Raw genomic sequence first — 70,613 nt, forward strand, 5'->3', positions numbered from 1 at the left:
TTTAAAACTGGCTTTTGTAAGCAGTTACCGGTAACAACTGATTAAACACAACCGTCTTTATAGAAAATCAGTGCACAGGCCTTAGCTTTAGTGGAAAAACAAATACAGAAACAGATGAGGATTTTCAGCACAGTGGCGAATGATTCTGTTTTAAGGATCATTACATTCAGAAGAGCTTTCTGAACCCAGGAATAAGACTAAAATATTAAGAAAACCCCTTTCCTTTAATTCCTTTAACTATTTGTACATTTTATGGTAATCGTGCCCTTTAATCATTTTCTGGAGGGGTTTCAAGGCATTTAAGGTAGAACTATCTGTTTCATGTCTTCACATGCCAATTAAAATTCCATCTTAACCGCCACAGTATGTCCAGATTCATCCGTGGATCCAGCGTTTACATTAAGAGCTGAGCATTTGTCAACATAATTCAAAGTTCACCATACCACAAGGCTTTCAGGCACAACTGACATATTATACAAAGTGTAATCAACTCATGCATCAGGTATCTATCCTCTTCCACTACGCAGGGCACGACTGTTCAACCCTTCTCTGCTTAGCCCAGTGCAGGGCCAGCACATTGTTCCTCTGTTACAACCAAATCATGTTTCCAACAAGGTCGCTGCTGGGCCGTAGAGAGAGATTACAGCAGTGAATGAATGCCTCCTTTCACGGAGAGGAATGATTGGAGATCAGAGCAGTGTAGATTTCAGGGATCAGATTTGACAGCTTTATTTCACAACCCATCAAGCATGGCCACATATCAGAGCTACACCGACTGATCAAGTGCCTCATGTTAGAGCGGGAAGAGAACCGATCCTATCGACGGCTACAAAGGAGACACAGGACTGACCTGCGAGGTGATTACACTCTGATTATGATGTTTAGACATGTTTCCAAGTCACACCTGATAACCAAGGCAATGAAACTGACCAATAATTTTACGTTTTATTGTCTGATTGTGCAAACAACAGTCTGCAGTAAGGATACAGGAAGTATGACTTTAAACATGACTTAACATAAAATCTTGTGATAGAGCTGAAATGTACATGAGGGAACTATCTCACACATGCCTTGCTACATCAAATCTTAATGATTCATGAGTTGTAATAATGTTCCCGCCTTTTTTGTGGTCAGGTCTGCAGAACATGTAATAGACTAAAACCCAAGCCAGTAATGACTTGAAATGAATTCCTAATGCTGTAATCATGATTAATTCAGAAGAACTTCATCATCATGCCATGATGACTTCAGAGGAAGTGGTGACCAGATCCACCTTTAGCACTCTTAAATAAAGGATAAACAACATGTATTTACGGAACAGGTTGGCAATAAAACAAACAAACAAACAAAAAACCCTAAAATAATACATGATACAATTAACACTCACATAAAAGCCTTCTACCACCTGAGGAACATTTCCAGACACCCATCAGACTATGCAGATGAAACCCTCAGTCCTTTCTTCATCACTTTCTGGCTCGACTCCTGCACTGGTGTGTTGTTAGGTCTGCTTAATAAAGCCCCAGAGAGACTGTAGTGTGTTCAGAACTCAGCTGACAGACTTCTTACCCTCTCTCAGTCCTGGTAACTTCTGCAACCCACCCATGTACACCTCCACTGGCTCCCAGTCAACTCCAGTGTCTCCTATAAAATCCTTCTCTTCACCTGCAACTCCCAGATGCTACATGACCCCCAGCACTTACTGGACCTTCTCCTCCTCCACACCCCATCATGTAAATATCACTACTTAGGGACATGTACAGTTGAAATAGCTTGTAAAATAAATAAATAAATAATAAAAAAGAAGAAAAAACGATGAGATATATATGATTATTATAATTAGATAGATCACACACTGGAATTAAGTGCATTAAATTCCATAACTGTAGCCTTTAATGTGGAGAACGTATTGAATCGTGATATTTTCTTTTAATATATTACCGATGCATGGCAAGTGTTCAATACATATACTAAGACGAGCCCACCAGGGGGGACTGTTGTATCTGTTGTAAGCCTTTTTGCTTCTTCTCTGCAGACGAGGCAAAATCCGGTGATGTCACTAACGCCAAATCAGTGGGCAGCTGTGTGAATGACAAGAGGAAAAACTTTGATCATCCTAAATACCGCAACAGCAACCACAGTAAATAAATAAATAAAAATCTAAAAACAACGTTTACAGTGTGGGGGTGCAGCTACGTGTGACTTCATCTCTTGACAGATTAGGCAGCTACTTTTCGGCTGCTCCCTTATTGACAGGGGAGCTGTTTGATCCTGGGATGAGATGTCACATGTTTCAGTCTATTAATAGATTTTTTTTTTTTAAAGGTACGTCATCAGATGACTCAATGGACTAACAGGCAAAATGACGACTGACAACATTAGAAAACTAAAGAACACTTTCAGCCCAAAAATCCAGTGTTTCAAAAGGCAATAATTCACTGACTTCTTTTTCATTTCCGTTTCCTTCTTTCTGTCCTTTATATTTTACTATATGACAGTTTTGCACAATCTGTAGGACGACAGTAATTAAGGAAATTTCACTTCCTAAAACGTAATTCTGGAATTGTATGACTTAACTGTCAAATTTCTTTCTTCTTTCTTTCTTTTAAAAAAATATTTTGTTACAATAAATAAGTAAATGAATAAATAAATAAATAAAAATCAGGTCCATCCATTTAACAAATTTCATTACGACTTTTTGAATTTACTTTTTAATTATTACTGTTATTATTATTATTTATTTATTTATTTATTTATTTAGATTTATTTCATATTGTGTCCGTTTTTCAATTTAGTTATTTTATATTTGAATGTGACTCAAACATTTTTCATATTTTTTAAAACAAGTGTTTTATTTATTTATTTTTTGTTTTATTTTGTTCCTAAATGTATTATTATTATTATTGTTAATAATATTAATAATAGTAATAATAATACTTATTATTATTATTATTGTTATTATTATTGTTATTATTGTTATTGCTAAAATGCTAAAAATGCTTAAAAAAAACAAAAAATTTTTTTTAGTGTGAACTTGATTAAATTACTACTCACTTATTGGGACCAACAATTTGTATTTAATTTTTTTTTTTTTTTTAAAGTGCAAACGTTTACATTTTTAATGGAAACACCATCGGATGAGTAATTGGGGGAATTTCCTCCACACGGTCCAGCTTTACATATATAAGCGTACCATAAATCATTGATGGTGTTCACTAGAGGTCAATACTTTAAGGCATTTCCTAGCAGAGGCCATGCACATTCTGACTGGTGAGTAGTGAGGCAATCCTTACAGAATACTGATTTCTCCTCTCTGCTGATCGTCCCCAGAGAGCGAAAACACTCTGTAGAGTCTGTAGAGGAAGCTACAAGAAAAATTCAAAGGATCAGCCTTTGGACAAGCAGACATCTCTGACTGATAGAAAGGCAGGTTTGTTTTAGAAGCACCAGATGTTTTGATTCATTAATAGGGCTTTTATTCTGTGTTAACATCTGGTGCTTTTTAAAACATCTGCTCGGGCTTTCTTTTCCACCATGCTGATCTACTGCAGTTACTTTTGGCTCAAGCTTCACATTACACGGGCTGTTCTCAACTGCTGCACATATTTAGCCCCAAGGGGGGACATGCCCAAATCTGCAGCAGAGAGGACCGGTTGAGAGGAGGCTTTGTTCTGCCTTTTGTTCTCTGCCTCCACACAGCATACTGGATGAATATCGGGGTTGTTTCTATGTTACGCCGCTGATGCCTTGTTTGTTTGTTTTTTAATTTTTGTTTTGTTTGCTTCTCCTTTTTGCAGTTTTCGCTATTTCTTGCTACATGGCCACGTTCGCCCTCAGCGCACCTCTGCCGGAAAGAAGCGCACTTGTTGAAGGTCCGGAATTTCAAAAGATTGTACAGAACTGCAAGCAGTTGACAGAGAAGATCCTTCTCTCGATCCCCGAAACACACAAATCCTGCATTAAGACGGAGGTGAGACACACTAATGCAGTTTTTCCTGATTTCTTTAAAGCTTCTGCGTCATGACTTGTGTTTGATAATGTGCTGTCAGCGTAAGGAGCCTGCGCGGTCGAGCCTGTCAGTCAGCGGCGTTTGTATCTGAAATGCGTTTATGTAGCTGTAATGACTGATATGAACAGTCTCTGGAAAAGAAACAGCACATGTCTGTCAATGTTTTTTTGTTTTTAGATGACAGGCAACTGAGTTATCAACATCTGGCATGTTTTTCGTTGTTTTTACACAGCTGGATTTTACTTGAGTATTTCTGAAACCACAAATAAAAGTCTCTTAATGACTCAGCATCTTGTAAGAACACAGGACAAATATTTCTGGTCTAGTTTTTAGGATGTGACATTTTAGTGCATTAATTTAACGATCTGCTGTTGCCTTCACTGCCCCCCACCCTCCAACTGGTGTTTGCTTTGGAATTCCTCGCTGCTATACATCCTTAACCATTTGATGTTATTTCTTTTATCGTAGACTCTGCAGCTGAACTCCACAGATAATGCGCAGTTTGAGATCATGAGGTCCAGGCTTGGCATCCCCTCTGCTCCTCATATCAAAGCCCTGTCAGAAAACGTCACTTTGGTAAGCATTCTTTGAGAGTGAACTGTCATCATGCTTTGAGAGTCTAAAAGCAGACACGATGACCAGTTTGTTTTTCTCTCTCTCTCTTCCATAAGGAGGACGGTTTGAGACAGCTCTATGAGGGTCTGCAGACGTACCGGGCCTTGCTGAGCTCCCTCAAAAACTACCCCAGGCTGGCAAACAAAGATAGAGTCACCGAGCTAATGGCTGATGTACGAGACCTCGCCATTCAGATCAAAGAGGTAGAATTTTGCTAAATTGCAGCCAGTCTGACAAATTGTTTTTGCATGTTGCATCTTCTTAATGCTTAAAATCATTTTGTTTTGCTTTTTTAGATGTTAAAAATTGTCCATCCACAAGGTTCACCACACCCCACCAAACCCTCCGCGCCCTTAAATCTACCAGCAGATTATGAATTTCAGGTGGCAGCACACCTGACTCTGGTGGACCTCCAGTCTTACATTCAGGACCTGGTCCGCTTCCTCAGGACTCTGGACCGCAGCACAGAGGTGGAGACAGAGTCCTGACCAAAAAGTGTCACACTTTGCTTTTGGCTCATGTCCAAAATGTACGTTATGGTATTTATTGATCTGTGAAAGCATTATTTATTTTTGTATTTGCATTTCATATTTATATATTTATTAACAGAACTGGACTGGACTATTTATTTTCACAGGTTAAAACTAAGGAAATGTTAACACAATTGACTAATGCTCTATAAAGCAGTACATTAAGGTATTTGACAGTTGATTTAAGGTGTTGGTGGCACGTTAATCGATACCAACAGCAGAACATGAGTAAAATTGTATATTTTTGTATTATTTTTATTTAAATTATAATAATAATGTCTGTATTTTCTTATTTTTTAATAAAAAAAAAACATTTTCTGAAAAACATTTGTACCTCTTTGTGAAAAAACATGCATAATTATACAAAACAATAAAATGAAACCTGAACTTCCAGTGAAGTTACTACTCTAATAGAGAAGTGCAACAAAGGGTGAAATAAGGACTTTGCTGTCATTATTTCCGCTACTGAACCAGACGGATGTCCTTTAAGAAGTGTTGCAAGTGGTGTATGACTGTGACAAGAGATGACCCACAGTGCCTTGTGTATGGTGTCATGTGTTGGGCTGGCTAGCATGTGATCATTCTGACTCAAGGGACAACAACGACAGCGGCCACACATCATGTTACTGAAACTCAAAAAACACAGAGGTGCCATTTCACCATGATGTGTCACAAAAACTCACAAAACAAATGCAACCAATAAACACAGGCAAGCAAAAAAGATTTTCTGTCTGATTTCTTTATTTATTCCAAAATTATTTACAAGTGTGAAAAAAAATATATAAAAGAATATCAAAACAATGTGAGTCCAGAGCTCTTGCAAACTGTTTTCAGCCCTCCGCTGGGCTTTTGTTGCCCACCAACAGAAGATAAATCCGTCGATGCCTCGATTTATTTCGGAGGTAAATTTAAACCCGAGCCTCACAGAGCAGAGATGGCTTTGGCAGCTACACGTCTCCCCAGCGGCAGAGTCAGGTCAGTGATTGCAAGCACAACTTTAGGTTTGGCCAGAGCGGGCAGCTTCACCAACTCGTAAACCTAAATGTGCAGAAGAAAAAAGAAAAGTAACTGTTATTCTGAGAGGCGGTATTTCCCAAGAAACAGTAAGAATTTTATTGTGTTGCTCAAGGCTAATTGTCATTCTTTTTTGAGTGGGTGTGTTCCTGACCCTTGATCTGGTTTTCATGGGACACTTATTGTAAAATGTAACTAGAACAAAAGAAAAGAATTAAGAAATACTTTTTCTCAGAACTAGAAAAAGATGTTCCACTAAATCAGCTAAGTTGCCTCTGTCTTGCCTGTCAGTGCGCCCCAGGATGGCTGTGGCTACAATGTAGCTTGCCATCACCAGTGTGTGAATGGGTGGATGACTGAATGTGTAAAGCGCTTTGGGGTCCTTAGGGACTAGTAAAGCGCTATACAAATACAGGCCATTTACCATTTTTTGTCCATTACTCTTTTTTTCTCCTTTCTGTTATCAATTCTGGTTTGTTCTTGGCATTTTATTCCATTTCAAACTCTGCACATGTTTTGAAAATGTGGCAACCCTAACATTTCGAAGCTTGTAGGAGTGATTAATATCTCTTGCAAATGCAAGAAGCATCTGTGCTATGACCTTCAGACTCCCTCTTGATCTTATCAGAACACTCAGTCTTTAAAGGCAGTAGAACACTTGTAAGCAGGATTCCTGAACCCTTCCCGATAATATCTAAAGAAGCAGTCATCCTTCTCCCTCCTTTATCTCCACCTGTCTGGCCTCTCCCCTCACAGCTCATAACTCACCATTGTAAAAGGCATGAACTGCAGGATGCTCCCACGGCTTCCCTGCTCCAGACACTCAACACACTCCTCCATGAAGCTCTGCACAAACTGGGTGTGAGGTCCAGCCATCTTTGAGCCAAGGATGGAGGAAATGAGGAGAAAAAGGTTGGCTAAAAGAAAGAGAACAGATGGTAAGTACTATCCTGCTGAATTATTTTATATCCCAAATCAAATCATCCCCAATATCAACACCACTGACAAGATGAGTAGTAGCTGCAGTGCACTGTTGGGCTGGGTGTTAGCATTCTTTGGCATGAACCACCCATCTAAATGTTTTGATGCATGTTTAATCATCCAGGTAAGCAAATCTGTTCATCAGGAGAGGATCTAACAAAAAAGGCTACGTCCAGATTAACCCAATCAACTTTCTAAATGTTATTGCTGATCAAGCGCTTTCATTTGTTGTAATGGCACTCCCTGATGACAGCAGTTTCCCAAAGCAGCACACTGCACTCTGCCACACTGCAGAAACTGCTCGACAAAGGTTCGAGTAAATAACAAAAAGCCTAAGAACCCCAGATCTTAATTTAAATGAGCATACACGGAAGGTGGTTGACCCAAGGTGGTCCCACCCCAGAAACCCAGACATTGTCGTGTTTATCGTTTGGCCCGTGAAAGTTTGGATGATAACCCTTTTTTGTGCCTTTTTAATAACACCACAGTGGATTTTCAGCCAAATAATCTGAAATACTTGACTGGAAAGAAGACTTTCACTTTGAATTTAAAGAGCTTAACACAAGTAGTGCATTAAACATTTAGGAATGACATCCATTTTAATATATGGTGCCCCATTTTCAGGTGCTCAAAAGTAATTGGACAAACTAACATAAAGTTAACTATACTGATTGCCGCAAGCGCCTTCAATTGCCGCTTATTAGTGGGTCTCTCTGCAGTGCTCACTTGGGTTGACTGACTTGGCCGCTGAAGAATATCCCGCTTCTTTGCCTCGAGAAACTCTTGGGCTGTTTTTTTCAGCATGCTTTGGGTCATTATCCATTTGCATCGTGAAATGCTGACTAATCAGTTTTGCAGACTTTGGCTGATTCTGAGAGACAGCACAGCCCCATGCATTTAACACTTCATCCTGCTACTTCCATCAGCAGTCACACCATCAACAAATTTTCCATTGACGAAGGTGTCTCTTGATGGTAGACCTTTAAATGCTACGCCTACATCCTCAATGTGTTTTTGATGTGGTTATATGCTTAAAGGAAATAATTCTGTGATCACGCACTTTTGTTTTCTTCTGTGGTCTTTAACACTGTTTGGTTTTGCTGAGTTGACCACTTCATGCTTTTTTTTTTTTTTTTTTTCACCATCTCTCTAAGTTTTATTTTGATTTCCGTTAGTCTAATGAAAGTCTTCTCTGCTTGCATCTCTTTGGACTTCATTGTGAAAGCTCCAGTGATAAGACAAATACAAGTTCAACGCATGGAATCAACTACAGATATTATAAACTGTTAGTGTGTCATGATATAAAGAGGAAACAGGCCTCACCTAGTCATGAATCTGCTTTTCAGTAAATATCCAATTATTTCCAAGCCTCAGAAAATGGGCATTATGAATAAAAATGGTTGCAATTCCTAAGCAGTTGATGTAATACTTTTGTTAAACTTAAATGAAAGCTTAAAGCTTTTGCACTTTAATTACAACGTTTTGGTCTAAAATCTATTGTGTTGTTTTGCAGAGGCAAAAAAAAGGTTCTTTCTAATATATATATATATTTTTTTAAATCATGCAAATTTTAAAAAGTCACATTCATATAACATATAGCATTCTTGCTAACTTTAAACATGCAAAATATAATTCTCAGTAATGTCAGACATTTCTTTTAGCGTGACTTTGATTGAAAACAAACAAACAAACATCACACTAAAATTCACTTTACATGAAAATAATGAGTGTCTTAGCTCTGTGTTTGGCCTTGCAAACATATTCAAGGGCTGGATGAGGTCCCATTGGGCCTTCAGAATTGGAGATCTTGTGGCTTTAATCACAGCAACATACCAGCCTCTCCAGTTTCACATCAAATCGTTTCCCTGATTAGTTAATTCAGGATTTTTCTTGAATTTGTTCATCGTAATTTAGACATTTCTATGAAAGAAATGGGGATGAGAGAAAAGAGATGCTGGCAAGATTCTCACCCAGGACTCGGTTGAGGGGGTCCCTCATGTTGACAGTGTGGAGCTGTGAGGCAGATAGAGAGCTGCTCATAGACCGGTCTCCTGCAGGAAGACAAGGAAGATGTGATGGATGAGTTGACAAGTTTCATTTTCGTTCTACTAATTTAGTCATTCGAGGAAATTTTATGCTCCCCCCCCAAAAAACAAACAAAAAAAACCATTTAAAAATCTAGAGGATGTGAAAAAGGAAGTTAAGGATCCGTTGACGGTTGGTTTCCACTGCAATCTTACATCATAATCATAATTCCTGGAATAAGACATTTCAATGATACTAAAAATGAAAAGATGATTTTTTTTTAACAAAATAAATTAATTCTGATTTTTTTTCTTAACATGGAAAATAAATGTTTCTTTCTCCTTGCGCTAAAAGATGTATTTTATTCATAATAAAATTTTAAAAAGTCTATAAAGTGAGGCATCCGGCGTTGATGAACGGTTTCTAAATGATTGACTTTACGTAGCAAGAAAACCAGTGTCACTTTCAGTCTTAACATCAAAGCACTTTTTTCCTAAGTCATGCAACACTGAAGTTTGACATCCTGTGTGGGGGTTTCTGTGTAAAACTAAACAAGGGAAAATTTCCATAGCAGTTAATATAAATGCTCATTACTTTAAGTCATGTGAATAGCAGGGTGAAAGGGGTATGCTAACTGCACAATCGCTCAAAGCAAGAAGCACTGGATGGCAGCGTTCAAGTTAGAACCTGCTGGCAGCCAATGCACTTGAAGGATAATTAATGAGGAGGAAGACCAGTTCACAAAGCATTTTAAGTGCTTACTAGAAGTAACTTGCTGTTACAGTTCTGAAACTCTCTGGTATTACCACCATTATCATCCCCAGCTCAGACATCTGTAAACCACAGGCTTTATCATTTGACGGTGTATTCAAATCCAGGCACAAAGGGGCCTAACCTGGACTGGAAAGGGCTACAGGTTCATCCTCGTTGGAGCTGAGCAGCCGCATGAGTTTAGATGGTTGAGTGTCATCCAAGGGAAAGAGGCTGTTGTAGTCCTGCAGGGAATAATAAAGGAATCATGTCAGTATTTTTACACTCAAACACGTCCTCTTACAGAAAACACGTTCTCCTAATTTTACCAAGTTTTAAAATTTTTATTTTTAAAGAGCTTCTTTACCTCAATATCTTCTCTCTGCCTTTTGCGCTGGCGAGCTGAGAAAGAACCTTTGTGGTGAGAGGAGTAAGAGCTGAGTGCGCACCACACAGACAGCCTGAGGGGACATCCAGAGACAAAAGTCAAAACCGGAAGTCAAAAACGCCACAGCGACTGCTGCCCTTAGGGTATTAAGCTTCTCTTACTTGGCCAGTGCCTTTCCAGGTGGGTCTGCCAGGCTGCGCCAGTGGGCGGAGTCTGTGAGTAGATTGGGCAGTATGGTACCTAGCAGCGTGAGGGTGATCTGCTGGGTGTCCAAGCAGAAGATGCTGTAGAGTAACTCTACCACTCGATTGGCCCACTCCTGCCGTGTCTCCTTTAACAGTTCCTGTGTTAAGAAACAGTTTCATGTTTTCAAAAACTGGACATTGATTTGAATAAAATGAGATTAGTGACCATTAGTGCAACGGAATAATGTCAACAGTGTTTTATGCACAAATGTTTGCACAACCGACAACACGGACTCCTACGAACACTATTTAAGGTCAATGACGTGCAAAGAAACCGCTACAGGCTTGGGTAAAAAAACAAGTACATAAATACATCACATATTCGTCAACATTTTATGAGGAAATTAATGCATGCAAAGCTTTTCTTTATCTAATGTAACCACATTGGTTTCACTAACGTCTTTGCTCTGGCTCAATGTTCTCACTTTTTCTGCTTAAATTTCAAAATTTAACTACGTTTCTGGCTAACGGTTGCTCAAGTAAAATTGTAACACATCAAGGAAGCCAATAAAGAAAATCTTCAAGTTAAAAAATAAATAAATAAAAATCATTCGCCTTTAAAGATCGATAGTGTTGCCGATGGTCACTGCATAAACCATCAGACCTTTTATCCGCGTACCTTGACCAGATTGTTAGTGAACCAGAAGACACCTCCCATGTTGAGAAGACTCTCGAACAGATGCAGAGCTCGGCTGTCCACCCAGCCTTTACGCAGCACTGCCTGGAACTGTTTGCTGAGGGCCGTATGGATGGGTTCTTTGGGTGGCAGCAGGTTGCGGTAGGGGATCGGCTCCTGGCCCTCCACTGGGGACCGCAGGGTGGCACCCGTCTGTTGGAAGACATCGGCGCACATGTGCTCCATGATGGAGCTCATTATGATCACGCTGGTGAGATTGTGGAAGAAAATGATGTTACTTTTAACTCGGGTGATGAGAGACGGAGAATCAAACTGAATCCAGAACAAGGAAATTTCTCAGAATTTGTAAAATATAAAGTCGGTGGGTGCTGGTGTGGATGTGCTCTTTATGCGTTTGTACCGTTCATTGTAAAACTGCAGAGTGTTCTCCCCATAAAGTGGCGTTACAAGCTGCCGGATCATAGTCTGGGGCTTCTCCCTCTCATCTCTTCCAAGCATCCGGACATGGGCTACCAACCATGCAACCGCACAGATGGCCATGCTGCACACTTTGCCCTTGATATTGTCAGTAATCTTCTACGCTTGCAATGGCAGCACCCAGGAAAGAGGAAGGATGTGATTAGCAGAATGAAGAGAAGGAAGGGTTAGAGACGGTCGAATTCTGACTAAAATGGGCATCCTCCCACTTTGCATTAGAAAACAAAGTTGAAAGGAATAGGGAAGAAGCGACAAGTTGGCTACACCTATTAGACGTCACTAATGATGCGCGTTTTCACAGCTTTTTTTTTTTTACTCAAGTAGTCTCGACATATTCAGTGGAAAATGTCAAGTCATGACTCAACGAAATACAAGGGTGGGAAGGGTTGAAACCTGAAAATCATATGAGATACTTAGTCAAAGGAGCTTGCAAAGAAAAGCATCTGGACTTCTTTAAGACTCTTTTCTTTGCTAGCACCTTTGACTACGATCACCTGGATGACTGAGAACCTTCACAGACATGAGATACTTAGGAAACCACAAGAAATCTTTATTACCCACAGGAAGGAAAAATAGTGAAGCTAGACAAACCTGGACCGCCTCTACAGAAAGCACACCATTCTCCCATGCATTCAAGACTTCCAGTATGGCCGCTGGAATGCTAAGGCAGATCTCATGCCATTTCACCTGCCTGTCACAAGGTTAGGAAAAAAAACCCACATTCAGAGCATTGCTGGCCACGTTTAAGACATTTCTAAACACTAAGTGCAAGTTAAAATCAGAAACATTTATGTCAAACAAAAATACAGTACAGTAAAAAACTGTGCTCTTTTACGTCTATCGTAATTGTTATTCAGGCATGTAAATGAAGTTCAGGGTGTTAAGCAACTTCATGACGGGGTTGAGTATGCCACCATCTAAAGAAAAGATCTAAAGTTAATTACCGCAGCAATGCCAGGCAACATCTGCACTGACTGTAAATGATTCATTTACAGATTTCACTCACACTAGTTTCATCTCTGATGAGTTGTTCAGCAGGGTCACTAGGCTCTCCACTTTCCCAGGCTCGGGTCTGAAGCAGGGGTTTTCTGGGTTCAGAGTCTTGCCCTCTTCAGGCATACATGTCTGCAGCCACGTTTCGAAGAAGGGCGTCTCTCCTGAAGGACTGGGGTCTGATAGGATCACCTGGACAAAAGTCAGCTGATCACAATCTGCTCAAAAAGACAGTATCTCTACTGTTTATTATTTTGAGGTGACCACCACATTTTTCTCCCTTTTTTAACGCTAGCGAAGACCTTTATAGAATATTTTAATATGCAAAAAAGCCTTGTTGCTTAATACAGATGCAAAGTAAGTCTGTCCACAATTAACATAGTTAAGACTTGAATTTTCAACGACATAAAACTAATTTTTACATCGCAGGGCCACATACAGCCTACCAGAGAAATCCCCTTTCTGTCAGCATAAAGAAGTTTAACTACACATTTAACTCCTGAGATCTCTTAATAAAAGAAAAAGGAAAAATTCTCTTTTTAAAAAAAATATTTTGTCAAGATAAAGAAATGTTGCAGTTGTAAATTAAAGAAATTCTAAAATTAAATTAAATTTAAAACTCTTTGGGCTTAAATTGTAAGAGATGTGTAAAATGACATTGGAATTGTTGGCAGCTCTGTGTAATTATTGCCCTGTAAGTATAAAAGCTTTCGTTAATTCACAAAAACTGTTTTTTTAAACAGTGGATTCACTGTAAAATTATATATAAATAAAGTAATTTCTATAGTATGCAGTGAAAAAAAACATTTCATACACATCTATTACCTAATTATAACAGTGCAGTATGAATGACGATGGGCAATGTCTTTATCAGTAGTAAAAGTTTTAAAACTTGTGAAAACAGAAAGTCTTCTGTTACATTTTCCAAAGCCGTCCAGCGAGCTGCAATAAAGCCATTCCTGGGCTGTTTTTGTGCACTTGAACTTTGTCAAACTGAACTAACCTCAGATCCATATGTCTGCACCACGTGGCAGAGCATGAGGAAGGAGATGTCGAAGAGCAGAGCCCGTACAGACGCAGACTTGGCTAACGGAAAGGAGGAGAACATCCACAGTGTTAGTATCCCACTGAAAGATCGTGTGAATGAAAGAAGAAATTCCCTATTCGGAACATGCCACTCTTGTATTTGAACTTACATCCTTCCCCGCTGATGTGCTTGGGAAACTCATTAAGCCTGGAACAAAACAGGGGGATGAAACATTACACAGTAACACACGAAAACTTCACGTTCAAGATGACGTTGCACATAATCTCCCAACACTTGAACATTGCCGGTCTTACAAAGTTCTTGTTACTAAAAGTTCAAAAGCGTAATTTACTCACTTAATGAACTTCCGGGCAAAGGATTTGAGTTTCCCAGTGGCTGCTGCTGCAGCCAGGAGCAGATCTAGGCTCTTCCCAGACAACATGTGGCCAAGAACACCGAGCAGACCCTCAGGAGACTTAGAGTGGTCTGCATCTACTGTCTAATGAACAAAGATGGAAAACTTATACTCGTATTTTTAAAAAACAAACAAACACTAAGCTGTTGTAATGTTGTGACCTTTAAAACACATTGATTCTGATATTTTCAGACATTAGGTCTCATTGGTTGTGGATCACTTTTACAATCATATACATGATTCTCTGAACCTTCTTTGGCACTTCTGTCAATGGCCAACACTACATCTGCATTTTGATATAATTTAATTAAAAACATGCACAATTCAAACATGGTTATGGGGTGCTACCTTGAGAATATTGGTAACAGTGGGCTCCGCCCTCAGGATGAGGCCTGGGTTAGGCTGGATGTTAGCATTTTCTGCAGTCTTTAGCCTGGGGGCGAACTCCCTGTCCTCGGTCCTGAATCAAATTTGCAGGGGGAGAAGGATAAAAAGGGACGGGGAAGAGGATGGGGATAGGATGGAGGTGTTGGGGGAAATGACATGAATATAGAGGATAAAATTCCATTCTCATTTCTCATCAATATAATTAAAATTTTTAAAAAGAAATATAGGTAATCTTTGTCCTAAAATATCCATAATCGCATGTTTTCTGATAGCAGAGAAACCCATACCGCTTTGATGTGAGGTTAACTGTATTTGAATCCGACAGCAGCCCGAGTTTATTACACTCTGTCAGGAGCATTCCAAGGCAATCACAGCTACATAAAGAAGCAAAAGGGAAAAAAATTAAAAAAATTGGAACATCGTTGAACTTGGTATATACAGGTAAACATAAACAGCTATACTATTAGAATACAAGATGATAAATGGAAGATGGGTAATAATTCTAATAATAGCCGCTTTAACAATGTCACAGACGGCAGCACCTGAATATAAAAGATATTTAATTACTGCCATTTCAGTTCAACTCAATTATATAATGTCAAATCACAAAAACAGTCACCTCACGGTGCTTTATATTATAAGGTAAAGACCCCTGCAGTAATACAGAGAAACCCTAACAATCAGATGACCTCCTATGGGCAAGCACTTGGCGACACTGGGAAGGAAAAACTCCCATTTAACAGGAAGAAGCCTACGGCAGAACCAGGCTTAGTAGCTATAGCTGCTTGTGTTATCTTATTATGAGATCAGGGGCATCTCCAGTGACATTTACGAACACTTACTTGCATCTCTGATCTGCTTTGTCCAGGAGTGGCGTAAGCTTAAGTAAGTACTGAAATGCTATGTTCACATCCTCCATGAAATCCTGGGAAAAACGTTTGCAACGATTGAAAGTGACAAAGACAGTTTATGACATTACACACCCAGCGCTCAATATCTAGGTGTTAACTTCAAATACAAAGATCAGTCAGGCATTTACTTTACCTGTCCTCTGTCACTCTGAGGATATTTCTTTAGTCGGAGTAGAACTTGTGGGATCTGAGATTAAGAAATCACAAGTTAATTTCATCTGATTTCTGTGAAGGGTAGACAGTAATATTACTACCAAATCAGTTTCATGCAGACAGCTCAGAGGGGAGATTTAAAAATCACCGCACAAAATTTTGCACACTATTCCTTCTCTAAACTACAATAAAAATCCACAACAAACAGAGTCAAGGAAGCAGGCAATGATATAAACAACAAGTAAAAGCAGCAAAAGACAGACAAAAAGACAACAGAAGACCAAGTTTTCCTCGTTGAAGTGGATCTAACCTTAAGGAAAGTAAAAGCAGTCCATTTAAGCTCCTCTGTGCCCTCTGGTGACTCAATGAGGCCAGTGAAGCAAGCTTTCCATATCTCCAGGACAAAAAGGGGAGCAGGGATTCTCTGATGGGAATAGAAAGATTCCATTTGCATCACACAAAACCTCACCAGGAAAGGCTGCGTAATACTTTGGCCAAAAGCTGAACATTTTCTTTTTTGTGTGTAATGAAATTCCTTTGTCTTATAAAATCTGACAGTCTAAATTTTTACAGTTTTTTTCCACAGCTTAGTATTCACCTGCATTCTTTTGATCATCATTAACTGCTCCACCAGTGGCTGTATCTCTCCTGTCAAATTCATAGTGCCTTCCAGCATGATGAAGGCATGAACTGATGGAAAAGAGGCATAAACTGGAGGGTCACTCTGCTCAGACAGCATCAGGGGAATACTGAAGAAGAGAGTGAAGAAATCGGCACAAAGAAGTCAGATGGGACGCTTGAAACTATTGTCAAATTAGGATCATTTGCTCATTATTAACATGTCAGCCTCACCTTTTTACTAGTGACAAGCTCTCCTCTAATTTAGTATGCAGTTTTGAGTTAGTCACACTACTAAGACCATCTGTCAAATTAAGCACAGCTTGCTCTACATTGCTCCAGGAACCTGTGGAGGAAAAGCAGCAGCAGAAACAGTGTTTAGATGCCACGCTCGGCACAAAAACACACATTCAAGATTTGGCCAAAAATGACAGTTTTAGCTTAAGTGAAATTTTTGAATCACTATGGCTGACTGCCAATAATTTTGCCAATTGCCAGATTCCACACATATGCAGGTGTTTGCCTTAGAATTACTTAATATAAAAGGTAAATAAACTGCCAATAAACTTTTGAGAGCATGTTAATAGAGCCTCGGGTAATTTATACACTATTGTACTGATACATCAGCAGATTACAGCCAGACTTCACTGAGCACAACCCTGTGTGTAAACAAATACCCACACACACTTCTATACCTTGGTCCTCCAATCTGGCAATGTGGACCAAAGCTCTGTTCTTGGTGCTGTTCATCAGACTCTGGAGCCTTTCCTGGCAGGCTCCAAGACTGGTCTCTGTGCTGGCTGATGGACCCAGTTCTCTGAGCTTCTCACAGTACCACGCGCAGCCCTGCAGCAGCCACACTACCACTGCCAGCAGAGCCCGACAAAGCCCGATGCATTCCTCTGTTTTTCCGTGACAGCTGGATCAATAAGAGACAAGAAGCAGTGACATTTTAAACAAGATACACACTCACTGGTCCCTTTATTAGGTACACCTTGCTAGTACAGGGCTGGATCTCATCGGCTTCATGGTTTGTCGTGTTGTTTGATGTGTTGTGCATTTAGAGATGCTCTTCTGCAAACCTTGGTTCTAAAAAACATTTCTGCATCCATCAGAATTTTAAAAGACGTGAATTAGATTCATGCAGATGCATTAGAAACACTTAACATACCTAAGGCGATGGCAGAACATGTCCATTATTTCTAACAGTGACTTGACACAGAGCTCCCGGGAAAAATCATCAAACTGTCACAGAAAAGACAAGTATTAAGATCATTCACATTTTCTTATAGTAAAAATAATTTTGCATTGAGTATTATCATGCAGAAAACTACCTTGCTGATAGCCATAAGCACACTGGAATAAGACACCATCTATGGCAAGAGAGGAGACAAATAACAACATGCGAAACAACCAACAAGGTTAGATAATCTTCTCAGTTTCACACGTTTTCATTTGCTTTTTAAAAAAAATAAATAAATACAAGTGCTTTATCTCACCTGTGAACTTATGGCATATTTGAGATAAGACAAGATGAGTGGGTTAGGGGATGGTCCAATCATCGCCTGCTCCATCAAAGCCTCTGAATTATATACAAGGAACAGTTAGAGCAACTTTAGAAAACACAAGAACCGGTATACTTAAACAGACTACTACCAACCTGCAAGGTTGAGATAGTCCCATGTTACTCCCTTTGGGAAGTTTTTCTTGATGTTGATGGCCCACTGGTAGTCACTCCAACGATCTTTCCAAGCCTGCAGAATGGCTTGCTTCAAATTGACCATTTTCATCCTGGCGGGGGAAAAGATCAATAAAAATGGCCACCATTCAGTCACTGTTCGTTTTTTCGCTGTAACACTCAAGCTTATTTTACACTATTTCCTAGCTACGTTAGCTCATGCTATTTGCTAATGAAATAGTTAAAGAAAACTTCTCCTGTCGGATACAGAAAACAAACAGTTTTCACAACAAATTAACACCAAAACGAGTCTTAAAGCGGTGCTAAATCTGATACCTACCTGACGCTTTGAGTTTTTAGAAGCTTACGCTAAAATATATTTGTTTATATAGGACCCCAGCTTCACGACGCAAGAAGCGACGTTTTTGTTTTGAAAGACGTCCCCGTTCATTGGTTAATCTCCTGACGTTTCAGTATTCTTCGCGCGGATTGGTTGAAGGGGAATACCGGCAGAGCTCCGCTCGACTAGCAGCAGATGACGCTGTTTACAAAGGTAAGAATCATGGCTCGGCCACTGTATTTATACCCCTTTCTATACATAAGGAAATGAAGGCAGCAAAAATGTTGTTGTGCCTTCCAGCTAAAGGTAAAACATGAAACCAAAGAACTGAATCATTTTCTAATATAAACAGCTATTTTAGCCTGACCCCTGTGATGTCTTGTTAGCCGTTTGCAGTGTCGTTTTGTTTGTTAGTGAAAATGAAGGAAAGTATAGTTCTTGCAGAGGCATGACTTAGTATTTTTTGTGTTATGCAACTTTTTGTTTCTACTCCTTTAAATTTTGGAGGCAAATACAGGACTTTATACACCACCTCATTTATTGGAGATTTTAGCTAGGTTTAGTTTACTCAGCAGTATGAAGACCAAGTAAAACTAGCTACAACTACCATATTAAACTTGTTTACACAATATTGATTTGGTGATATTCTGAAATGAATCCTTATGGCTAATAAGTGCTTTTGCTTTAGGTATTTTTTAGAACAAATTTTTCTGATATACTTGCAGTTTTCCAGGCCAATGATGTATTTACTTATAAATCTCAGCAGCCCCATGTGTGTAGGTGTTATTATTATTGCTTTTTTATGACATAACAAACCTAAAATAAACCCAAACTTAACTTAGTAACAACTAGTGTTTGTTTCCACGTTAACTGATTTTTTCTTGTACTTTTAGCTGTAAAATGATGACATAAGTTATACCTGATATAACTAAGTTTCATTTATTTTGTTTGATTATTTCATCCATGCATACAGTGAAATGCATTGTTGTCTTACATAACCACCTCATTCAGCTGTGTGATTCACTACCTCGGTGTACCTCTTTTGTGTGTGCCAGTCCAGTCCCTTTCAGCAGGATTTTGTTTATTATGTCAGAATGTTGAGGTGAAAAAAAAGAAGCAAAACAGGACATGTGTCTTTACAACAGTTCACACTCTTAGAAAGCCAGAAAGAAACAAGGCTGGAATAAACTATGAGCACATGTGGAAATGGCTCCTTTATTTAGATTTAAATAAATAAACAATCTGGTTACTCACAAAGCACATGCTCAAGAAGAAAATATATTCAGAACAATGCTGAAAGTGGCACTGGTATTTAAAAAAATTCTACTCAGGCAGGGGTTTCTCTATCTCCTTTTAACTTTTGAACTCAGTTGTATTTCATGCTAAAAGGGATACTGTTCTCTATATCAAAACCACCCAACTACTTCTGCTAGGGAATATCCTGTATTGAGTTTATGACTACAAAGACCCTTATTCTGCCTGACACTGGAGACGGTGTCCTGATAGAGCGAAGTCTGTGTCCTGGGACGGCCCTGTGCCAGCCAACAAGAGATGATCCATGCGTCCTGGCGTTGTCTTGGTAGGTGAGGGTTGGAGAGATTATGAAGCTGTGAGGTGTGTGTGTGCAGCGGTGAATTTGGGCAGAGTGATCTTATCCCCTCTGCCTTCTACATAGTGGAGAGCTGCATTAGTGGAGGGTACTGAGAGATTTGAGTCTACCCCTGGGGAGACCAGAGAGACTGAAGTCACAGCTCTGTGTCTGTTCTCATGACTTCACTGCCGGGACAGACCCAGTTTTGCTGACTCTTATTTTTCTTCTATGTAACCTATTGAGTAATCCCATTATAATGGGACTCACTAGTGTTTAGTTTGTGGTGCTCAAAGTCTCCCAGGATTACCTGGATGTAGATACTTTCACTATGAAAGAACCCTGTATTGACAACTTATCTAATTTTGAAAATGGCACATAGTTTTTAAAGTATTATTTTCAGATGCTTATTATTTTTTAAAACTAAATTTTTTAAAATTCTCTCAACACCACCAATACCTTTCAGCTACATAATAATGAGATAAACATAAGCTACTATCTCCAAACACCAGCAATTAACAGTGAAACAATGTGGATTATGTGTTGCGTTGTGTTTTGTGTAATCAATTTATCAAATCCATTAGGGCCCATTGCTTAATAAACCATAATCATCCACCTGTACGGGATGCACAGAGAAGCAGAAGATAATGATCCCTATGAAAGAGCAGAACTAAATAAATGTGATATTTCATAGCATGTGTTTCTATTAGATCTTTATATCTGTTATACTTCTCTATTCTGTTTTTTTTAAACACAACATTACTGTCATTCATTCTCTCCTGGGGCCTCTGGGCACACCGAGATAATTACCAAGGGTTCAGAAGCAGGAAATGAGAGTGGCCCTCTCCTGTCCCCCCAGGTCGTCCAGTGATGTTGCTTCATGAATCAGGATAGACTAGAGGCAACTACTGTAACCAAGAGAAGCTAAGCACATGATGTGTCAGTACGTTTAATGTTGCATACAGCTTCTTTCTCTCAGGTTTGAACTCAAAATGAAAGTCTTTCTGGAGGGTGATGTAGAAACAGCAGCTTTAACATAGGTGAACAATAAAGTGAGAGACATGAACATCTGGTTAAAGCTGTTAAAGTCATGGCAACCGACTTTGGGAATAACATGTGTATGGGGAGGCTTTCTAAATATGCTGACCCACTCTTGTAATACAAACAATGTACATAGGAAAAGCACAGTTGCAGTAAATAACATTATAACAAATTTATATGCACTAAACATTCACCTTCCACTTCATTAGTTACACCTTGTTAGTTGTGGGTTTGCCTTCAGAACTGCCTTAATTCTTCATGGCATAGATTTAACAAGGTGAACATTCCTCAGGGATTTTGGTCCATACTGACATGAGAGCTTCATGTTATGTTATACTGAGATCTGGTGACTGTGGAGTCCATTTGAGGACAGTGAACTCATTGTGATGCTCAAGAAAGCAGTTTGAGATTATCTGAGCTTTGTGACATGGCGTGCTATCCTGCTGGAAGCAAGCAGCCATCAGAAGATGGGTACACTGTGGTCATAAATGGACAAACAGGAACAACATTCTGGTGGTGTGTTAAATGATGCTCTGTTGGTAAAAGTAAAAGTATTCCTTACATCATTATATTACCTCCAGACTAAATCATTGACACAAGGCAGGAGGGCTTCACGCTTTCATGCTGTTTATGCCAAATTCTGAGTCTAGAATTTGAATGTTGCTGCAGAAACGGAAACTCCTTGCAACGTTTTTCCAATCCTCTATTGTCCAGTTTTTTTTAGCCTCAGTTAGCTGACAGGAGTAGCACCAGGTATCATTTTATGCTGCTGTAGCCCATCTGCTTCAAGATTCAGTTTGCTGTACAAGAGGTACTGTTCTGCATACCTTGGATTTAACAAGTGATTGTTTGAGTTGCTGTTGCCATCTAGTCTGCCCATCCTCTGATCTCTAACATAAATAAGACATTTTCAACCAGAGAAATTTACTCTCTGGATATGTTCTCTTTTTCATACCATTTTCTGTGAGCCCTACAGATGGTTGTGTGGGAAAATCCAAGCAAATGAGCAGTTTTTGAAACAAGCCCGTCTGGCACTAACAACCATGCCACCTCCAAAATCACCTTTCCTCTCCATTCTGATCCTCGGTTTAGACTTCATCAGGCTGCCTTGACAATGTCGAAAAGACTAAATGTGTTGAGTTGTTTTTACCCATATTATATCTGTCTTACTGATGTGTATAGTGAAGTTGAGGATAATAATTTTGCTAAAATAAAACAATAAACTTGTCATTTGATATAATAGAGAATTTCAAAATTTTGCCATTTCTAGTGTTTGTATTACAGCGCATTTATAGAACAGACAAAGAGCCCAAAATATCAGGAATAATAGCCCACGCTTTAAGAAAAAACACACACACACACTTGGAACTACAACATACAACTGAGGACTGTAGCACTAACAAAATACCTGTAGCTAGCAAATTTTTTTTATTATTATTATTATTTTTAATATATGCAGTCTTTTAACGTCTACTGGGGCACGGCTTACAGCCGTGGGCTTTTTACACAGGATGACAAGGATGGGTTGTAGGATAAGGCTGTTGTGTCTCTTCCATTTGGGCTACTACAAAACACATCTCAGTAATTGGATAAAGTCCCATCACACTTCAGGATCAGTTTGTACTGTCACTCAGCAGCGCTTTCAACTGGTTTTATTTTCATTTGTCTGACTAGAGACTGCTCTGGCATACAAACTGTTGTGAAGTGTCTGCTTGTAAAAAATACATTGCGTGTCTTTATAGGATATATTTATTTATACCTCACTTCAATATAGTAATATCTGTCTCTAGATTATGTTGCTGCTATCATATTAAATCGTTGTCTGTTTTTATATAACATTATATTAACCATTTTTTGCAGCATTCAATGAGCTTTGAACTACTTTCCATCTAGTAATATTCTCAGTCATAGTAACACAGATTTCAGAAGTATCTTTCATTGAGTGATACTACCACAGCAGCTAATCAAGAGTACTTTGAATATTGAAATGCTGGCGAGGGATTAGAGCCACATGTGGTTTGACACCAAAGAGCTTTATATAGCTGCTTCAACACAGTTTTCCCCCATTTTACTGTCATCAGCAATTCAGCCTACAGGGAATGTGTTCCAGCATTATTTATAACTAGTCTATATGGGCTAGGTGGCAGAGATCCTAGCCAGGCTATGTCTTGCATCCTTTCATATAGTTTAATTACATTTTAGTAGGTGTAAGAGTTTATTTTTTTTAGATCATATCAGTAAATGTTTCTGTCCAGACCCCAGCTGGCTTCTTCGTCTATTCCCTGGGAGTCACAGAGGGGACATTCCCATGGGATCCAGGTTGTCAAGTCTGTTGCATAATTCAAGTCATTCTATCTATCTAGCTATCTGGCTATCTATTGTAGGCTGAAGCCTATCTGTGCTATCACTGGGTGAGAGGTGGGATTCACCCTGAACCGATTGACAGCCACAGGGCTAACACGCAGACACTGACAACATAAACACTTACGGCCAGTTTAGACTCAACAGCTAACCTTCATGCATGCCTTTGGACTATAAACTCCACACAGAATGGCAGCAGGTACCGACCTGATAACAGCTAACCACTGCACTACAAAATACAACAATTAATGGCGGTGTATTGTAATAGTAACAAAAGCATAGGCTGTTTACAGTATTTTTTGTTTTTTACATTTTTAAGTTATGCATGTTGAGATGTGTTTGAAATAAATTGTTTTATACATCAGGACTCCATAAAAAATCATCTGGTCCATAGCAGGTTTTAAAATGATGGTATTACAATCAAAGATGAGCTACAAAGCATGAAATATTACACTGTGTCGTTATTTGTCTAACAAACCCTAATCCAAAATGTGGGCACAGTATACAGCATATGCTTCAATAGCTTCTAGAAAGACCTTCAGCAGCAATAACTTGAAGTAACTGTTTTCTGAATGACTTTATCAGTCTCTTGCATCATTGTGGAGGAATTTTGGCCCACTCTTCTTTACAACATTGTTTAATTTCATTGACGCACGTGGGCATTTGTTCATGCACAGCTGTCTTATGGTCCCGCCACAGCATTTCATCAAAAGTGAAGTCTGGACTTGTAAATACACCCTTACTGCTTCCAGAGGAGAATCAAATGCACTTGATTAACTGATCATGGGGAAGTGTGAGCACCTCCATAAAAGCAGACGATTTGGCAGTTTGCAGGTCTGGAGCATGCAGGTCTGTGTTAGCAAAATGCCAACTAGGAAATACATCATTAATGAACTTAAAGAAGCAACTGCTGTTTCCAATCAATCTGAGAAGAACTGTATGGCCATTTGAAGTTTTTCATTCTAGAGTGGGATTTATTATTTGTCGTGGAAAACAGTTGAGACAGTTGCTAATACTCCCAGGAGTGGACGTCCCAGCAAATTCACCCCAAGGTCAGACCGTACAAATCTCAGAGAAATTGCAAAAAAACCACAGGCTACATCTTAGACTCTACAGGCTTCTGTTAGCTTAAAGTTGTTAAATGTTAACATTCATTACACTGTAAATGTGATTTTTTTTTTGTAGTGGTTGACAAGAGAAAACCTTATCTATCTTACAAGAACACTGCAGCATAACTTGAGTTTGCAAAATTGCATGAACAAACCACAAGAGTTTTAAAAAAGTGCCCTGTTTCGTCATAATGCACAACATTAAGGTTCCCAAAACCAAACACAGTATAAAAACATGAACACCTCACATCAACTGTCAAGCACGGTGGTGGACAGTTGATGGTTTGGGTTTGTTTTGCAGCCACAGGACTCAACAGGAGTCAACCATGTACTCCTCTGTATACCAAAGTAATCTAGAGTCAAATATGAGGCAGAAACTGAGTCATGCCACAGGACAGTGATCTCAAGCTCAGCAGAATACTATAACAGAGTGACTGAAAAAGAAAATAAAAACAAGGTTGTTGTAATGACCCAGTCAAAGTCTGTTGTCAGCCCGATTTGAGACAGCTGTGTGTGGATAAATATCCACAAGCTGCAATGAAGTAAAGCAACATTGTGAAGAAGAGTGGGTCAAAATTCTTCCACTATAATGTGAGAGACTGATGAAGTCATGCAGAAAGTAAATACTTCAAGTCACTGCTGCTAAAGATGATTCCATAAGCTACTGAATCATGGGGTTTATTTAATTGTCCACACATAGCTTTTGCATTTTGGTTCAGTTTTTGTTAAATAAACCTATCCCCACTGACTGCATGTCTTTGGACTGTGGTAGAGAGCAGCAATACCTAAACCCACTGGGAGAACATGCAAACTCCACACAGAAAAGCCCTGTCCGGGTGGTCGAGTCAGACCCGGGACATTCTTGCTGCGAGGCATCAGTGCTAACCACTGCGCTAACACCTACTACGTGAATATTTTAGAATTAACAGATAGTGCATTTTTATTTTACCACGATTTTAGGTTAATAGTGGCATATTCTACAGTTAAAGCTATAAAAATACAAAACAATTTTTATTTCATCATAATTTACCAAACTTAGAAGAAATAAAACCTCACATCCCAGCACTGACCGAGCATGACTGACTTGCCTGTAATTAATATACTGATTTGGAAAATTACTTTTAGCTAATAATTTTGGTCCCATGATACATTGTCATATGTGTTTATATATAAACACATATAAATAAGTGAGAGCAAAATTTACTTGAGAAATTTGAGCAATTTGTTAGGGTGGATAAACGGAGGCCACAAAATACTTAGCATAGCAAGAATTCAATGGGATTTCAGTTGCTCGGGATAATTAAAACTGAAGTCAGAGTCTCCCTGTCCCAGTAGGCTACATTTTATCCTGACATGCCCTTAATTATCCAGGACCTCTTGATGTCTAATCCTACTGAGGAAGTACACCAGTTTGACATCTCAGTCCTCTAAAGACGGCTCATTTTCAGTGTTAAGTTTAACTGGCTTCCACGACCCCTGTTACAGTTGATCACTTTAAGTAAAGTTTCACATTTTCTATGTATTTCTGATACTAAGCAATGCAAAGCACAGCATACACTCCCTAGTCCATGTTATATAATCAAAGTTGGCAAAAGCTTTCAGTACAGCCTCTGTGATCCCGGTGTCAGTTAGTGCTGAGGCCCAATGCCTGATCTCAGCACAACCAGCGGTCAGCAACGTTAACCCTATAACTGGACCTCAATGTGTGTGACTTAGTCACCCCAACTTATGGCCACAGATCTCATCCAAATTACAGATAAATACATGTTTCCTTTCAGTGTAGCTGCTGTTGTCAGTATGCCACTATTGTATTTGTAACTTCTGCTTTGCACACTCTGTGTGTCTTGTTAGGAGGCGATCTTTGTGATAGCTCTGAAGAATTATGTCAACCCACTAACCACCAGCAGTGCAACTGTTAACAGTTGCACAATATTGTTTATGAAACCTGTATTCCCAATTTCAAATGTTTTATACAAACAATAAAATACAACATTGGCTGATATTATCTTATAATGACTTTGTTACTTAGCCTAGTTATTTTGTATGTCAAGGCTGTACCTTCCTTTAACCCAATGACAGCTGCGATGGCTCCAGCCCCCAACTTTGAATTGCATATGGAAGAAGATGGATGGAAAAAAATTTAAGGACCCCAACAAAATAAATCGCTTTAGATAATTCAGAGTTTTCCCTTTCAAATAGCAGCGAAAAACTTATTCAGTGTTGTTTGGGCTTTAATCAGCAGTGGAAGTCCTTAAACTTAAAAGAAAAACTTCAACGTATTTTAGAAAGAGAATGAGAGTTATTACTTATAGCACTATTCAGGCCACACTGTAAGTCATGACAACAAGTCAGCATGCACAAAACTAAGATGCTGAAACTATCATCCATCTTCTTATTAACATGTGTACTTTGTCTACTGTGTTATATCAATTTGTCTTCTGTGAAAAACCGTAAGGTTTCTTTTTACTCTCTTGTAGCAAAGTCATGTGTTGTTGCCATATTGATATGAAAAAGTCAGCTGCAGGCCTCCTGCTCAATTCCCCAGGGCCAAAAGGCCTCTGGCCCCAATAGTTGTTTGTGTGTCACAGTGGTTAATTGATGAGCCTTCTTGAATAATTGGCCCAAGCCCAGGAAGTTATCTGACTGTGGTGACACGAAGCTCGATCTCTCTTCTTCACACGCCCCTCGTGGTGATGTATTACCTCACGTGAGGGCATGCTTGAGGAAACTCTAGGTTTGAATTGGACTGTACATTTCAATACATCACAGACCACACTTGGTAGGGATGAAGAAACAAAAGAGATGAAAAAAAATTCACATTGTTTTTAATTGAATATTTTAATGACTTTGAATTAAAGCCCAGTAGACATTTTGCTGGACATAGGAAAATGGACTTCTACAGAGGTCAAAGGTTTTTCCAATCATCCCTTTAAGAGAAATACTTGTTTAATCATTAACTTCTGTGCAGAAAGGAAACAACAGAAAGTGAAAATTTGAAAACTAAGACAAGAATTACATTTTAGCCTCTCAGTGTGATTTTTATCGTAGTGCTCTGGTAAAAACAGATAAATTTTGATTGTTGTATTCTATGAAAAAAAACCCCCAACCCAACAACTTTGTATAAAAATAAGCAGGTTGTTCATCCTGGCTGCTCCTTATTATCATTTTTATAATCATTTTTACACTATAAATATTTTATTTAGCTAAAACTTTAGTGTGTGCTTCTTTTTTAAGGGCTCAGGTGGGCAACATGAAAATGAAAAACAATCTTTGAAAAAAAATATTCAGTAGAAATTGAATTTAATGAATCTCTTTAATGCAGCGTGGAAGCTGTAGACCCTTCACCTGTTTTTTATCACTAAAGTTTCGTGAGTAGGTGCAGAGGCTTCACACATCAGTGTGCAAAACCTTCCCAGAAGGTAATGAACATATGAATGTTCAGGGTAGGTAAAGGATGCTTCATTTATAAGCCCCAAAAAATCTATTTATGTTTCACTACATCCTACAAAAAAAGCAACATATAGCCAAGAAGTATCTTAGACTCACACGTATGACAACTTAACTGAAAACATTAGTCATTGTGACCAGCATAATAACCATGTTATGGTTCCTTTTTTCTATTTCCTATTTCTTTAAATCGGTTAAGGCCACAGCCAAACAGGCACAGACAGTAGCTGGTGACCCTTGGCAACCACTGGTTGCTAGAGAAACTGGTGTTTCCTAACCAGTTATTGAGGGGTTGCAGGAAGTTCCTAGCTATTGCCAGGTGAAATCGGTCATAAAGAGGGTGCTCTACCCGTCCGTATACGTCTTTGTGACCAATTTCACCCAACAACAGCCAACAGCCTCACCACCTACCAATAACTGGTTAGAAAATACAAATTTCTTCCTAGATACCAGTGGCTGCTCAGTGGCCACCGACTGGTCTCTAGGCCTGTGTGAATGAGACCTAAATCTCCTTCTTTGCACATATAGAATCTTTTGTTTGCCATAATTTTTTGTATAGGACCATGAAATACACATTTTACTGAGGTAATAATTAAGCTGAACTTTATGCTGAACATGTTGAGGTTTGGATGATAAATTGGCATGGTATAGAATAAGGGCTCTTTTTTTAATCTTATTGTCCATGCCATAGAGAAAAGCTATCATGCTTAATAATTCTATATAGTTACTTTAACCTACTCTCTATATAGCAAACTACAAATAAAAGATTACTTGATTTGGTTTTAGATTTTTATTTGACCGATATATACTGTATGTTTTGATGTAGTTTTAGAAATGATTTAAATATGCAAACTGGAGACTCAAACTCCTTCTTAGAGCCTATCTACCCATTCTGTCTGAACTGGTTTTGGAAGATTAAGGTGGGAGCAATTACTTAACAAGTTAAGTCCAGGCTACACTCCACTACTTTGGTATCAATCATGAGAAATTATTTTTATTACAAGTTTTATTATAAGTAAAATACAAAAAACCTCCAAAAACAAACAAAAAAACCTCTATGGTCATTATCCTTGCACAAAACCTTTTACTTGTTATCTGTGAATGAACATGAATAAGCGCATTTTTAAAAAAGTGTGCTTCAGTGTTTATTGCTTCTATTCTGAACTCCCTCCAGTGTCTTAACTCATTTATTAGCATATTGCTAAACTGCATTTAGCTGTCTACAGTATGTACTGTTTTAAAAGCAAAAGTCAAGTATTAAAAAAGGGAACACTGTCTTTTTTTGTGTGTGTTACTGTTGGACGTCTGACTTTTCAGCTAAATGAAGGATCTGTTTGTTGTATCATCAATAAAATGTTGTCATGTAAATCTTCAATCCAAGTATAGTTTGAAATAAGCTCTCTTAGTAACATTATAACAACAGTAGTCAAATATAACCACTGTTGATGTAAACTGAATAGAAATGTCAGAGCAGTTATAAAGTTGGTTTATACATTTTGAGTATTTTAAACTTAATCTAAAAGCATTAAAGTGTTGAACACACACTCATCTGCCTAATGGGGTCATTATGCTCGCTGTGTTGCTGGTGTCGCACGCTGATTTAGATGTCACATCATCTGTTATGTACCATGTGCTGGTTGTGTACCTCTCAATTTTTGTAACCTGACGTGTGACGCCGTGGCTGCTCGCAGCTTGGGTGAAGACACGAGTGTATGAGCGTGTCGGCTTTTACTGCCATCTTAATGATACTCCGCCACAGAAGCTCAGAGACATACAGATATACAGAGGGAGGAAAGGTTTGAGAGTCTGTGGAAAAACACTCAACAAAGTCTTGGCTTCTGGTTTTGACTTCTTCTCCTCCTATATCAGCACTTATGTGGTGATATAGTATCAGTGGCAGCAAATATCATTCAAGAGAATAATGCAGCAGCTTCCTGCGCCATACTAGCAGGTTTAAATACAAGAGACTGTGAGACGAGGTTGCAGCAGTGAGCGAAGCAACCATGCTGGAGACTTTATGGTGCTCGTTCATTTAGGATACAAACAACTAAATCTTAGATTTGTGATTTAACCTAATCATAGACCCACTCTCAGACAAAATAAATCTATCAAGCAGTCTTCCTTTATCAATTTTTGACAGTCAGTTTACTGTAAATTTAATTTAACTCTGGTGAAATAAACTTCAGTAGCAGTTAGTAGCAGGAAATTGACACCATACCTTTTAATTTCAGTTTGTTTTTTTAAGCATTGGGCATTCGTTGAATTAATCCCTTTAGATAATTTTATCTCACACACTTAGCTCTATAGGATGCTTGTCCCCTGATAGGTTAATATGCATAGATCCATTTTTTTTTAAAAAACATTAAGTGTAGTCAGTTTATACCAGTTTTGTCTTGATAGAATTCAGGATAAAGTAGTGAAGAGTGATAACATAAAGGTTTTAATTGATCTTTGCTTGTCACATAAGTGGAAAAAGTAAAAGAGCACTTCAGTGTGCATTTTTAAGGGTTGTTTATTTATTAATTTGATCAGTACAAACTTTGATATTGCCACCTGTAGCACGATTGTCTAAAATCAGTGATTAAGTTTTGTTTTACTTGACTTCTTAGTTGAACCGTATTTGCAAATGTCATCATATCTGTAGGCAGCCAAATCATGGTTTGTTAGCTTGTAAGAGGAATTAGGTCATTATAAATAGGGAGTAAATTCAGTTTCATTTCTGTTTAACACCTTCCTTTATATTCTTGTCTGGGTCCCTAGCTTGAGTTTCGAATGAAGTTGTAGACTTGTGTTGTTCTTAGCGGCTCATGGTCAGATGTTTGATCGTGGCTCATTGCATCTGAATGCTGCGGTGCACAAATTTTCAATGTGTCACTGAATGCAATTCCAGCAAATCGCAGCAATTCGAAGAGAGCTTAAGAGAAGCCTTCCAACATTATCTTTGATCTCAAGAACAATTTGAAATAGCAACTCTTAATTTTAAAAGTGTTTTTGGAAACTGATACTGCACACAAAACATAACTTATCTAATAAATGTATTTACACCTAAGGTTCGATTATAAGGTTTTGTCATAAAGGTTTTTTGATGCTCTATCAGTTAACACTCTAAACTCAAAATGACCGTGTGAAAAAAGATTCAAGTTTCCATAAAGGAAGAAGGTATCCCTCTAGCTTTTTCCTTGTTTGTAGACATTCTTTACCACAATTTGCCAAGCTGCATACACCCACTTTTACCCATTTCTTCCAATTAAGTCCCTTTTACTGTTGTCCTGTCACCTTTACACTCTTTCACAGTAGTCAGCTTTTCCTATGGCACTTTGCATTGTTCTGCATTTTTACCCTTAATAAAGTTATTGAAATTTGACCCTCAGGTCAAAGTGTAGAGGTCATATTTCCGATTCTCTACGATATGACCTTTGATCCAGGACCCTGGTGTTCTGTATGCGTTCAAATTCAGGTCGGCTATTTCGATCTGGACTGAGGTTCGCCAGTGCTCTGCTTCCACCACCTACATCCTCTTCCTCATCATCGCGATTAAGGAAGGCCAGCTCGTTTTCATAGCAGAAAGAATTAGAGCTGGGGACTAGGTACTTGTTTTCCACCATGTCCTTGGCACTGCAGCGGGGGGTGGACGGCACCTCATAAGTTTTGTGAAAGTGAGAGTAATCCACCTTGTACAGGTTCTTCTCCTCAAACAACACAGGCTCAAACCGGTGTCCCCAAAGGATCTCTGAGGCCAAGTAGGAGCTGCGAGCCTGGGTGGTCATGGCGGTTGCTTCAACCATTCCCTCCAAGATGACAACAATCTCAAAGTCTGCGGTCTCCAAGTCCTGTTTGCTGATCCCAAAAAGAGGGCTCTCCTCATCTATCTCATGTAGAATAGTGATAGGTGAAACCAAGAAAATCCTATCCAGGCCTTTGTCAAAGCCCACATTAATGTCTATCTGGTCTAGAGGGATGTATTCCCCCTCGTCAGTTATCCGAGGTTTGATGAGCTGTGCTCTGACGTGGGCCTCAACAATGTGGCTCTTGCGCAGATTCCCTACCCTCCACATTAGACACAGCTTTCCATCCCGCATGGCAATGACGGCATTGTGGCTAAACAAGAGCGTTTGTGCTCGCTTCTTAGGCCTTGCCATCTTGGCCATGATGGCGCCAATCATGAAGCAGTCAATGATGCAGCCAACTATAGACTGAAAGACCACCATAAAGACAGCTACTGGGCACTCTTCAGTCACACAGCGGTAGCCATAACCTATGGTAGACTGTGTTTCAATGGAGAATAGAAAGGCAGCCACAAATCCATTGACCTGTAGAACGCATGGAGTGAAGTTGTCATCTCCAGCTGGGTTGTCCAGATCTCCATGCAGCAAAGCTATAACCCAAAAAGCTAAGCCAAAGGCCAGCCAAGAGACAACAAACACAAGAGTAAAGACTATGAGCATCCATCGCCAGCGGATATCAACACACGTTGTGAAGATGTCGGCCATGTAGCGCTGCGACTTGTCGTCCATATTGGCAAACTGCACATTACACTGGCCATTCTTTTTCACAAAGCGGTTGCGGCACTTGCGGCGTGTGTGGATCTTGCCATTGCCAAATCCATTCATACCATGCATGGTAGTGAGGCGCAGACCCTCTTCTTCAGATGACACAATGCTGTAGCGGTTGATTCTTCCCACGCTCATGTTCCTGACGGCACCTCCAGCTGCAGGGTTAGAGTAGAAGGGCAGACCTGGAGTCCCAGTGTGGGATCAAGGCCCCTTCACAGCTTGATCACTGGCTCAGTTGCATGTCAGTGAGTCATTTAGGTGGATGGTTGGTAGCCTTGTGTCTTAATCCAATCCCTGCAGAAAAAAATCAGAAGAGGAGAATATGCCTGAAAATCTTTCTGTTTATTTGTTTGTGTATTTGAAATTAGATATTCATTATTAAAGCTTTTAAATGATACATGTATAACCACTTTTCTGTCCAGAAAATGACAGTGAAATGTGTATTTAAGCCTACAACGACTTGGTTCTTTGCATATATTTATCTGAATGACAATGTTTTTTCAGGACATCATATCATTACCTTTCACAGCATTATACATATTTTTTATTAAAAACACACACACACAAAAAAACTACACTGACCTTCTGTAAAATTTCAAGTTATCACTAGTTTCTATGTCCACACGTGTCTTAATCAGTGCAGTCAGTCTTGCTAGAGTCCATCTTCTTTTAAGTTTGTAGACTCCCAAATCTATGCTGAATAAATAATACACTAAGACTTTCAGTATTGTAGCAATATTGTTTCTGTTGTACTTACTAGTACAAGCTGTAGTAGTAGTATCCATCTTCCTTTCTCTAAACCTCACGACTCAAAATCCAATTGGTCCTCACTCAAGGGCCCTCGTGTCTTTTGATGTTGACTGGGTAAGTGAGGAGCTGGCCTCACAGCACAGCCACTTCTGTCAACTAGCATTTCCCCTGCTTTTCTCTTGCAAATTATAAAGAAGGTTCACAGTGGAGGCCTTACCCTGCCAGATGTTTATTATTACTTAATGAACAAATTAACTCTTGTATGAGTCACTGCTCCTAATTGTTCTTTTTAATATAATGAGGATGCCTGTTGAATGAGCAGTGTTCAAAAAGTTATGAGAACAGGTCCATTAAAATCAAAAGCCTCACCTGATTTAAATTTTGCGGATCGTAAGACCCTCAAGCCAATTTTGAGGTTGGCTGGGTTTTTTAAGCTCTCTCAGTGAAAGTGTCATTATGTTGCCATATTAACTGGTGCTTCTACAATCGGCACAAGTGTGTCAAAACTGCAATTTTTCAGGCTTGATGAAGGTGCAGCCACATCTAGTGACTGATCCAGGTTGTGAACTAACATTTCGCCAGTGTAGCCACGAGACTCCGGAAATGGGACGCTGGTACACACTACCAGCGTCATGAAAGACATTGACATGAAAGACAAGTTTAAGTTTGCTCTATACAATTTTGAGGTCTGTTGTCAAATCATAGAAACCTGTCTAAGTGATCCGAAAAGAACTTCCAGGAAGAGATCTAAAAATATAAGTAGCACAAGAAGATGCTTTAGATAAGAGATTGGCCAAAGTTTAATCAGGTTTTTGAATCACAGCTCATAAGAGAGGCCATTAAGTACTAAGGAATCCTACAAAGTCGTATAAACAGTCTATTATTATAATTCTTCCATTGTTTCTTTTGAGGCCATTGTCCTTTTAGCATTCTGCTTCTGCCAGGGGACTGGATGGGGTAGTACTTGTTTATTTAAACTCCTAAGGGTATGTGTGCCACTGATTCCATGGACATGCAATTCCAGATGCTATATAAAGAGATTAATAAAGACGGGCTCTATTTATTTGGCCCCATTCTGTAAAATTTCCAGGGTTATTAATCATGTTGTGAGGGTGCTGCAGGTTCATATTCTCTTCTCTTGCTGCAGCATACAAGTAGGTAGAGGATTTTCTCCTGGTACAGTGCCCGGTATTGCATAATAATTCTTAATTATATGCTAGAACTTGAGCTTACAACAATATGATGAGGTAGACACATGATAAGTTGATATTTTAAACCTTGCAAGTGTAGAAATGTCAGAGTGGGATAAGATGGATCACAATTAGTAGAGCTGTAAAATGACTGTTTGGCAGCAGATAACCTGGCCACTGAACTGGATGTCGAGCCTGAGGGTTAAGAAGTTTGACCCATGGGAGTTTACTGAGGTCCCTCTGGGTGCAGACAGCTTTTATTGCCTGGACACATCCGTTGTGTGTCTGCCTTCATGATTTGGACCCTGAAGACTAGACAGTTCAGTCATGTGCAATGTAAAATCCCAGGTGTCCCGCCGTCTGCCTAACACTCGCACTATGCGCTGCTCTCATTCACACTCTTTTCAGGTGTAAGTTCTCTTGATCTCTAGCCCAATTACATCATGCACAGTCTTTAAATTGTCCAATTAGGTAAATTCTTCTGTGTCAGGAAAACAAATATGCTATTTTTACATGTTTGCTTTCGACAAATGTTGCATTACACTCCCAGAAGAGCACAGCTAAAAATAGCAACCTTACGTTTGTTATTTACACACACACACACACACACACACACACACACACACACACACACACACACACACACACACACACACACACACACACACAAACACATATGTATATATTGCATTAGCTGAGGATCATGTCAGTCAGTCTGGAAGTTGCAACAGGTTCTACATATTGCTTGTTTAATTGGGATCATCTTTATTGCACCTTTATTATTATTTGTTAATTCCTATATCAAGTCAGCATTAAAATGTAAATCTTACGCAACATGCAGCGTGACGTTATCTCAGAGGAAGGCTATTAGCAGTGCATTTTTTTTGCATATTGTTTTGTTCTGTATTTAAAGCACTTCAAGTCTGAAAAACATCTTTGACCAAAGAACACACATCTTTCCTTTAAAAGGCAGGGCACAGAAAGTGATTTGCACCAAATTCAATAAAATTCTTGTGTAACCTTTTTGTGACCTCGCCCATCGTGTCTGTTCTTAGGGAGTTGAGAGGAGCGACTGGGGGAGATAATAAGCTCGCCTGCTGATTAGGATGAATAGAATGAATAATTGGATGTGCAAAATAAAAGAAGGGATTGGGCGGTAACAATGAAGTGGACTTGGAGAGGGCACCTCATCTCAAGACAAGCTCGCAGAAAACTGAGCTGCTGAGGAACTATGATCCCAGCCCACCTCCCAAGGCCATTGTAAAGGAAGAGCCGAGGCTCAGGTGTCATTGTATTTTCCTATAGCTCACCATGTGGAACCGTCTCATCTCAAGTGACCCGCAAGTATTTTACTATAGAAAGTGACACCACCTCGACATGGAGAGATGCTGTCTGAAATATGTTATGCAAACAACTTTACATCTTATTTTTTGGGAGTTTTCAGGTGCACCAGTGACTAACTGCTAGACAGAAATAGTAAAACTATAAACAGTTACCAACACCGGAGGCTGGACTCTGTATGTAAGTCATCCTCCGTGCTGAAAAACCATCTTAGGTGCTCGGTGCATTGAATTGTACTATAAAATTACTGAGTCGCCTTCACACATTGTTAGAACAGCTGCTTTATTAAGTAGAACAATATTAGTGGGGTTTTTTACAGCTGCACCTGTAGCTATTCCACTGTTCAAACACCTGGTTCCCACTGATTGATCGTTCCCACATGTGAGCTCCACTCTGGGCTTTTTTGATCTTTACTTGTGCAATTTATTTTAATTGTTTGTGCCCACTTTCACAAGCTGAATCATCCATATTAAACCCAGACTCTGCAATTTCAAATATGAAGTGACGTCTACGGTAAAAAACTCTGACAACATTAGTTTTAATACAAAACTATTCGTACATTATGTCAAACTGAACTAAGCTGAGATAAAAAGCGAGATGAGGTCATTGAACTCTCGGGCAGGATTGCATAATGTTCATTCTCTTCATCCTGTGTCTCCTTTGTACCTGCACATCAGTGATTTCTTTATACACAGGCAGAAAAGTGCACCACCTGAAACAGCCCACTGGTCCCTTGATACTTGCTGTCCTCAACTCCCACAATATTGAGTTATTTAAATGTAAAGCAGGCAGATTATTTATTTACGTTGACTGGATTTATGCTTCGGTTGATTGACAACCTCTTGTGTTTTGAAACAACAAACAAATTCGTTTAATTTATGCCATTAATTATGCTACCAGATGCAAACCATATTTGAAAGTGAAAAGCGAAAATTGCCTGTTTAATTTGTCCCATTTTTATAAATATGCACAGCTATAATAAATAGCATATAAGCATGATTTATAATAACCTAGATCAGAAACTCGCAAAGTTAACACATTTACCAGTTTGGTGTGTAGACTAAACTGGTAAATCGGAGTTTCTGCTGTGCGTGATTAAACCATGTTTATTCCTCATTTTAATGCTTTCTCGCTCTGCATTCCTATTGTACTGAATAATAATAGGTGATTTGGATCAAAGAAAATGCCAGCTTATTTGTATCACTTTTGTTTTAACCCTGTGCGAATTGGAAGCTTGTCGATATCCTGCTGTGATATCAGCAGGGAAGGCCAGAATCTGATGCCATAATTAAATTAATTAACCCTGCATGCATGAAAGGTTTCTGGTGGAAAAATCCACACAAACTATAATACTATATTTATGTTAATTTGTGCTTAATTTAAGCTATACTGTATAACACAGTACCTGCTCTGTGGATTTTACACGACACAATTAAATTGCTAGTTCAATTTGTGGTGCTTACACTTATCAGGTCAGGTATCATTGCTTGGCATTGCTCATATTGAGAGTTCTGGGTTCGTGGGGACATGTCCTTGCTTGAAAAGATGCACATGACTTTGGTTTAGTCTAATTCAAGGATTTTTAACAGCTACTTCAGATTATTCTGATTGAATTTCAGCAGAATGACTGGTTGGTTCTGTTGGGAATTCTTAAAAGTAGAAATTGCCGTTTCCACTGCCACAGAGCAATGATATTTGACACAGAACGACAATAGATTCAGGCCCCAAGTTCAGGTTAAAGTTTTCTCTCCATATCTTACCTTTACGATTACTTGTCCTACACCAGGTTGCAGAACTAAAAGATGGTATCTTCTCTCCTAGTATCCCTGTTAACCAAACTGAAGCATTCTCTCCATCTGCCACTACAACTCCTCCTTCTTTGTTGCTAATCTAATACTGAAGAAAACCACTCCTTCGTCTTCAGCAAAAGGATAAGGCTTCTTTTGAATTTCTTCATCCTTCTTTGATTTCTCTCTCTCTTTCTCTCTCTGTCGTTTTCAGGTGCTTTTGCGAGCGCAGGTGAAGCGAGGCTGAATCGCACCAGAAACCTTGGCCCAAGCCGCCGTTAGTCAGCGCTGGACTTGCAGAACAGGTGCAAAACGAGAACTATCCAAGTGAAAATTCAGGTTTTTGTATCTCCATCTTCAGAGGCATTGTCTTCAACTGGTGTTCATCCCTAATTTTTATTTGTAATTAGTCTGCCTGTCATATTTTCCATAAAACTACTTATTAACAGAACAGCTCTCTCTATCAATCTTTTGCAATCTGATCTGGTTGGACTGCTGTTCCCTCTCTCGCGCACACACTCTCTCCCTCTGACTGTTTCTTTCTCACTCTCCCTCTCCCTCCCTCCTTCCTGTGGTGTCACAGAAGCTGCCATTTGCAGCCTCCCTCCCTCCCTCCCTCTCTCTCTCTTCTCCTTCCCTATTCTCTTTTTTTTTCTCTCTCTCTCTTGTTGTCTTCCTCCCTCCCTCTCACATCATGGTACTACCAGTTGACAGCAACTTGATGCACAGACGTATCATTCAGAAAACACACGCAGACCATCAGACATAGTTAATCAAAAGTAGATGAATAGCTCTTAATTCACCACCTTTCTGAGGGCCATTTGTTCAATTTTTACTCTGTAGATGAATGTGATCCTATATTTAAAAAGTAATTGAGGTTACTCTGTTATGTACTTCAGGTTCAGGTGAGAATATTGACGTGACCAGGGCAAAATGATAATGTGTCTTTTTGACCCTGTGGTAGCCAATTCCACGAATGAAAGGCTCCATGGGTTCAAAATATCATGCTGCTGGGTGCTGTGTCTCAGGGAAGGGAGCTGCCTTTCACACTTGTCACCAACAACTAATCAAACACATCTGACCACAGGATGTGTGTGTGTGTGTGTGTGTGTGTGTGTGTGTGTGTGTGTGTGTGTGTGTGTGTGTGTGTGTGTGTGTGTGTGTGTGTGTGTGTGTGTGTGTGTGTGTGTGTGTGTGTGTGAAGCTTTTAAATATTAGAGAGATGACAATCACTATTGCCCAGTTCCTCTCACCATATACTGAAACAGCGTTTTACAAATAACCTCCTCCAGGAAAACACAGTTAACTCACAAGTCTATTTGTTTTGGTGCGTCACCGTGCCTGCAACACTCTCCAGTGTCCCTGGTTTTTGCCTTAAGTTGTTTTTTTGGAGAACAAGCTGTAGCTTTTTTCTCAGTCATCACCAATGTGGAGTACTTTACCGTTACCCTTGACAGCTTCAAAACTGTGACATTACCCTCAGAGCTGTGTGTCTGCTCCCCTTTTCGCACATCTTCTCAGAGAGCCTGTCATCAGTCAAATGCTAGAAGAGATGACAATTAGTAAGAGAGGGGGCTGAAAGAGTGAGAAGTTTCTAAATACAGCCATACTGGCTCAGCCCTAGCTTTATCACTAATGATTCATCAGTGCAGGAACCCTCCCTCTCTCTGTCTTTCTCTCTCTTTTTTTTCCCTTTCTCTCTCTACGCTCTTATTCTTTCTCCCTGGCAGCCTCTGATTTCAGACTTCTGAGGGTGATTTGCAATAGCCTGTGTGTGATCATCACCAGCCTATTGTGTTTTGCTGAGGACGTCAACTAATGGAGCTCAAAGAATCCTTTTAAGGGGCTTCTCAGTCTGTGTCAGCAACAGGTACTGTACTGGTTCCTGCATAATGTAAGGCCGTGGCGATGCAAGCTTTGAGAACAGTAGATCACACAGTTCACACATCTAGACTGTAAACCTCGTTATGTAACCGCACCATAATCACAGGTGGCTGCTCACATATCCATGTCTCTGTCTAAATGAGAGGGTTTTGCCTCCCAGGGAGATCGCTGAGTGGGATCACTCGTGCTTCCATGGCTACAGGTGTAATACACTTTCAATATTATCAGACCAAAAAGATCTGAAACGAAGCAAAAGAGAGATGAAGCGTGAGCAGAGTCAACAAAAGCTTCAGCTTTGGCTATGGAAAAATGAGTCTTCTTTTTTTCAAAGCCTGAAGGTTATTCCATCACCAGGGTGCAAAATGAGTGAGCCTGCTCCACCATGTTCATAAGAGAAACCATGTAGAACAGCAAAAATCATAGCAGTTAGCAGATAACAAAGGCATATGTCCAGTGTAAAAATATACTAATACTGTTGTGTCCTGACACTCATAAAGTACACACTCATGTGTACTGGACAATGATGATATAAAATGATACAATGATATAAAACATAAAGAACTGTGATACCCAGTGTCTAGAAAATGAAATGTGCAAGAGCCAGCATGTGCGTAAATAATGCCACCTTATACAAGAACATAAACAAATGTAGCCTATACAAGCGTTTCTCTGACTGCTAATTTAAAAAGGCCCTATTTTAATAATAAAAAATTCCAGTTTAGCTTAAAGGAAAATTTAATCCACCCACATACCAAAGTATTTGTAAGGTGATTTTTCTCATTTCTGTTATAGGATATGAATACCAGTAGAATATTGACTCGTCGACATAAAGGTGCACTTTAGCTGTAAACTTATTCTTACAATTATTGTCTATAAAAATAAGAAATAAAAGAGGACCTAAAATTAAACCTTGTGGGACTTCTTTTGAAATTCACCAGGAAATGTAATCTTAATTTTGGTGACCCCAGTAGTAGAAAATATAGTTGTAGTGTAACTGAAATGTGATTACGATAACCTGAGTAAATGAAAAATGCCATTTTTAAAGGATGATTTCATTTATTACAAGGAAAAAAGCTACATAAACCCATCGGGCCCTATCTGAAAAGGTGATTGGCGACTACATTCAATAACTGATCATCCACCCCTTAAGTGAGTTAATCTAATGAGTCTTTAAAATGACTATGGAGGAATTTTAAACTCTTCTTTGCAGAGTTGTCATGTTGGAGGATTTTCCAGTATGAACAGCTTGTTTAAGGTCATGCCGATGCAGCTCAATAGGAAGTCCAGACTAGGCCACTCAAAAACCTTGTTTTATTTGTCTTTGCTGATCTGAAACATAGGTGTGAGAATCATTAAAAAAACAGGAAAAAGGTAAACATTTTCATGACTTATATGACGTCATCTAATGCACTTCTACATGTAAGTCATGCCTGCATAAGCAAATAATAAGAGTGAGGGTCCCCCTTATAAAAACAGTCTAACTCCACTGTGCCACTGATTTCCGGTAAAACCTGGAAGCGAGAGGTTGTTAATTATTAAAACAATGGCTAAGCACAGAAAGTGAAGACTTCGTGGTAATGTGGTAACGTGGTAACGTGGTCCCTCTAGTTTTTCCAGGCGTGTGCAGCACTGTGTAATTTGCATTAATCAGACAGGCCCTAAGAATAAACTTTTCACAATCATTCTGGTGATAGTGATTGTGGCATTTTCATTTTTTTTCCAATGACACTTGCCCAGGGCAGACACCGCACAGGAGCTCTGTTGAATTATTGCTGCTGACAGCTCAATCTCTCTCCATCATAATCAAGGAATATCATCAAAAGGGTTTTGACGCACAAAGATGAATATATAGTGTTATTGATGTAAAATGCATGGATTTAATGAAATCAATTCTATTTTTGTCTGATTTACTTTAAAAAAATAATTTAAGGCTTTATTTATGCATTTTTACAAAATATTAAAGTCCTGCATTCTGTCACACTTACTGCATGTTATTAAAAATCGTAAACAAATTCAACCTTGCTATGCCTCTTTACCCCTTATCTTAACAAATTTTTCCATCGTTAATGCTTCTTTATACAGCTCTGAACTCTCCCCTTCCTTCTCTTCCTTCTTCCACAGCTTTGTCACTAAGCAGCCCAATTACATTATTCTCTGAGACTCCTGTCTGTTGCAGCTATTTCAGGCTTTGGAGCCATTCCTGTTCATTTCATTTTTGCAACTTCGTTTCTTGTCAGCAGGGATTAAGAATGTGATATTACTGTACTCACACTGGCTGCAGTAGTTGTGAAAAGTCCTTCTTGTTCTTGGGCCCAGCTGGTTGGTGACGGTGCATACTTGTTGGGGGTTGATTCACTCTTGGACAGTGTGGAAATAACGTCTTACATTTACACGTACGCATTCTTTTTGCCGTTCTTTCATTTTTGGGGCGATTGTTGCAGAACATAATTGGTGCTTTTACGTAGATCATCATTTCTGGTGTCCACTTACAGGTAGGGATTGTTTTTCAAGAAGTAAAATGCTATTTATACATATAGACTCACATCTGCCACTTTACAACCTGCTATTACAACGGTGGACCCCATTTTGCCCTGAGAACTGCCCTAATTCTTCATGGTATAAATTTAAGGTGCTGGAAACATTTCTCAGAGTATCTGGTCTATATGTGCTTTATGGGATTGCGATTTAGTGACTCTGTAGAGCATGTGAGATAATTTGAGCTTTGTAACATGGTGTGTTATCCAGCAGGTAGCAGCCATCAGAAGATAGTACACTGTGGTTATTAAGGCATGGACATGATCAGCAACACTACTCAAATAGGATGTGGTGTTTAAATGATACTCAGCTCATACTAAGAGCCCCCCCCCCAAAAAAAATCCCCCACATCATTTCACCACTACAACCACCAACCTGATTGTTGATACAAGGCAGGATGAAACCAAGTGTTTATGATGTTTACACAAAATTCTGACCCTCACATCCAGATTCATCAGATCAGGAAACACTTTTTTTTGGATGGATTTTGGTGAGCACATGCAAGCTGTAGGCTTAACTTACTCATTTTCGCTGACAGGAGTGGTCCTTGGTGTGATCTTACTGCTGTAGCCTCTGCATCTGCTTCAGGGTTTGAATAAGTTGTACATTCAGAGATGCTCTTCTGCATACCTTGGTTGTAACCAATTATTATTTGAGTGACTGTTGCATTCCTAGCTGTGCATGATTCACAGTTAAGACTATATTTTATCGTCATTAATCACTAAGTAGAGTACTTTGCAGCCAGTCTCAAACTGAAGCAGAAGACGCTTAGGCCTTCGCTCAGACCTGCTACTAGATTAATATGTGTATCGTAAGCATGCATGCAATTAACCTGCTATGTTCTCATCTCCCCTCAGCATGTATCATCTGGACACTCTCACCAGTGAAGCTTAAAACCTTCTAGAATGGAACATCAACTCTAACCAAGCACATTCATGCATTGTGTATAGAATGAACTCAACCTGATAAAAATAGAAAGGTCAATGTGATGACAGACATACTCAATGCAATTTTATAAACCCTGCAGGAAATATTACTGATAAATGATACTGTAAAACATGTTATTAATACATTCTTCATAAGGCAGATTATATGGTAGCAATAAAAGAATCTCTGAATCCCAACAATACCTTACACTGAGCTTTGGTGAAATCATCCTCCTGCTAAATCAAGTTGTTTTACCTCTTTTCCCTGTAAGGCGACCTTCTGATTGGCTGTATCTCATAATCAGAAGGGTTAAACAGCAGGTAGGTGGGGCTGCTGCACATGCTCACAGTCAGAGCTCTGTGCCTAAGACGCCCACATTAAGAATATCCTGCCTCACTGATGTCATAGAGTAGAAGAAACTATATAAAAGTGAGTATTTGGAGCATATAGAGCCTGAGATATAAAGATTAGTTGAGCATCAAAAATTAAAGTAAAACATGACATACATTAAAATCTCCACTGTTACATTCAATCTTGTTAGAAATTCCTGTCGTTTCTATTAAGCAAAGTTTTTCTCTTATGGCACACATATGTCCAAGACACAAAAACTCAACAATAGTGTCTTCCACAGTACCTCCACTGTCACAAGGGCTATGATTTAATGTGAGGACACACACTATTAATGCTTTTACATAATGATTTCTTCATCTGCACTTAACATTTCTCTCTCCATGCCATGTGGCAGGTGTTACATCAAGCTCAGGAAATGAACAATGATGGAGATTTAATCTGAAGTACACCTTCAATAATGTGCCTCTTATCCTACGCTAAGAATTGACCTCCACTTATACACTGTATCTGCTGCTTCAACTTAGTAATTAGGTAACAAAAGAACAACAGGCAACAGTTCTGAATGTCTAGGATGCGTTTATTAAAATTGTGCAGTTAGGACTGGAAATGTTTGTACACTCACTGAAGCTGTAGAATTTATTTCCACTTCACATGAACACTACAACTGATTTAAAAAGAAACCATCAAGATGTTATTAGAGATTTTCAGCTTTATTTCAAGGAGTTGAGTAAAAAAAAAATACACTGAATGTTGAGAACTTACACATATTGTTATGCAGGGTGTTGTGCGCAGTAGTGGTGTGTGTATATGCATGTGTAGCGTTACTCTCTCCGATGACTTGGGTCCCGCCCCTTTCCCCTATGGAGCCAGTGTACAGCTGGCTCCACTCAGCAATCAACACTGCAGTATAAAGGCTGTGGAGAAAGGTGTGCAGCCTCAGTGGGCTGGCTCTGGCAGTGCTGTAAGGTTCTCATGCTAGTGAGGAAGTGTGTTACACTGAGTGGTTGCTGTTTTTTTGGCTCCTTTGTTTACCCCTCTAGGTTTCAGAATGTGTGGCTTCTTTTGTTTTGTTTATCTAGATTTTCTTGGCTTAGCTTTCTGTTAAAGCTATGTAAAAAGAAAACAAAACAAAAAAAATCCTGTTTCATTTGGGAGTTTTTTGGTTTGACCCTCTTTTCATTTGGATTCTTTGAATTTGAAAAAACACAACAAAACAACAAATCATCCTCATCATTTAAACATTAATCGTGTTTGGATGCCATGGGTTTGGAGCATTCTCCATAATGTTTTGGACAAAGAAACATCTCCTGTAGTTCTGCCTCTGTACACCACCACAGTTGATTGTAAATCAAACAATCAGTATGGGATTGAAGTGAAAACTTTCACCTTTAATTAATATTTCATCATGAACCATTTCAAGAATTCCCCATGCTTGTTCCTACCTGTTATTTTGGTACAGCTATGATCTTATTTTCATGTGTTAAAAGAATGACATTTCAGAACTGCTCTGTTAATCTGTCCTTCTTCCTTTTGCTGTTATGAGTAGTTTTTCACCTAGTCTTTAACCTTCTCTATGTTCTCATATAAATTCTTTTCTTTATGGCAGATGTCGATAAAGATATGGCTGCCTCTTCAATATTCTTCAGCGTTTATTTGGCTGGAGGTGAAAGAGTCCTGCCATCGTTCATCACTGAACAATTTTCTTCTGTTTTTCTTCTACAGAAGTCTATTTGACTTTCATTTAAATCTGTGACTTTATAATAACAATTTTTTTGTGACATGTAAGCATATTTAGATATATGATTGAGGAAAGTATGAATAAAGTAACCCATTAACAGCTGATTAGCACCTAATATTTTTAGTTAAGATTATTAAAAATCATAACTCTTTGTCTTTAAATGTCCCATGGGTAACTGCAACAAAAAGACCTCAAGCAAGATTAGTCAGTTTGATAGAAACACAGATTTTTGTGTTACAAATCCTTTTAAAAGTTGAAGTACAGATTTAACCTTGTTGCTCAAATAGAAATGAAAAAGGACAAATTCTGAAAAGTATTTAAAATATAAAAGTAAAAAGTATCCCTGTAGATAACTTTTTTTAAAAGAAGTTGTTCTGCAAAACTGCATCTTATAGTATGATAATATGAACCAAATTCCCTGTGAACAGTTTTACTTTTAGCTAGAAGACAGTTTCCTGTGTGACAAACTGTGCGCGGTGTGTATTTGCTGATGTTTGTTGAGCTGTTTGAAATGTTGCATTAAAAATTAGAAATGCTATCATTAATAGCTGACAGCAGAGTCATTCTCCTGATAAATTACTTGTAGAAAAATGCTTTGATTGGCTGAAAGTCTTCGTGTACAGCCCTGGAACTTGTCTGCTTGCTTTTCACGAGACTTTCATTATCTAATGTGCAGTGCTGGGGGTGAAAGTCGGGTGTCTATGGTTCCCTGTGTCCTCACCTAAGAAAAGCACCTGTCTGATTTTCCACTGATACCCTGGGGGTGAGAAATTAATCAGCTCAGGATCCAGTGTCCCCACAGCCACCCCTCCCTTGGCTGACCCTGACCTCAGCTTTAGCCCAAGTGACACACCATCCCTGTGGAGATCGAAAGCTCTCAACTCCTTTCGCATTGGTGCGAGTATGTTTACTCAAACACTCTTAATATCGTTTTGAAGTACATGTGCTTTTCTACACTATTTCCTTCCTAACAGAAGAGACTTTAGTATGTCAACTTTAGTAAGAGACTCAATCAGATGGAAATATAGCACCGCAACACATTTAAAATCATACAAGCACAGTAGTCCCATATTTATAGCAACCAAGATTATCCAGGGTGGGTCACTGGAAGTGAGTTTGATTATATTAATGACAAGATCATAAGATAGTAGGTATCCATAGCTAATTAGCTCCCACATTTTTAATCCAATCACATTTGAATTATAAATCCTCCCTATTTTGGTTCCAGGGAGCTAAGCCTTTATGGCATTTTTTAAAAGTGGTCTTCAGTAATAGTTGTCTTTTGAAGGCCTTTGAATGTTTTTCTTTGGCTGTTTATTACTCACTTTCAGCCCAGGCCTTGTAGCTGATCATTTTCAGAGGAACGCTTTTCATTTGTTAAGCCACTTAACACTGACCTATGAATCATTCAAGCATAGAAAGGTACCTAACTCAAGGGATTAAACAGTGTTGTGTCTATGCGTATTAGACAACTTAGAAAATAATCAGTTTTAAACATTTTAGACACTTTGTTACTAACATAATTTAACAAGCATAAAATATTTAAATTGGAAAAACTATCTACAGCAGATGAACTCTCTCAGAAAGTTATGTCAGTAAGAAACAGAAAAACTTCCCAACAAAGACCTGACACAGAACCTGAAAGATGTACCTAAGTCTCCAGTTGATCTTTCTGCTGTTCACTGAAGCCTCATCAGAAATGGTCTCAGTGGAAGGGCGGGGCTTCCCATGTCAAGACGTCCCATTCTTAGGGAAGGGAAACAAGGAGAAAAGGCTGAGGTATGCCACATTACACAAGAACTGGACTGAAAGTGGCAACAGGTCTGATGAAGTGATGAATCCAGTTTTTAAAAATTTTGGTGTATCCAGAGAAGGTCGGGTAATGTAGAATAAAAGTAGACTAATGAGTGCCTACATCATAAACTGTGTAAAACACAGTGGAGGCTCTGTCATGGTTTGGGGCTGTATTTCTGTACAGTTCTGTCGGAGCTTGACAAAAATAATGAATGCAGAAAAGTATTATCAAAGTTTGGTCCACTATGCAGTGCCAACACCTGATTTACAAGGATTTTTTTCAGCACAACAATGATCCTAATCCTTACAAACACACTAAAAATGCAATAAAAGCCATACCAAATACCAGCCATACCTGAATTTAATAACTTGCACTGGTACACTATCAGTCATGGATTGGTCTCCTCAGAGCCTGGACCTCAACATTATTGAAGCAGAGTGGGATCATCTTAACTTAACAGAGAACAGAGGCTGCCAACATCCAAAGAAGAGTATTGAGTGCCAGAGTTCAGGTTGTGTTGAAGAATAAAGGTGGTCAGAACAAATACTGAATTGAACTGGACAAATTCTGTATTTTATACTGTATTTACATTTATATTTACAAAATATAAAGAAATAAGGGGTGGTTCAAGATTTTTGCACAATACTGTACATACTTTCGTTTTTTACCATTTCATCCTTGCAGTTATGTAAAGGCAAGAATTCTCCACAAGAACATAATGAACATAGTGATTTGACACTGATATAGCATTGACAGACTTACACTGCAGTTACATTTTTACATGTTGTAGTGTTTTGGGATTTTTTTGAGGGGGGGCTCAAGGATTGGACTTGTCACATCACATGGCTGAAAATGAATTGTACTGTAGAACAATGTAAAAGATCTTCTATTGACATTTTGAGAAATCTTGTGTCCAGCATGCTGTCAGCTTATTGAATGCACTGCCATAGATTCTGGATTTTGCAATGAGGAAGGAGATGTGAAAATTTTGATTCTGAAAATTTTGAACACAAAACATGATTTTTATCAAATCTAAGTTGTCCCCTTTCCCTTCACCGATAACAAGAAATAGACTAATTCAGCATTTTTAGCTGTGACACATTCAACACCTGGCATCTCGGGTAAATAAGCATCTACAACGACAGCTGGGAATGTTTGTTGATTTGTGGAAAAATGCGATTCCCGTTAAACTAGATAAGTGCAGAGCAAGATTTTTCCTTGTTCATTCGTTTCAGGATTAAGGCCATTCGGGTACTCTTAATTTATCCACATAAAACACTTAATGACTGTTTTTTATGTAAGCCACCCTTAGCTTTAGTGCAGCTAAAGCAGTGTTCCCACTTAATGATGTAATGTTGGATAAGAGATGGCAAAATTCATTATGACACATGTGGACATGACACAAGTTCAGCCTCTCTCTTTTGCAGAACTGATTATGTCTTCAGGGGCTCTTGGTTCTGTCTTTGTGATGTTTATATATTAGAGATGCTTTCTTCACAGTAAAATCAAATAATCCCTTGCATTTTCTTGTGGGTTAGCTAATATTAAGAACAAGTAGTCAGCAGATAAATGTGAATGTTCACACAATTTTTTATTTTTTGCTTCTCCAATCTTGTTTTTGGAGCAGCGATGTGACTGGACAGTTAAGAGTTGGTCCAAAGAATTAGACATGGTTTCAGAACTGAATGAAACCAAGTGATACTAGACCAAAAACCAGATCTCATACTATCATGTAGTCCATGGAGATAGAGGAGAATGAAGGTAAGATCTTTATACCGCTGTCTTGTTCTGCGTGTGCAGCTTCTTTAATGGTTGCATTTATGCATTTACATGCATATAGAGACTGTGTGCACATGCCGCTATTTGTAGCAGGTCTAGCTCCTTGGGAGCCCACCCTCCATCTGTCGATGCTACACAGCGGAGTCCAGTGAGGCTCTAATTTTACCCTAAATTTACCAGCAGCTGACCTACCAGCGTCATAGATGCTCATCACTAAGCATCGCAGACTTTGTCTTTGCCTTCTCGCTCATACTGTCTACTTTACTTTCTCCCTCATTCCATCAACATACACTCAGGAGGACCATGCTCCTTATGTGCTTTCACACCTACACACTCATCTGTAATGTCATCAGAATAGACATACCAGACAGTAGATTAATGCTAAATAACAAAGAGCTTTTGGAAGTTATAGATATAATTGGACAACTTAAATGTCATGCGGAACAGGAGGTTGAACAAATATACAAGTGTGTTGTTTGACTGGTATGTTGAGGTGATGCAATAGAGGCCTGTGGCCTTGGAAAAATGAATTAATCAGTGGGGCATATGGTAGATTTTTGCAGGCATATGGTGAGATGCCATTTGCCCCTCTAGCTCGGGGCCTTTTTGGAGAATACTGCAAGATACCATTCATAAGCTCAGCTTTACACGTTAGAGTTGAGAGTGAAGAGGATGTGCCAGGACCATGTACTATGCTATGCTAATTTTTAAAAACATTAACTTAGAGAGGCTTTTTTTGGGGGGTATGTTGTTTGTCCAGCTGCACCTTGGGGATTTTGACTGATACTGGTGTGCAGACACCAAGAATTTCAGACTTGGATGACTTTCTGCCATCATAGTTTATTTATTAGGAAGTCATGGTGTCCTTAAATACACCAAACAGACTCAAAATGGTGAATGCAGTCAATTACCTGTTCGTGTTCTGATAGATGACAGAGCTGTTAATTTCATAGTCACTAACACAGCCACAGAGAAAGAAAGAAAGTGTACTTTATTGGTCCCCGTGGGGAAAATCCCTCTCTGCATTTAACCCATTCACTCAGTGAAGCAGTGGGCAGCCATTGGGCGCCCGGGGAGCAGTGTGTAGGGACGGTACCTTGCTCAGGGGTACCTCAGGGTAGCTGTTCAGGGGAATCGAACCCCCGACCTTCCGATCATGGGGCCACCACTCTACCTACTGAGCTATCCTCTGCCCTAGAGGTTTGAACTCTAAAGGAAACAGATGATCCTTTCCTCTTTAGTCCCAGAGATGCAGTGTCCATGTTTTCCAAATAATCTTAACATCTGGCTTCCTATTTGTGCGACAAATTTTTAACCTGCATTTGTGGATGGCATGGTGAACTGGTACGGTAAAAAAAATAGTAATTTCCGGATGTTTTCCTGACAACGTGGGGTGATTTTCATGTCTGTTTTTAGTGTAGTCCCTCACAGAAATTTCTCCGGATTCTCTGAATCTTCTGATGATATTATGTACCGTAGATGATGAGGTATTCAAAGTCTTTGCAATTTTATGTTGAGGAACATTATTCTGAGTTGGTTCACAATTAATAGATGCAGTTCTTGTGAACCTCTTTCCATCTTTGCTTCGGAGAAACTCTACCCGTCACCAAAACATTTTTATAGCCACTCTGTTACTGACCTGTTGCCAATTAAATGAATTAGTTGAAAAATGTTCCTTCTTTTTACTGCCGCTTTCTTCCCAGCCTCTTTTCCACCCAACTTTGCTGAGACGAGTTGCTGTGATCAAATTCAAAATGAGCCAATATTTTAATGAAATAATGAATGTTTCTGAGTTTGAACATTTGATATGAGATCATTGCAGATCATTGAATTTTACTTTTGTTTCTTTTATTTTCCCAAATTGTTTGGCAGTCAGGATTATGTGATAGCAAAGTTTCCTCCATTCATCTTTTACCCAATTCAGGTGACTCTGGAGCCTAAGCTCCTGAAGTAAAGATTAATTTAACAATAATCCTAAATGCTAGCATTGCTTATTGTTCCCACATGCCAGGGCAGCATGTTGGTAAAGTGGTTAGCAAGCCTGCCTCATAGCAATAGAGCTGTGTTTCAGTCAGCTGTTTTTTGCACAGGTGTGGAGAAGCAAAAGATGTCTTTTCAGTTAATTGAAAAGTCAACAGATTAACACCTTTCACTTTTTCACCAACTATTTAATTATCTCAGCTCTGTGAATTCAGATTGTTTTTGCAAATCAATGTTTGCTCTTTCTAATTGTCCGTTTTAGAGTAGATAAGGGCAGGAGTACAGTTCAACAATATTCACACCCATATATCCCTTGGGGTTGGTGTGGTAATACCAATTGTTCTCAACTTTGGAGCTTTTCAGGTTAGGTTCAGCGTTGCATGGCAGTAGCTGATCGCTAGGCCACGGCAGTGTCGTTGCGTCAGCTTTATTCTCCACTGAGGCTTTACGCTAATTCACTGCATCCGATCCTCCAGCAAGGCGCTCAATGGCCCCGCTCACTGGCTCCAAAGGCCAAACATTTCTCCCTTTGTTCCCTCGAGAGAGGCTGGATTTAAAGGGTTGGCAAGGGAAGGGAATGATATTCAGCAATTTTCTTTTTTTTTTTTTTTGCTATTGCTATTGTTGAAGTGAATGAAGTTCACCACCACTTTTAAATCTTTAGCGACAATCTGGTAGAGTAGCGTACGTAACTAATAAGAATGTGTATTTGCGTATCACTGACCTGGGATAAGACACAGGGATTCACTTTGGCTTTGGTGAGAGATTAGTCTTTTTTAGTTGCTATCCCTCTTTAACAGCTCTCACTGTGGGCGTGTGGATCGAAGTGAGAAATAGACCGAGGCTGTGTGAAAGCCAGCCCTCATTTTAGTTATGGGAATCACGTAATGTTGAGATACAGATTTATCAGGTACACTGATTCATATCAATCACTCGTTTTGAACTACAAACACACACATTACTAGAGACTAGGTTTATGCTCATGAAATATTGATCCCATAAGAAAACATTCTCACTGTTTAGGAACTTTTGTTCCTGTGTTGAGTATATGTCATTTTTCTGACTCAGTATTCAATGTGGCACTTAAGCAAAAAAATCAAAACAAAACAAAACTGGCATTTTGAAATATTATTAATGTTGTTCAGCAAATCACAGCATGCTGAATAATATTTGGAGCTGAATAATACACATACACATATATACACATATATTGCAACCATGTGCAAGTGCAAGTTACTATCTTTGAAATGGTTCTTTCAAAAACGAGGCCCAGATCTGTGGAGCCAGTTGCCATCTTCATAATAATGGATTGGATTGATATAGCGCTTTTCTAGGCACCCAAAGCGCTTTATAATACCACTATTCATTCACTCTCACATTCATACACTGGTGGAGGCAGCTACAGTTGTAGCCACAGCTGCCCTGGGGCAGACTGACAGAAGCGAGGCTGCCATATTGCACCATCGGCCCCTCTGGCCAACACCAGTAGGCAAGTAGGGTAAAGTGTCTTGCCCAAGGACACAACGACCAGGACAGAGAGCCCAGGGATCAAACCGGCGACCTTCCGGTTACAGATGCGATTCCCAACCCCCTGAGCCACGGTCGCCCTACGCCCTTCATAGTGGCTTGAATGCATCAAGATGGCAATTAAATGGAGTCAATGCTATCATTGTGGTATCAGTTTGTGTTTGAATGTGTTTAAGTTGGCAATTACCTTCAATCTGCGATCTATACGGCCATCGACTGGAATAAATCGTCAAAAATCGTGAATCTGTTCTAAATCTTTTGCCACCTACATAAACAGAAATTTGTATTAACCAGTCAGTTTCAGAGTCCTGCCAGAATCTCATAGATCTGAAAAAGAAATTCAAAACATTTCTCCACAATAATGACAAAGTTGCTGCAAAGTAGTGATTTAACTGCAAAATTACATTGTTGCTCGACAGCCTTGGTTTTAAAAAGGAGTATTACCAGGATACAACAACCAGTCACCAGTGCAGACTGACCCAGCTGGACTGACCTGTAAAGTTAACTTGCAATCAAAAGTGGTGGTCCAGAGATTATTGTGTTGCTACTTGCAGTTGATCTGCAACAGCCACCGTTTATTTACAGTAGTGTAATTGAGCTATTAAATAGTTGCTACTTAAGACCTTTGCACAACAGAAAAATATAATTAGTTCAATTAAATCACTGCATTTGGCAACAAGTGCACTAGTGACTCAAATCGCCCGCTGGGACTGAATGCACAATGATATGAAAATAGTAAGATATTACTCTTTTACCTCAGGCACTGCTCAATTTGAGTAGTCTCAATCTGAAATTATTTTCCTGTCTGCTCAGATGTGGTCCCAACTCTCCTAACAAGAGCTCAAACTGTCCCACTGACAATTTGAAATATGTACGAAAGTGGCCGTGATACAGCTTCAACTCCTGGATCAAACCATGAAATGTTCCATGCTGCTCATGACAGTTGGATGGACCCAGAATCTCAGTTTCTTACTTTTCTTCTTAACAGTCAGGACCAGCTCATCATGGCTGAATATTGACTTCATCTTTTTTGACAGTGTGTTTTTAAAGGGCGAATTGTCTGTGAAAACGCAATAATTTAGCGTTACCTGATAAGTTTGGATGCAGAAAATTCAGGATTTCATGATGTTTTTTCGCAACACGTTTGGTGTGAAAAAAAAATTGCTACAAGAATTTTAATGACCAAAACCTGAGCACAGACCTCTTGGACAGGTTGTTAGTACAATGCATAACTGCACAGAGGGTCATGTTATTTGTGATGTAATCTTATTAAAATGCTCCAAAATATAAAAACACCACAATCACAGTTGAGGGTTTGAGTTCAGTGGCTTGATTAAACAAACGTGAAAGCTCGCAGACATCTACCAACTGCAGTCATTTGTGTCAGCATCCATTTTTCACTCAAAGCGGTGTAATCGAGCCCAATTTTTAGCCCTAATACAATCTAAACGACAGCGTCATTATTTAGCCCTGGAGGATGGCATTTCACACAGCCATAAACAATTCCTCAAATGGATTTAGGTGTAAAGTTGTACCTTTTGGGCTTTCTTTAGATCACTTGCAGTTTTAGTGCGTCTAATCTCGTGACTTTAAAAACCTAAAGCTGCCCACTCATAATATTATCCAATTCAGGAGACACTGGGAGGGGATGCTCTCATTACAGCAGTACGCCTCCTGAGTGAGCCCTCCTGTCACCATGAGGTTCAGACCCACAGCACTGTGAAAGAAAAGGTGCAAACTGCCACTCAGCACTCTTCTCTATTACACTGATGGGGAGAGCTTCTTATTAACCTGACAACACATATGTCAGTAAGATTAGGACTGAGAGTACCCCCTGAGGTTTGTCACACCTGTAACCCCATCTCATTCCTACTAAACATTTCACCAAAGTTAACACTTTGCTATAATTCAGTAAAAGCTGTTTCTATGACCTATTGGCCTGATACAAAAGTGTCACGCTGATCTTTACACTTGTTTTCACAAGATGTGTGTTTCAGAATTCAGTCCCAGTTAATGTAATAATCTTTATCCTTGTTCAGTGTCGAAATCACTGATCAGGCTGCCTTATTCCTGACAATAATTCAGGCTCACAGAGATTGTTTTGCCCAAACACTGCCTCCTACAAATAAATGTAATTTTGTGTTAGGGCGCTCACTCTGGCTGCAGCACAAGTGTCCTACACCTGCAGTGTTATTCACTGTGTTGCATCACATCTTTACCAGGCAACAGAAGTAGAGGACAGGAAGATCACAAGTGATGATGCTTCATGCTTTCATTTTTATGGACTTCTCTTATTTTTGGGCACACAAAATACCTCAAGTGGCTCTGTACAGTGACCTCAGTGTCTAGGCAATTAAGGCATGACAGATGGAGCTCACTCGTCTTTCCTGTGCTTCCTGAAATTATTGGTTCGTGTAAAGAATGACACATTAAATCAATAATAACCTATTTAAGTAATATCCTGGTCTATTTCATAGCGACTGAGCTTTAGATGAAATATTTTCTTTAAAAATACCCAAAAGACAAAAATAGATTATTATTAGGATAGGATTGTCAAATGGAAGAACAATGCAACATGGACATAGGATAAACAAAACAATACAAATCAGAAATAAAAAACAAACACGATGCTATTAATTATGTGTTTTTAATATGTCATTTCCCCATTTGGTTTCCACAAAATGTCTATTTATTCTTTTAATATTTATTTATTTTGTTAATTTCATTTCTCCATATTAAATTTTGTATGAGCGTTTACGTTTTTGCATATTGGTGCTCTGTGCTCATACAGAAATAACTGTGATGGCAGCTGGAAAATTGACCATTTAACCTTTCAGTAACTGGAAACAGTCCTCTAATTACTTTAATTGGTTGGTGAGGAAAAGGGTGTGGTGGCACCCTGATCACTGGCCTCTCACTGTCCTCTGAGCATCATCACCTCAGCTGCCTCATCACCCAGGACCACTCTATCCGCTCGGATTGTGTTTCACCAGTCTGCATTTCATATCCACCCCTTAACCCCCAACAACCCCATAGCAAAGTGTTTCTGTATGAGCAGACCTGATTATTTTATGGACTGATAACTGATTTTGTTCATGTGTTGTGGCATTTGAAAGTGAAACCAAAAGTGTACCAAAATGCAACAACTGTCGCCTCCAGGCACTTTATATTATAAGGTAAAACCCCCTCAATAATACAGAGAAAACCCAACAATCAAGCACTTGGCAACAGTGTGAAGGAAAAACTCCCTTTTAACAGGAAGAAACCTCCAGCAGAACCAAGCTCATGAAGGGGCAGCCATCTGCTGTTGGGTTTTAGGGGAGAAAGAAAGGACTAAAGATAGACTGTGGAAGAGATCCAGAGATCAATAAATGCAGAAAGAAACTGTTATAGCTGCCTCCCCTTTTCTCCAACTATAACAGTACTCTCACTTCCATTTGATCTCAGCTGATTTGATATTCAGATGAACCGCTGACCCTTTCTGACAACAAAATGAAAGTGTAAAGAAAAACTCGAGGCCATTGTCTTTTACAACAAGACATTTCTCCAGACTCTTAGAGCTAACGGCGAGGCACTTTTTGAAGTAACAGAGGCAGGAGGGGTGCAAAGGAGAAGCAACAGTGTACGTTGCTGTCAGTCTAGCTTATTATCAGGGCCTCTACAGTGAGTCTCCGAGGCAGAGCACCAGCAGAGAGGTGACAATCCCAGGACATGCAACCTTTTCCCAACAGTCACCCTTGGACTGCTCTCTCCACTGGAGAAGTCGTTTACGTCTTATTGATCAACTTGTTTTTTACATCATCTTCACAGTGGGCATGGAGCAGTAGATTACAGTGCCATGCATGTTTTGACAAAGTGTATAAGGCCCTAGCGTTTATGACCCACTTTCACCCAGTGACTGGGTGTGAACTCGCCTCATTCAGCTGCAGTCAGCATGTGTACTGCAGGCAGAGAGAGCAATTAAATGTTCCAAAGTGAGAAATTTTGCAGTTGTTAAGAGCTGAGAGTAACACCCGTTTTCCAAACACAAAATGCCTTTTTGTTGCTTTGCATCATGGTGTCTTGAGGTTTTCTTTTTCTGGTGGATTTCCCTGTTCATGGGTGGTGCAAACTGCTCTTCATTCTGAAGCGCTTACCTTAAGTGTCACAGTTTGTGTGGATGAAGTGGTGTGTGACTGTAACGTTGGGGTGTTTTCACTTAAAAGAAATCTGAGTGATCCTCAGATATTTTCATTGAATGTATATAAAAAAAAATCTGTAAAATCTTTCATTAATTTGTGAATTTCCAGTTTGAAATCTTTTTTAATTCTTCATGGCATGCAAGAATTAAGGCCAAATTCTTCAGCGATTTTGGTCCATATTGAGATGATAGCATCCCCAGTGTTGGGAAGGTTACTTTTAAAATGTATTCCACTACAGATTACAGAATACATCGTGCCCAAAATGTAGTTTTTAACGTATTCCCTTAAGTTACTTAATGTGAGTACGTATTCTGAATACTTTGGATTACTCGATATATTCTCATGCTTTTTACAACTACATGAATGTACTATTGCTGTGTGATTTACTACTATTACTGAATAACTACTATTATCTATGCTCCTCCTGCCTCCCCTTTCCCTCATCCACCTACTGGCCTCCACCACTTGCTAATGTCACTGAATCTATAGCCACCACCAAACAACTGAGCTATTTTTACACACCGGCCAGCATCTGGCCAATCCACCACCTTTCATTATTTATACCGTTACAAAATAAATAAATAAATCATCGGCCCATAAAAACGGAAAATCACCATCCGCCCACTGAGCAAATGCTCGGTATGCCCGATGGCCAGTCCAGCTATGGTCGTGCCATCAGTTAACCCTGGGTGGTACGCGGGCCTAGGGTTGCCGACCCCTGCCTTACACCATTAGCCTGGATGTTGATTCAAGGCAGGATAATTACATGTGTTTACATTAATTCTGACCCTACTGTCCAAATGTTGTAGGAGAAATCAAGACTTGTCAAGTCAGACAGCATTGTCCAGATTTAGTAAGCCTGTGTGAAATATTGATACAATTTCCTGTTCTTAGCTGAGAGGGGAGGCATTGGGTATGGTTTTATGGAGCGATCGCGGCTCAAGAGTTGGGAGTTCGCCTTGTAACCGGAAGGTTGCCGGTTTGAGCCCCGGCTCGGACAGTCTCGGTCGTTGTGTCCTTGGGCAAGACACTTCACCTACCGCCTACTGGTGTTGGCCAGAAGGGGCGCGATATGGCAGCCTCGCTTCTGTCAGTCTGCCCCAGGGCAGCTGTGGCTACAACTGTAGCTTGCCTCCACCAGTGTGTGAATATGTGTGTGAATGGGTGGATGACTGGGTGTGTAAAGCGCTTTGGGGTCCCTAGGCGGGACTAGTAAAAGTCCTATACAAACACAGGCCATTTACCATTTTATGCTGCTGTAGCCAATATGCTTCAAGGTTGAATGTGTTGCATGTTCAAAGATGCTCTTCTGCAGCTCTTCTGTTACTGTTTCTTTCTTACCAACTTGGAGCATTCTGACCATTCTCCTCTGACCTCTGACCGTTTTCTCCAAGAAAACTGCTGCTTGCTGGATATTTTCTCTTTTCTGGATCATTCTTTGTAAATCCTACAGATGGTTGTGTGGAAAATCCCAGTACATCAGCAGTTTCAGAAAGACTTTGACTCTGGCACATCATCAACATCCATGACGGCACATTCAAAGTCAGTTAAATCACCTTCCAACTTTTAACTTGACCAGGTTGTGTTGACCATGTCTGCATGCCTAAATATACTGAGATGTTGCCATGTGATTGATTAGAGATTTGCCTTGTTGATGTGTAGTTAATAAAGTGGCTGGCAGGAGTATTTTTCTACTTTAGATGAGTTTTGCATTATAGTGCAGTACATTAATGTAACAAAGTCTGAATGTCAGTTATAAACAGCGTGTTGTGGCTGGCACCTGTCTGAGGATTTGAACAGAGACCTTTTAACACAGTAAAGCTATTTGCTGTTATGATATTCAGACACAATTTTTTTTGTTTCTCTGGGTCTTCTGTATTCCCCACAGCCTTTGCTTCAGGGAAAATCTAATCGACTGCGGTGTAATTGGAGCTGTGCTAAGACGATCTGCAGGAGAGGAACGTCGGCACTAATCACACACACATGCACACAGGAACACACACGATGTGAACCGTGGCACTCTGGCAAGAGCAATTATTACTTCATCACTGGCACATTTGGCTACAATAGAGAGCGGCCTGTCCACAGGGAGATGGGAAGTCTAATAAGATGCTGTACATTTTCTCGCTTTTTCACCTTGTAACCTTTAAGAGAGCGTATAATTATCCAGACTTTTGTGGTCTTTTCATTTCAGCGTTATAAAGTTTTTATCAGTTCCCACAGTGAAAGCATGTGTTCTGTCCCGTCACATCTTCATATGCGTATTGTAAATGATTTCTGTCTTGACTGATTTGAAAAGTGCAAATGTGTGCAGTGTCATTACAGACTCAATCGTTTTACACTGTGTTTTTTCTCCTTTTTTTCATCACTCTGGCTTCATATTTGTGACTTTATGCTTGTGGTGCTGTATCCTCCTAAGACCCGAACTCTTCCACGGCATGCATTTTTAATTTCTCTTTGATATTTGGGCATATTGGGGCTCGATGAATGTAAAAACAAAGAATTACCAGATTTTTTTTTACCTTATTTTTGTTTTTATGAAAAATAAGAGCCACATATGAAGATATTAGCTTACATTTTTGATAGAACAGCAGCAGTATAATGTCCTCGTAAGTGGATATCAGGCCCTTGTAGAGCAGAATTGAGTATTTTGGTCTAAATAATCCAAAATGTGATGTCCACATATGTGGACGCCAGGTCCTAGGAGGGTATATGACCTTTTCTAAATGTATTCACACAGAGAAGGTAAATATGAAAGTTGCTAGAACATTAAAATGCATACGTTAGCTTACTGTTGTCAGGTGATAGATGCATTGTTGGTGAACTCTGATCTGCAAATTGTTTAAGACTTTTTAACCATCTGTTTTAATAAAATGTGGCCTCACTGGCGACTTCAGTGACACATTATCAGTCAGTCTGGACCTGACCTAAAGAAAACTTCAGTATATGTAATATTAATCGAGCTAGCAGTCAGTTTAGGTTAGTGATGCAGTGCTTTTCTCCTTATGAAACCAACACTGGCTGGATAAGAGCATATTGACAAAACAGGAGGACCTGTCCCTGAGATTAGAGCGCCACTACATGTAATTTACTTTATTCATATTTAAAGCTGATCGGCATGTTATTAATGTTTGGAGTAGTAAACACTAAATGCTATTTGTAATACTGTCTGGTTTGTCTGTGTTTCTTCATCTGCATCTCAGTGATGGAAACTGAAAACCTGTGAAAATGGACTGAACAGTTTGTCACCGTCAGCTGGCGCTGGATGAATGAAGTCTTTGAGGAGTTTTTTGGATTCATTTAGCAGCAATCGAGTATCACCGAGCTGTGCGTCTGCTGGGCTGTTGAATCATTCCGCTTTACTGACTCAGGCAGATGTAATTTCTTCCTGCTTTTCTCTCTCGCTCTCTCTTCTTTTCTTTTTTTTGAAATCCAAAATGGGGTGTCACTTTGTGTTTGTGCCTGTATCCTCCCTGAGGAATGACGAAGTGCTTCTATAAACCTCAGCACTGCTGAGTGTGCGGCTGTCCAGCAAAGTAACACCGCGCTGTCAAATAAGTGCGAGTCCCCAAGTACGACAGGACTTTGAGTATGTTTCAGGGTCAGTGGCGTTCTTCTTCTTTAGCCATAACTGAAGCTGGGTCAAGCGCTCTAAGGATCTCACTTATTCTGTCAAAAGGTTTTAATTACAACCTGGAGGAAGTATTTATTTAAAGGTTCTAATAAATAAAAGTGTACAGACAGATCAGCGAGTTATAGCTTCAAGTGTTACGCAAGAAACACTAAAGCATACAAGCCAATGTTTAACAGCACAGGTAAGCCTTAGCAGGTTTTCCTTGTTCTTGTTTCTTTTTCTTAAAAATCGCAAATAGTTGCCATCTGCTTCTTGGACACCTGCTACGTTTTTATGAATGTTGGTTACTCCAGCCAGTGCCCAGGGGCGGTTTGTAAAAGAGAAATTATCAAAATGCATGTGAAGCTGGGTAGCGCTGAGTTCATACTAATGATGTAATGATGTGTTCCCTCTGCAAATTATTAGGAAGTGACACTTGAATGCAAATCTAAAATCTGACTTGAAATCATTGAACTTGTTCGTTGCTTTAGTCCATATATTTAAATGCCGTTTTCATGTTGTAGTAGTTTATCAGATCACAACTTTTTCTGGTCAATGAATCAAAGCTTCATTGATGCTGTGTATATAGATCTGTGATTAAGCTCCCAGCTGCCAAGCAGGATTAGTCTTCCTGTGCTCCAGCTCCTGTCCATTTCTTTCTAATCAAGCTATCTGATCTTATTACTTCACTAATTAACTCCAGCCAATGGTATTTTTAGTATCTAGGTCAGCCTTGTGTCCATATGACCTGTTTGGACTGGCTGGTGTTGAAATCACGCAGTTCTTTGAATCAAAGAACTGCGTGATTTCAACACTGGACACACAGTAATAGTGTGTGATTAGTTTGATATGAATAAATGGCAGCTTTTTTGGATTAATAAAGACGATTAATGATTCAGCCTGTTATAAATTCACAAAACCTGTTAGAAAGAAACAACATTTTGATGGTGCTTTGGCCAAAAACACTACAATCGTGGATGAGAATGAATCCAAATATCCCCACAAATCACTTTCATTGTTAGATTTTTATGAGGTTGTATCTTTTTGTGCTAAACAATATTTTTATTGCCACTTAAATACTGCAGTGACCTTCCAGAGGACGCGTCTTTTCAAACAGCTGAGAGGCAGCCTTAAGAGTGATGTGAAATGACAGCAGGGATCACCACTGACCTGCCCACACAGGCAAACATCCAGCACAACAACTTTCCTCTGAGAAATAGTACCAGTCTCGTAATGTCACAGTTAAAAAAAAAAAAAAAAATTCAAAACGTTCTTTTACCTTTTTATCTACTAAGATTCTAGCTCAGCTGTGTGCTCACAAAACAAACCAAACTTTAAGACAACAAGTTAGTGACAGGAAGCCTTAATAATGTGGTACAATAAATCCCTGTGGTTGGAATAAATGTGGTCCGAAGACTGCATCACATGGCACCAAATATTTATTAGTGGACCTTCCTGCCATTTGTTTAAAGGTACAATGTGAAAAATCTCACCACTAGATGTCAGTAGATTGCAGATTTCTGAGCTCTTTTCAGACTCCATGTGTCAAAATGACAGTTTAACCTAATTTGTTCCTTCAAGTGACAAGGGTAGCTTTAAAAAATATTTTTGTCATAATAAAATAAACCTTTCAAAGGCTACTAGTAGAACTAGCTGTAGCATTATATCCGTGACTGTGCTTCATTCAGCCAAGAGAGATCAAAAACATTACATTTGGACTGTTTGGTTGAATTACCTGTCGAGCAGAAAGCAGCTAACTTCAGTGTCACGTTTAAAATTCTTCTCTCTCTGCAAAAATAAAATGTGTCTCCATTTTAATTCTGAGTTCATGAGAATATATCAATTGGCTGAAAGTGTAATTACACACTAACAATGCATGTTTATGAGCGCAACATTGTTGTACTATTAAATAACCCCAAAATATAAGTGTCTGCACCTTTAAACTTATTAATCATATACTTATTAATTGTATGCAAATATTTGGGCAACCTTGTTTTTGATTAAAGGCAAGCTATTACTGCAGATTTCTAGCTCAATAATTTTATTCTTTGACGCTCATAGAGTAGCTTCAAACATTTTACAGCTCAAAATAATTCTTGTTTATCTTATAGTGTCGCATCCTGTGTCTGAAACAGGCTATTTTTAGCTCCTCTCGAGAGACAAAAGTTATCTTTCGTCTGATTGGCTGCCCCGTGTAAACAGAAGTTTTGTGCAGCAGGTGGGCGGGGTTTGTGTGCTCTGAGCTATGGGGGCTATGGATGACCATAGTAGCCGTACAGAACCAAAAGTAGAAAAAAAACTGCCTCCTCTTTAGACTGTTATTAGTTGGTGGGGACTATATATACTGACCGTATTGTTTGAAACTTTGCCTTAACTTTGTTTTTTATGAAAATCCACCAGTAGAATATATGAGATTTGATAAAAAGAAATTGTGAGAAGTGCTCCAGAAAACCTTACATGATTTTCATTTTTTTCTAACCTCACATTGAAGATAATTTTCTCATGCATCTCTGGTCCATTTTCAGTGCAGCTGCTATTTTTAGATCTCTCACTGGAAGTCCCATTATAACTCCCTGTACTTTTAGCTCTGCATAGGGCACTGGATCTCCTCTAGTATGGCAGTGGCGATTCTTCAAAACGCACCTTTCTAGGTGAAATGGCAGAGAAGTAGATCTGTAGAGTGAAGGTTGTGTTTTCAGTGCATTGCTTCCTCCCAGCATAAGATGGCAGCGGTATACACCACATTTCTAGTCATTTCCTCTCAGCCTTCCCCTCAGACCTTCCCAGGATGTTTCAGTAACATTCCATGCTGACAGTTTCAGGATCTTTTCCCAGTGTACAGTCTGATGAATGCTGAAAAAAATTAGGAGCGTTCTCCTGCTCCCCACCTGACACCCTGCTTTCGGGCTGTGGACTCGTCAACATCGTGGTTGTCACCAAAGAGCCGTCTCTTCTCAAAAGCAATTATCCTGCACATGAAATTCAGACCTCTTTGATAAACAATATTATGTTTGTGCTCTGTACAGGTTTGAAATCTCAGAGGTGCAATGTAATTGGTTAGAATGGGACACCCTGGAAGCGATGCAAATTACTGCAGCAATACTGGAAGGCTTTTGATTTTTATGGTCTGGCTTTCAGAAGATTTCCATGACTTATCATAAAAATCTAATTGCTTAAAAGTAAGAGTGCATTACAAGTGAGTTGAAGAATTGTATACACCCACTGGACACTTGGATACATCTTTCCATTACTAGATTCGAACCCCTTTTTTCTCTTCAGAGCGGCCAAATTCTGACCTAACCATCTGAATGTTTCAGCAGAAATTGAGACTCATCAGACCGGACATCTTTTCTCCTCAGTATTGTAGCCTCAGTTTCCTGTTTTTAGCTAACAGGAGTGGTCCCCGGTGTGGTCTTCTGCTGCTCGAGCTCATGTGCTTCAAGGTTTTTCTGTATCATACAATCAGAGATGCTCTTCTGCATACTTTATTTGTAGCAAGTTATTATTTAAGTTACTGCCTTCCACAACGACACAGTCTTGCCATTCTCTGACTTTTTTCACCCAGAGAACTTTTCTCATTTTATTTTCTGTGGGAAAATCTCTGCAGATCAGCAGTTTCTGAAATACTCAGACCAGCCCGTCTGCCACCAACAACCATGGCACATTCAGAGTTACTTAAGTTACTTTTCTTACTCATTCTGTTGCTGCTATTTGTGTTAATGAGCAGTTCTCTTTATGCATTTAACAAAATGGCCAGTTAGTTTCAGTTTAGTCTATTTGATCTCCTCTCTATAATAAGTTTTGCACTGCACCTTGTGAAACGCTGACCTATTTCTCATCAAATTGTAGGTACTATGGAGGCTATGAAACATTGTTTTTTTTCCTGTTATTTGTGATACTGTAATTTTACAGCACTATATTGATAATATGCAACATATATATAAAATATTCAACTTGGAAGCATCAAAATACATTATTGCATGTCCACAATGTTAACCTACAAACAACAGCATAGTTGCAGCGAGCATGAATGTGATTCTGTTTCAAATGCATAGCTGTGAATTGTTAGTCTTCCTACTCATGGTGAGTGTTTTCTCAACCACGCTCTCTTTGTCTGCTTTACAATCGCACTCAGAGTGAATCATCTGCCACTCTGAGTGCATTGTTTCTGACCAGGTTACCAGCTGCCCCGGCACTGGTGCTGTACCAACACAAACACCAAGCTGAACCTCATATCTGCCGCCGTCATTCTGTGAGTTTGCACCCATTGCCCTTATTTTTGTTTAAAATGGATTCATCCACAGGTTATGAACAGCAAATGAGAATCCCATTTCATTCTGAATGCACAACCATAACAACACACTGACAAAATAAAAAGCGTTTTTTGTATTTAACATGTAAAAGGACCAATGAGATGAATAAAGGCTGGGAGAGAGCATAGTTCTGTCAAAATGACTAATGTTTCCTCCACACTTGTATCCAGTTAAAAGTATTGTTAATGAGGCTATTAGTATTCTTTAAGAATGTAAATCCAATTAATACTTGATACTGGAAATTTTCTACATTTCATTCCATTCCCCTAAACTAAATCTGTGTTTTGGGCCACAAATTAGTCATTTGTAAGCGTCCCTTGGAAGAGGAAGTATGACTGGTTAGGTGGAGCAGTAGCACTGAACATGGCTGCAGTTAGGAGTGCATGCATGCAAGCACTACTGTAAATTTTGATGCACCACGTTTTATGTCTGTAACAACTTTTGCATCCCCACTGGTGTCTTCCTCCTTTCATTCTCTATCTGGATCGCAAACGTGTGGACTCTTGTTTTTCAGAAGGAGATTCCATCTCCGGTTACCACACTGACCACGCATCACCATCACCTGAAACCCATGCCCTACAGCCACCAACCTACAAGCTTCTTTTGTCACTTTCACTGAGCTGTGCGGTGAGCTCCCCTATATATATTTCGTCTGGCAGAAGGTGTGAAGCACCACCTAAAGCCTCACTTATCAGTAAAGAGTGCAAACAGGTGATGGCAATTATTTCACAGTCAGACAGTTTTAAAATAGGAGCCAGAATAAAAAATGAATTCCGCGAATCATGAAAGACTGCATTAAAATACAGCATGTTATAAAAAGAAATGTGCATTAAACGTGTCCTAATCAAGCAGCCTATCATGTTGCGCTTAGCACTTCCCATTCATTTGTTTTTCCACCAGCTACATTGAGGAGGTTGAGTTTCCTGTCATGGCTCCCAGTGGTCATGGTTGCCTTGCATCCCTGCAGCGAGCTGTCTGGCTGGCAAACCTTTTTCCATTTTTGCCTGATGAAGCTGGTGCTGGCTGAGCCTTTCAATGAAACCGTCTCCTCACTTTCGCCGCACAGTGCTGAGACACTCTGGCACGCTGCCCCTCAAGCCTCTTCCTCCTCCTCCTTCTCTTGCCCCCATTGCTTTGTGTCTGACCACCACATCCAAAACACACACACCCACGCAACACCACCCCCTCCCGAGGAGCTACAACAGTGCTCCATCCAGCAAAGATGTAAACTAAGCTAGCACAACACCAACACACCCTCCTCCATTATTCATCCACCGCCTTTAATGAGTTTTCCATCCACCTTCATGCATTTCCCACAATTAAAATTATTGTGTTCAATCACTTTAATTGAACTTTATCAACGTGTTATGCTGCAGTAAGTGGTCTTTTGTGTAAAGCAGCATGAATGGAGCGTGGCAGAATGGCATAATGGGCCAAAGAATGCAAAATGAGCGTACATTTTTGGGCAGATAGGGTGCCCTAACAAAAACAGCGTCAGCAGCAACATGCAGAAGTGAAGCAGATTTGTCTTTCATATTCTTATTTATCTCTCAGAACTAATTATGTTCAGTCAGGAGTTTGATCACTTAACAAAAACGTGCCCTTCCGAGTGTCCCTGTGACATTCCCAGTGGTCTGATCAAATCTTGTGAAAATTAATTTGAGAGTTAATCCTTCTCTGTGACCCTCTTTTGCTTTTGCACTAAAAGGGCCGATCTAGGTTTTCGTTATGGTTCCAGGCCAACAGATCGTGTGTCAATCACACAGATAATATGTTTGTTTACATACCCATGATCATGAAAAGGGTGCCAGCTAAATATTTGATGGCTTCTTCAAGTTACTCAGAGCCAGTCAGCCTGTGACCCAACACTAAAGTTGGATCCTGGCACATACAGTCATTGTTAAACACCTCTACAGGGCACTGGTTGACATTTGTGGGCACATGACTGGTTAGCAAATAATATAAAGCACTCTCAGGTTTGTGCTCTGCTGTCTGTTATTGTAGTCATGGACACAATCATGGCCCTCAGCAAGCAGTGGTCCTCAGTGCACTTAGCTCATCCATGATGAGATGATCTGCCACAATATATGAGGTGTTTATATTCACCAATTTCTTCAATATCCAATCATCACCCACTCACCCCTATTTCCACCTTTACTTGCAGTCGCGTTCCCCTCACACACCCTTCTCAAGGCGTGCTCATAGATGGTCTAAACGAGCATCGTCTGCACTCGCCGCGCTGCAGGCATTCAGCAATACTCACTACACTACTCGAGTCAACCCACACACACCTCATTCCGCCTCCTCTGATCGCAAAGTAGCTACCCAATGAGCAGAGACAATATGAAACGTATCGTCCAAACAAAAGCCAAGAGAAACACAAAGAGCGAGTGGGACGGGAGTGAGCAAGAGAGCTGGAAATGAGACAAAAGTCTGTGACAACATGAAAAGCCAATTAAGTGCTTCGTCATGACAGAACATCTCATCTCTTTATTGTACATATTGTGTCGCTCTGTAAGACGTTAAATGAAAATACCAAGTCTGTACCAGACTGACACCTCTCACTGATAAATGGTCTTCATTGAAGGTTTACCTCGGGCTTTTTTCCCCCCACACTGTCTGTTAAATTCAAAGATGACTTTAATGATACATTTTAAAACACTTTGATATGCCGTGACAAAGCTAAGATCTCATTATCTGCAGAAAGTTCTCCATTGTTAATGTTTCAAATGGAAGCTAATAATGATTACATGCAAAAAAAAAAGAAGCCATAAGACGTGGCGTGCATATGTAAAACTTTGAGGAAATTACTTTAATTTAGCCATAAACTACTGCACTCTCTGCACCATACATATGGCTATAAGTATGTAGATGTTGTCTTATCATTTCTAATATTTGATAAACAGAGTGTAGAATATTATTGAGGAAGAGAAACCCATGACATGAAAGCATCACACAGTCTCTGTAGGTTTATCAAGCTGCACATTTGTGATGCGCAGAATGACTTAAATCAAATCAAATGCACAACGACATCCGCAAATCTACTTTTTGATTCAGAGACCACCGCGACAAAAGCGACAAAAGCAGTTGCAGCTGAGCAGCAAATGCTGAAGCGTTATATAAAAGAAGTCAGTTAAATAGCGCTCAGTAAGTCAGCATGTTAAGCTCAGTAGTGTCTCTCCTTATAAACCTCAGAAGAGATGACCTGCCATTAAAGTGGCGCAGCTGAATTCACCTTAACTCGTGTGTTTTGACTACGTTTGTAAAGTGAAAACAAGCTTGATATTTATTTAATGACGGTTCAAGTGTTGTCGGGACGGCAGATAATGTGATCCGCACCAGAGCATCAAGACAGGTTAACAAAGTAAGACGAGGAGATAGATTTCCCCATTTACAAGCATCTAATTACCTTTATCGTAGGCCCTTAAATACAACATTAGATCTCCACCTCCTGCATTATTCTTTACCCTATCATTTCCCTTTTTCCTGCTCCCACTGTTTCTCGCACCATATTTCCCCCAGGGTCTCTCTGAAACCCCTAAATAATGCACGCCGACTGAAGGGCTGAAAGGGGTTCTGTGATGGATCACTTGCCTCTTTCTGGAGCTCATGTATTCTTCTGGTACTGAAGCAATGACACCGTTCTCAGGTGAATCTCTAAATATCTATATTTACACCAGACAACCTTTAATAAGAACCACTTTTTTTCTTTGTTCCACTTTTTAGTATCACTGCTAAAATGGGTCGTACAACAGGTTTGGGATTTTTAGGTTGAAGGTTTTCTTATGTTGGTTACAATGTTTATTTCTGAGTTAACATTTTTGCTGAAAACCAGTCTGTAGATACTCTACGGCATTATCACTTAATTTACTTGCTTATGGTTTACATTCAGTTCTATTCCTTCCCTGTTTTAGTGCCTGATAGTTAGCTGGTGTTGTTTTAGACCCTCATGAGAATGCTTATTGATTGTCTGTAGTAACTAGTGGGAAAGTGAAAAAATGCCCCTGAGAAAAAGTTCTCAGCACCCTGAAAGTAACTGTTTGTCTACATAAAGTCTACTCATTAGATAAAATGAAACTCTAAGGATCCCCATGGGGGGGGGGGAGTCTAAGTCAAAGGCAAAGTCTAAAAATAGCACATCGGCACAAAACACCTCCCACTAAATGTCCGCACGGTAGTGGAGAGCTAATTATTTGAGCTTGTTTTGCAGCAACAGCACCTTGCTGTCATCGAGTTGACCATGAAATCCTCTGTATACCAAAATATTCCAGAATCAAATGTGAGGCCATCTGTCCGGCAGCTAAAGCTTGGCCAAATCCGGGTCATACATCTGGGTCTGTGATGCAATCACAGCAGCAAACGTACAGCTGAATGGCTGAAAACGAAAAGAATCAAGGTGTTGTAATGGAGCAGCCAAAGTCCAGACCTCCAGTTAAGACAGCTGTGTATGAATTAAAGTTCCCAAACCTCAATGAACTGAAGCAATATTGTAAAGACGAGTGGGCCAAAATTACATCCCAATTATGTGAGAGACTGATAAAGCCATGCAGAAAAGGATTACAGGGACAGTACTTTGTCACTCAGGTAACACTGTTTGAAAAAAGAAGCAATAATGCCACAAATTAAACAAATGCATCAGTCTTATTTCAGTCTGAAGTGGTAATGAATTCCTCATCAGAGAGCATCTGTTTGCAGGTTCTTGTGAAATGTTTTATTTGTGAGTCGGACTGAATTTAATCATAACCAAGCTGATTTTTGTATAAAGATCACAGAGTTTGTGTTACCTGAACAATTCTGGCACTTGTACCTTGACTGTGGTCCACTAAATCAGGTAAAGCTAGGTCACATTTCTTATGAATGAACTCGCTGAGCTGCACAAGAATTAAGGATTAAGTGTGGCTGACCCCTGGTGGATAAAGAGATCAGTTTCGGTGCTTTCCTAGTTTGGAGTTTAATTTCACTTTGCACAGTGTCTCTTCTATTAAATTTGTTAAGGGGGGAGAGTCATCTCGGTGCGCCCTTTCTCGTGGTTTCAAAAAATATTGTATGTAATGAGCTTGAAATATTTACAATTTCTTCATTTGAATATGGTTCGCTTTAATTCACTTCTGTTGTTTCCTAAATCACCCATCAGTCATCCACACAATCATGATCACATTTTAACGCCCACACTTATTGGCAGGTTTGACTTTTTGTAGAGAGCCTTGTTTAGTTAATTGTGATGTTGTTACAGGCTCATCTTACCACTGTCTCCTTGTCTGACCCCCATTATTTAAGAGATTACTTTACAGGCGATCTCCCTTGAGGTTTCCTTTACAAACCTTATTTTCCGCGTGCGTCACAAACTGGGTCCATGTGACTGAAACCCACTCTTTTTCTTTCCCCAAGGGTTTGGGGACGGGGCTATGTACCTCTATGTTTGAACCAAAGCTATTTAAACCTACAAGGGCTCTGTTCACTTCTAAATACGCCAACGCCACAGCCTGAGGTTGTACCCTCATGTGTCAGCCGCTCAACTGACGTCACCCAAAAGCACTTGCACACTTCCCTTAATTTGGTGTTCACTGAGCTCCATCCTGTGGCTGCATGCGGGCTAATGTGACACTAGAGGATAAGCAGAATGACCTCTAACTGTCTTAAAAGAGAACAGGCATTTTATAGTCAAGGTGACCCAGTCCACAGGGTGACTGAAAAGGACCTGATAAAATATGATACAGCTCAAAGTCACACAGCACGGTATCACCAGAGAAAAATACTGAACTGTAAGTGCATGCCCCACTGAGATTACCAGAGGGCATGTTTGCTGATCTACATTTTTTGATTTTTTTTTCTTACACTTCCTTCAGGAAAGTGGGGCAAAACATAAAAATGTACTCTGGTCCCCACAGAATAGATCAGCTACAGAGGGCTTTTCAAGTACTTTTGGGCTCCAGCCAGCACACTGAAGTGTACCAAGTTACTGTAGAGGCTCATCAGTCATAGAACTTAATGACCCTATATTTACAGTGGTGTGAAAAAGTGTTTGCCTCCTTCCTGATTTCCTATTTTTATATGCTCGTTACACTTAAATGTTTTACATCATCAAAGAAATTTAAATATTAGACAAAAATAACACAACTAAACACAAAATGCAGTTTCTAAATAAACGTGTTCATTATTAAGGAGGAGAAAAAATCAAAACTTCCATGGCCCTGTGTGAAAATGGGATTGACTCCACCTTGTAAAAACATTGGTTAACTGTGATTAACTACATATTTTGCAAAGTTGAGTTCGGTTTCACTGCCACCTGATTACTGCCAGACCTGCTGAATTAAGAAATCACCTAAATAAAACCTTTCTGACAAACTTAAGAGATCTCAAAAAAAGCAACACAAAAGCAGAACTTTTTGGAAGGTTTGAGTCCCGTTACATGTGGCATAAAACTAACACAGCATTTCAGAAAAGGAATGTCATACCAATAGTAAAGTGTGGTGGTAGTGTGAACGTCTGGGGCTGTTTTGCTGCCTCTGAACCTGGAATTCTTCTGTCTATCAAAACATCTTGAAGGTGAATGTCTGGTCATCTGTTTGTGACCTCAGGCTGAAGGGCATCTGGGTTCTGCAGCAGGATGATGATACAAAACACACCATC

General features: G+C 39.5%; 3 protein-coding genes across 4 annotated transcripts; 1 reads left to right on the forward strand and 2 right to left on the reverse strand.

Annotated features, from left to right (window-relative positions):
* Positions 1-3,172: 3,172 nt before the first annotated feature.
* csf3a (colony stimulating factor 3 (granulocyte) a) lies at positions 3,173-5,762 on the forward strand. The gene is made up of 5 exons (XM_085416043.1): positions 3,173-3,270; positions 3,798-3,970; positions 4,478-4,585; positions 4,681-4,827; positions 4,921-5,762. Exons 1-5 carry the CDS (start codon positions 3,255-3,257, stop codon positions 5,110-5,112), a joined length of 636 nt encoding a protein of 211 aa, XP_085272169.1. The 5' UTR covers positions 3,173-3,254; the 3' UTR covers positions 5,113-5,762.
* Positions 5,763-5,875: 113 nt separating this feature from the next.
* On the reverse strand, positions 5,876-18,306 carry med24 (mediator complex subunit 24). 2 transcript variants are annotated; one of them, XM_085416042.1, is made up of 26 exons: positions 18,194-18,306; positions 17,836-17,966; positions 17,675-17,757; positions 17,510-17,548; positions 17,347-17,420; positions 16,871-17,094; positions 16,410-16,521; positions 16,156-16,306; positions 15,868-15,981; positions 15,538-15,591; positions 15,336-15,418; positions 14,781-14,867; positions 14,455-14,554; positions 14,048-14,190; positions 13,861-13,898; positions 13,668-13,750; positions 12,678-12,856; positions 12,263-12,362; positions 11,595-11,770; positions 11,177-11,441; positions 10,474-10,655; positions 10,292-10,385; positions 10,070-10,169; positions 9,120-9,200; positions 6,937-7,085; positions 5,876-6,192 (listed from the first exon to the last, which is right to left on the reverse strand). In XM_085416042.1, exons 2-26 carry the CDS (start codon positions 17,963-17,965, stop codon positions 6,076-6,078), a joined length of 2,958 nt encoding a protein of 985 aa, XP_085272168.1. In that variant the 5' UTR covers position 17,966; positions 18,194-18,306; the 3' UTR covers positions 5,876-6,075. The 2 variants fall into 2 exon arrangements, with proteins under 2 accessions (XP_085272168.1, XP_085272167.1); XM_085416041.1 differs by having other exon boundaries at positions 14,455-14,566.
* A 12,428-nt stretch (positions 18,307-30,734) lies between these two features.
* kcnj12a (potassium inwardly rectifying channel subfamily J member 12a) lies at positions 30,735-37,783 on the reverse strand. Its single transcript, XM_085415266.1, has 2 exons — positions 37,334-37,783; positions 30,735-32,586 (listed from the first exon to the last, which is right to left on the reverse strand). Exon 2 carries the CDS (start codon positions 32,425-32,427, stop codon positions 31,126-31,128), a length of 1,302 nt encoding a protein of 433 aa, XP_085271392.1. The 5' UTR covers positions 32,428-32,586; positions 37,334-37,783; the 3' UTR covers positions 30,735-31,125.
* Positions 37,784-70,613: the final 32,830 nt, after the last annotated feature.

This window comes from Rhamphochromis longiceps, linkage group LG8 (genome assembly GCF_057381845.1).
Source record: "Rhamphochromis longiceps isolate RC_006_pf linkage group LG8, R_longiceps_female_GT1.1, whole genome shotgun sequence".
In the NCBI taxonomy this organism is placed as follows: domain Eukaryota; kingdom Metazoa; phylum Chordata; class Actinopteri; order Cichliformes; family Cichlidae; genus Rhamphochromis; species Rhamphochromis longiceps.

What these genes read in the sequence shown, in the direction of transcription:
- csf3a (XM_085416043.1), top strand. An exon ending in AATCCTGCATTAAGACGGAG is followed by an intron (nt 3,971 to 4,477) that starts GTGAGACACACT and finishes CTTTTATCGTAG; the next exon opens with ACTCTGCAGCTGAACTCCAC. An exon ending in TGTCAGAAAACGTCACTTTG is followed by an intron (nt 4,586 to 4,680) that starts GTAAGCATTCTT and finishes CTCTTCCATAAG; the next exon opens with GAGGACGGTTTGAGACAGCT.
- med24 (XM_085416041.1), bottom strand. Translation starts at nt 17,965, where the DNA reads ATGAAAATGGTCAATTTGAAGCAAGCCATTCTGCAGGCTTGGAAAGAT. An exon ending in ATGTTCTGCCATCGCCTTAG is followed by an intron (nt 17,095 to 17,346) that starts GTATGTTAAGTG and finishes TTATTGATCCAG; the next exon opens with CTGTCACGGAAAAACAGAGG. An exon ending in AAAGCAGATCAGAGATGCAA is followed by an intron (nt 14,868 to 15,335) that starts GTAAGTGTTCGT and finishes TTCTTTATGTAG; the next exon opens with CTGTGATTGCCTTGGAATGC.
- kcnj12a (XM_085415266.1), bottom strand. Translation starts at nt 32,427, where the DNA reads ATGAGCGTGGGAAGAATCAACCGCTACAGCATTGTGTCATCTGAAGAA.